The sequence below is a fragment of the Amblyomma maculatum genome, chromosome 1 (assembly GCF_055883805.1).
Source record: "Amblyomma maculatum isolate TAMU_Amacu chromosome 1, ASM5588380v1, whole genome shotgun sequence".
Lineage (NCBI taxonomy): Eukaryota > Metazoa > Arthropoda > Arachnida > Ixodida > Ixodidae > Amblyomma > Amblyomma maculatum.
The window spans coordinates 70211283-70283371 of NC_139344.1; the positions used below are offsets into that span (position 1 = coordinate 70211283).

Genomic DNA, 72089 nt, shown 5'->3' on the forward strand with positions numbered 1-72089 from the left:
TATGCCGTATGCAGCGAACGAGTGACGTTACAGCCAAGGCCAGTTGCGCAGCCCCCTCTCCAAGCTCTGCCGGCGTTGCCTAGCAACACTTGAGAGGTGTGCGACTCCTTCTCATTCAAAAATAGTCTCCATCTGGCAGTCGAACCTCCATACATTGGATCCCCAGCCGAGTGCTTTACCGCTATGCCACGCCCCGGGTTTTTTTCTTCTTTACTAAATGGAAGTACTTCGAGCAATTTAACCAGGCCGCATCCCGCAACCTGTAAATACACAGTTACACCGGCATCGAGTTCTCACTTTGGCCACACATCAAAATTCCGGGAGGCATATACATGCATCTAGTAAAGGTAACCTGAAAGGAGGTCGATCCTGCGTAGTATTTACCTCCCCCACCATAGCACATTGTTCTGTGAACAGACTTCGATGAACGTGGTGACTCTGCGGCGATCTGTCATGCCGCTCTTCCACAGGCTTTTAAAAAAGTCCTATGAGCACAAAAAGGTCACATCGTGAAACGCTCTTCATAATTCCGCTTGTCTACAGTGAGGATGATAGCGGTATTCCGCGAGTGACAGATACTGCGATTGGCGCTCAATTTGAAAGTACCAGAGACTATAACAGATAAGTCACTCAATTAGGGTGACGTTAAGGATGTGACGTCACCCGTCTGCCGTCAGCTATGAGGACCAAGCGGGAACGAGTGCACTCCAACGCCGCCGGGCGGCACTTCTTGCCTTCCGCGAGTGACAGATGCTGCACCTTTCCTTTCCTGTAAATGATTTATAGAACGCCGGTGAAATTAGACGCGCTCGACATAAAAGCCAAGTAGAGTTTAGCTGCTGGTGACCGGCGCAGAAGACTAAAGAAATTAACTTCTTCTGATCTCGCGGTAGTCACTGCTTTTCGCTACGTATATCCAGACATAGCAGAGCTAAATCATTTTTCATTTTTTTTATTCAGTATTTCGAATATTTAGAACTCATTATTTAAGTGTCCGACAAGCGACTGGTGTCACTTGGCAATCGGCTTTGGCGCGCGTTTGGTGCCTAGTAACGCGACCATGCGATGGACCTTGACAAAGCTGTATACGTGGGCATCGCCGAAGGGGCGAATCAGGTAGTGCTTTAGATTCATGCCTTCGCGGATGAAAGGACATTAATCGCATCGCATTCGGGAGTCCGCAGCGCGGTGGCACGTGTCAATTTTTTAAACCTCGCAGGCTTTCATTTTTGTTAAATAAAAAGGATTACCCTAAGGCTACGTCTTCGGAAGCGCCTGAGTCAACCATTATGGTGGCGCTTGGCAACTTGAACATTCACACCCGAGCGTTTAGTGTCAGATTTCACCCTTCGATGAATTGGGGAGTGCATAGGGCCCACTTTACTCTCTGACTTTCTTCCTAGACTGAACGTACAGTCGAGCGCGATTTTAAGGTTATCGCGCGAGCGTCGACCACCCTAGCACTCCAGGCACCTGGCGGCAGGTTTTGGAACAGGAAAATCCATGATTTCGCACTTTTCTCTCTCTCGTTCGCTGTTCTGTACAACAACCATCACCCCCACGACAAACTCAACGCCCTTTCTCTCTATTCCAAGCTTTCCATTTGCTGCGGTAAAGTGTCAAGTTTCAGATAATACCTAGAATACGTCGTGCGCACTACGATAACTGCCTGTTCGCAGAATAAAAAAAAAACGAAAAAAAAATAGCTCAGCAGGGAGTGACGGCTGCTGAAGGAACAGCAAAAAGAGTGAGGGAAGCTGGCCTGATGCCTCCCTTACCTCGGCAGAGAATTCTGGGCCATGGCGCTGTTCATGCTCTCGGTCGACGCTCGCGCGATAACCTTCAAATCGCGCTCGACTGTACAGTAGAAACGCCACACGACACTCAGTGCTCTATGATGCTTCAAAGAAGTCATTCAGTGCAGTTTTCAGCACATAACAAAAACTGAATCTATTGATTTCACCGGTTTTTCTTTCTTCAGTTTTTGCCTGAATCTTGTCTTTTTTTTTGCCTCTGTTCGAAGTTGCATGAGTTGCAATGAGATGCTTTGCAGGTGTGTTAACCTACCTCTTGCGCTGCAGCAACGTTCACAAAAAAAAAAAATAAAAGGATGTATTAAGTTATTATTTTTTGGCGAAAATAGCGTTGCATGTATATCACAAACCCCCACATTTACGGTCAACAGAGGCGCGGAATCCCCTTTACGGTTACTCGTTGTCCCTCTATGAGGTTTGAGGACACAGTTAAAAGGTCAACCCGTGTAGTACATGTGTCGGTGTGTAATTGAGGAATAAGCTCAAGAAAGTGACTTTTTTTTACAATCAATTGGATATTCATAGTTAGTAGTCCAAATTACACTGCATAGAACCGACAATGGAACAAACAATGCAATAAAAGAAGACTATAAAGATAACAACGCAAGTATTCGAGATATAGTAAGTAGGGGTAGGAGTTACACAGAAAACAAAGCGTAAAATACTAAGCCAGATCAAAGGTTTAAACAAAGGCGAAAACAATATTCTATTAACCGACATTCTGTGAAAAAATGTTTTTCTCAGGGCATTTTTGTTCGATGAGGCTTCGTAGTCGTAGAGTTGATCGGTAGCGGCGGCGGTACAAGATGAGAAGAAACGATGAGTTTATCGCGGGATCCGTGAAAAACAAAAGACACTTTTCCGAAGTGAGCAGCCTCGAGAGTTGCTCGAGAGACTACATCTCCCTAAAGCGCAATGCCGCGGGCTTGCTGCGGTCGGCTCGTTACGTTGCGGCCCGTCGCCAAGGAAGAGCGCTGGACGGTCGCTGCCCCGGAGAGTTATGTCGAAGCATGCTCGGAGGAGAAGAGATCCCGTAAATTCGGCAGTATATGTGATGCAGCTTGTTACAATGTATGAATCTTGCATTAGTGGTGTGTTTTGACGCCTTTAGTTTTAGTGTTAGCAAGTGTGTGATTCATGCATGCATGATCATGACACTGAATGGCACGATTTATTTATTTATTTGCACAAAACAAAATTATAGAAGCCGGAGGAAGCCTTAGAGATCTATTTTAGTTTACCAGGCTAGTATAACGACAGCGCCGGTGCGTATACTGCGCTAGTATAGGTCTCGAGAGCAAGGCTTTCTGCTTTTAAGCGATGAGAGCAGCGAGGAGGACGACGTTTCGCCACCACTGCCTCTTCCCAGCACGAGAAAGAGAAAAACACATACGCGCAAGCATTACTCTGGAAAAAAAAGAAAAAAAAATGCCGAGACGTACCTCAGGGGTTAAATGATATTGTAACGTAACGTTACACAGGAGGCACTCTGGCACCGAAGAACACCGACAACCAGTCAGGTCAGCACGAGACGGAGAAGTCCCACTTCGTCGTCATTTTGCCAGCGCCCGTTCAATTCTAGTCGTCTTCTTTGAATGCCATGTGTCACTGCCTCCCTTCTTGGCAGCATCGCCTCGCTGCTGCAAATGCGATGAGCTGACAGATAGTGGGCTAGGTTGACATGGGAAGACCACAACACAAAACGGGACGCCATCAATCTCAAGATCAGTCAGTGATCTTGCGTCGTCTGCGGCTTCGGAGGTCTTGGGTCGTGGATTCGACTTCGTATGTAACGTCACTGATGCAGCGAAGGACACGGTATGGGCCGAAGCACCGGCGCTGCAATTGTTCGGACAGTCCGCGATGATGAACGGGCGTCCAAATCCTGACATAATCTCCTGGCTCATAGGCAGCGAAGCGCCGTCCCTGGTTGTAGCGGTCAGCGTCTAGTTGCTGTTGTAGATTTATGCGCTGCCTTGCCAGCTGCCGAGATTCTTCCGCACGCTGAGTAAAACTAGCGACGTCCAGGTCAAGCTCATGTTCGTAGTCGGGGTATACGGACAGCATCCGTATACGGGGTATAGGGGAGAGGTCATTCGACGGCCGAAGGCAAGTTCGAAGGGAGTTAGCCCCGTAGTCTCTTGAAGTGCCGTATTGTACGCGAACGTGGCATATGGGAGAATTTGATCCCAGGTCTTATGCTCTATATCCACGTACATAGTATGTCGGCCAGAGTTCTGTTTAGCCGTTCCACCAAGGCATTAGTTTGCGGGTGGTATGCCGTGGCCCGTCTATGGCTAGTGTGTGTAAGGTTGAGCACGGCCTTAGTCAGGCGGGCCGTAAAAGCTGCCCCACAATCGGTAATGATAATAGCCTGAGCGCCATGACGCAATACGATGTTGTGGACAAAAACAGTGATGCTTCGGTAGCAGTTTCATTTGTGAGCGACGCATTCTCAGCACACCGGGTCAAGTAGTCTGTCGCGACAACAATCCAACGTTTTCCATTAGTTGACTTCGGGAAGGGACCAACAAGATCTATCCCACTTGTTGGGATGGAGTTTTCGGTGGAGCGATGGGTTGAAGAAACCCGGCTGGTTTCATGGGTTGAGTCTCGGCGTTGACAGTCACGGCAGGTTTTAACGTAAGATCGTACAGAGGGTAATAATTTCGGCCAACAGAACTTCTCCCGAATTCTCGCAAGCATACGACTAACTCTTAAGTGGCCGGCGGATGGTTCTTCGTGACAAACGGTCAAGGTGTCAGGTAGTAGGTGCGTAGGTACTACGAGTAGAAAAGTCTCTTGTGGTCTTTCAAAATTCCGCTTGTAGAGAACTCCACTTCGTAAAGCGTATGACTGTAAGCCACGACAAATAACAAGCGGTACCCTACCAGCGCGTCCTTCCAGATACTCGATGAGCGGTGCCAACTCCGTGTGCTTGCGTTGAAGGTCAGCCACATGGGATTGGGTAATGACCCCAATAATGGGAAAAGCGTCGGCGTTTTCTAATACAGTGGAGTCCAAGGGCACGCGTGACAAGCAATCCGTATATTGATGTTTATGTACCGACTTATAAACAACAGTAACGTCATACTCTTGAAGACTGAGGCTCCATTGAGACAAGCGTCCAGACGGGTCTTTAAGGCTTGCCAGCCAGCCCAACGAATGATGGTCGCGGACAATACGAAAGGGTCGTCCATACAGATATGGTCGAAACTTGCTGATGGCCCAGATTACTGCAAGACACTCTTTCTCCGTGGTTGAATAGTTCGCCTCTTATCGTGAGTGTTCGGCTCGCATAAGCGGTAATCCGTTCTACTCCGTCTTGCCACTGGATGAGCAACGCCCCGAGGCCAACGTTGCTGGCATCAGTATGTACGTCGGTTGCAGCGTCTTGATCGAAATGGGCCAGTATTGGGGGTCTGTGTAGGCGACGTCGGAGCTCCTGGAAGGCTTGATCTTGATCGCCTCCCCACAGGAAGGGTATGTCTTCTCTAGTTAGCGCAGTCAGCGGTTCAGCTATCTTGGAAAAATCTTGGACGAAGCGTCGGTAGTAAGAACAAAGACCCAGAAATCGCCGAAGTGCCTTTTTGTCGGTGAGGCATGGAAAGCTTGACACTGCGGTAGTCTTGTCGAGATCAGGGAGAACGCTCTGGGCAGTAACAACAGGGCCAAGAAAGAGTAGTTCCTTGAAAGCGAAGTGGCAGTTTTCAGGCTTGATCGTTAGTTGCGCGCCTTTGAGTGCTTGAAGCACAATGCGCAACCAGTCTAGGTGTTGCTCGAAAGTAGGCGAGAAAATAACAACATCATCTAAGTACACCAAGCACGACTGCCACTTAAGACCTGATAAAACCGTATCCATCATACGTTGGAACGTGGCCGGCGCAGAGCAAAGGCCTAACGGAAGCACCTTAAACTCGTATAAGCCATCGGGCGTCACAAATGCAGTCTTCTCTCGGTCTCTCTGATTCACCTCGATCTGCCAATATCCGCTTTTGAGGTCTAATGAGGAGAAGTACCTGGCGTCGCGAAGTCGGTCGAGGGCATCATCAATCCTGGGGAGCGGATAGACGTCCTTTCTGGTCACGTTATTTAGCTTTCGGTAATCGACACAGAATCTGAACGTGCCATCTTTTTACCAGGGACCACTGGCGACACCCATGGGCTCGTCGAAGGCTGGATCACGTCATCTGCAAGCATTTCATCCACTTGCGTATTAATGGCTTCGTGTTCCTTAGGAGAAGTCCGGTACTTGCGCTAGTATACCGGTAACGTGGACTCATCGGTGATGATGCGGTGCTCGGCGACAGGAGTATGACCGAACTTGGAGCCCGTGGCGAAGCAGTCTGCGAAATCGGTCAGAAGAGCCGAGAGAAGATTCCTCTGATCGGGCGTTAAGTCTAGGCTAATTTTACCCATTTGAAGACAAGGTGCGGTCTCTTCTTGAGTGTTGGCCCCGGCGGTACATAAATGAGGCAAGGCAGTAACATCATGAAGGAAGGCAACAGCCGTGTCTTTGGCGAGGTGCCGCATCTCCTCGGAAAATTTTTTTTCAGCAGGACAGTAGCACAACCGTTCTGGAGTTGCAGAAGTCCTCGAGCAACAGCTAATTCTTTCTCGAGTAGTAGCGGGAGGTGCCTATTCGCGATGCCCTCGCAATCGTGGAATAAGTCATGCCTCGCAAGAACCAACACATTAGACCGCGCCGGCACCCTCACGTCATCGTCGACTATGCGCAAAGCGTTCAGTCCCGGATCCCCGTGTTCAATACGCGCCACGGCCCGTTTCGTCGAAAAGGTCACACGTGCTTCTTTTCGGTCAATGACAACGCCGTTGGTCTGCAGAAAATCTAGGCCAAGAATCAAGTTTTTCGAACACTCGGGAAGTACCACGCATTCTCCAACATACACAAAACCATGGATGCCGACCCGCGCTGTGCACTGGCCTGCAGGGGCAATCAAGTGACTGCCGGCTGTGCGAATTTTCGGATCGGACCCCAATGCATCAAAACTTTCTTCAGTTCTCGGGCAAGACCATGACTCATTACGGAATAATCGGCACCGGTGTCGAGTAACGCGGTGACATCCACTCCATCAATCGTTACGCACGAATCGGAGGTAGTATGTCGGATGCTGTCGCTACCTGTCCCAAGCGAAATGTCGTCGTACCGGTCGGAGGTAGCAAGTCGGAAGCTGTCGCTACCTGACTCCAGCAAAATCTCGTCGGATCGGCCTGACGATGACGGAGGATCTTCACATTTCCCGACATCAACGACCTTGCCTCCGAAGGCCGCTGGTATTAGTTTTTCCGGCGAGGGCTTGGAGAGCGACGTCGGGAGTAGTTGGTACTTGGCCTACGGTAGCTTGCAGAGGACGCAGACCGACGCTCTTGGTAACCGTACGTGTTGGGATACTGTCGCGCAGCAAGGTTGCTTGCGACCTTAGCAGGCCGTTCGCCATTCCGAGGGCAAGGATCGTTGGGTGCAAAACTCCGCATGTCGACGTGGCGGTACGGGCACGTCCGGTAGGGGTGACCTGCTTCACCGCAGTGATAGCAGTGGGGCCGACAGTCCCGGGTCCGTCATGCTTGATTTCTACGCGGTCGTTGGTAGGTTGGCAGAGGGGAGTAGCGTGGCTCCATTCGGCTCCGTGCGAGGTCCCCCATGCAAGGACCCTGCGGCTCCATTGCTGGGGCTGCGGCATTGACACTATGATCCGGCGTGGGAGGAACCTTGAGTAGGACAGACGCGTATGTAGGTCTCGCGTCTAACTGGTGGAGAACGTAAGACACTTGCTCAGTTGCCATACGCACCTCGTCCCGGACGACTTCAGCCAGTGAAGGAAAAGATGTCGTGTTGGAAGGCATCAGGTGGGCTTGCAGTTCCTCTCGCACGACATAACGAATGAGGTTGCGTAATGAGTACATGTCGCTGCCGACATGCATATGCGTCGGACCCAATGCTGTTCACGTCGCGGTTGATTTGACGGTCTCGGTGTTGCAGCGCTGTCTCCATGATGGCAGCCTTGCTGAGAAACTCCGCCACAGTACGTGATGGGCTGCGCACCAGTCCCGCGAAAAGTTCTTGCTTAAAGCCCCGCATCAGGTGGCGGCGTAGCTTCTTCTCTTCCGGCATTTGCGGGTCTGCGCGCTTGAAGAGGCGTGTCATGTCCTCAAAGAACATACGCACGCTCTCGTTAATTCTGGCACTGACTGCATGAGTTTAGGGCAGCTTCTGCTCGCTCCCAGCGGTCGGCACTAAAAAAAGTGGCTTTCAAGTCAAGACAGAAGGCTTCCCAGGATGGAAAAGAAGCCTCATGGCTTTCAAACTATGTCCGTGCAGACGCTTCAAGAGCGAAGTACACTTTGTGGAGCTTACGCTCATCAGTCCACCCGTTGTAACGAGCGACTCGCTCGTAGGTCTCAAGCCAGTCCTCGGCGTCCTCGACCACGTCTCCATGAAAAGAGGGGGGTATTCGCGGCTGATGACACAGGATGTGAGTGGGAAGCCTGCTCTCAGATGTCATTGCAGCAGGTTCTACGGCCGTCTGAGGGTGCGTCGTCCTGGTAGCGGCCGGAAGGGGTCCGAATTCAGGGGGCTCTCCACGTAGGCGGCGGCCGAGGCGCTGATGTACGGGGGTAAGCTCCGTAGTGACAGGTTGATTATGCAGGACTGGATCGATTCCCCGCACCTCCACCAGACTTGAAACGTAACGTTGCACAGAAGGCACTCTGGCACCGAGGAACACCGACAACCAGTCAGCTCAGCACGACACGGAGCAGTCCTACTTCGTCGTCATTTTCCCAATCGCCCGTTCAATTCTCGTTGTCTTCTTTGAATGGCGTGTATCAATATTAAAGCTAGACAGTGAGACAAGTCCAAATGCATTTCGATAATTCCGACACATCAAATTGCGTTTGGATGGCAAAGTGTCTCGGAAAGAAGCACTGCGCTTGAAGCATTCATGATGTAATGATGTCCGATGTAGGTCTGAGTACTTATTTTGTTCCACATTACGAATACGCCTTATGTAGTCAGTGGGACATACGCTGCTCCACGTTTTCTTTGCTTTTTTAGGAGGGGGGAGGGGGGCACAGACAGCTTCCACCTGCACTATTTTTTTTAATTAAAACGTCCCAGAATATACCTGCTGATGAAGAAAGCTCTGAAATTAGTTTTCGTTATTGCATCCATCAATGGGTTAAAAAAGATTATTAGTCTACTGCGACTAATTATTGAAGTTGGCAAAAGCACAAGGAAGTTATTTGCATGACTCCTGACAACATTAACTTGATTTCGACTTGTAATATCGTTTAGATCTCGTGACGCCACGAAACTCACTGAGAAATTTGTGCTCGGTCATGTCACCTGCCAACTATAGCACCTGCCAGAAGCATTGTCGTGATTTTTCGTGCACAACGCTGACACCGTGTTTTTTGTAGAACAGGGCCTTTAACGCTGTGGCGTGAAAAATACAGTGACTGTTGCCGCTAACCTTTACCGATTGATTCCCACATATACATAGTCAATATACATGCTTCAGTGATTGTATCCGTGATTAGCGTAACGCTTTGATGTGTTGTGGAGGTTAGCGTACGTCAGACACAATCGCAATGATTTGCACGCGCGACCACCGGGCGGAGAACAGCAGCGCCAGTTTTATCGCCATGAGGAACAGACGCGCGAAACTACGCTTCGCGGTTTGCCAGTCTGCACACCTGCGCACACAGTCACCGCACTGAATATTTCCATAGGAAATCTGTGAGACTGTACTCAATACACCTTATCGAAGCGATAAATGGTGCTTCGAGTGCGTCCACAAGACGTTCCAAGTTCGTTGACAGAGCTGTTACGGCCACGCACATGCCATGGCTAGGCAAGATGTTGCAACCAATTTCTGTTGCCGTTTTTCAGTCCGCTTCCCGCGTGCAGGGTGATATGGCGAGTATGTGGGAGCTGTGGAATGCCGCCATGCTGGTGGCAGCCGCGGCTGTAGCCCTGGTGTGGCTGACGCGCCGGAGACAGCAGAGCCTGTTCAAGCGTCTCGGCTATCCGGGGCCCAAGCCAAACCTCGTATGGGGCAGCTGGAAAGAGCTACAGAAGGACCGCATAAAAGTGAGTATATATGCTATTTACTTCCTCACAATTTGTCCCGCCATGCGTTTGCGTGACACTAGAACAAACTGACATAAGCCTATAGTAGCGCAAAGGAACATATGGCTGCGTAGTTGGTGGCTCGAAAACTCGTAGTTTAGCGTTTAGTCTGAACTGATACCAAAAGTGCGACTGAGGTCCAATATGCCTGAATTATTTGATGTAGTAACACTGCGAGGGAAGCATCAACCCCGTAGCCTTGGCTGCATTCCTAGAGAAAACAAGTCACCTGATATCCGCAACTCCAGAAAAAGTTACGCGTCTGGCAACACCGCAACACTGCGCATCATAAATAAAGATGGCCCTCCGACACAGGTTCGAAGTGGCACTTTCACTTGGTGCTGTGCTTCGATTTCTAATATCAGGTGTGGAGTTCTCGGTGCTTCGTCGAAGGTGAGTGCATTATATCTGCTAGCCACTTCTGCCTTATCGGTTTGGATAACCACAATTCCGTAATCGTCTATTTGTACTGCCGTGTGTGCATTGGAAGCCGGATTGCAACGTGAACCGCTCCAGGCCACTTTCAAGAATAATATGCCTTTTCGCACAAGTCATTGCGCTGAGAAGCCAGTGCATATGTATTACCCTTTTGTGAAAGGTGCGAAACCTCGCACGAAGCTTCGATTCAGTGCTAAAGGCAAATCACTTCGAAGTTTTCACCCAAATGGCTGCGCACATTCACTTTCTTCGTTTCTCAACTGCTTGAGTGGCAAAAAAATAAAAAATGCTGCATTTCTATACAGCCAGCTATCATCATCATCATCATCATCATCATCATCAGCCTGATTATACCCACTGCAGGGCGAAGGCCTCTCCCATATTTCTCCACTTAACCCGGTTCTGAGCTAGCTGCATCCACTTGACCCCTGCGAACTTCTTAATCTCATCCGCCCACCTAACTTTCTGCCGCCCCCTGCTACGCTTTCCTTCCCTTGGAATCCAGTTTGTTACCCTCAGCGACCATCGGTTATCCTCTCTTCGCACTACATGTCCTGCCCATGTCCATTTCTTCTTCTTAATTTCCACTAGAATGTCGGTAACTTGAGTTATTTCTCTGACCCACTCTGCACGCTTCCTATCTCTTAATGTTACCCCTACCATTTTTCGTTCCATAGCCCTCTGGGTTGTCCTCAACTTAAGTAGAACTCTCTTGGTTAGCCTCCAGGTTTCAGCTCCATAGGTGAGTACAGGTAAGATGCAACTGTTATATACTTTCCTCTTTAGCGATACCGGTAAGCTGCTAGACATAATCTGCGAGTGCTTGCCAAATGCGCTCCATCCCAATCTTATTCTTCTTGTTATTTCCTTTTCATGGTCCGGATCTGCGGTTACTACCTGTCCTAAGTAGACATATTCGCCTACTACTTCCAGTACTTCGCTACCTAATGTAAACTTCTGTTCCTTCCCGAGGCTGTTGAACATTACCTTAGTCTTCTGCATATTGATTTTCAAGCCTACGTTTCTACTTTTCCTGCCAGCTATAGTTGCCTGCTTTTATCAGCTTGAAATGATGGCATGAGAGACGCCGAGCTGACTGCGCTTGAAATCTATCCGCAAATTCTCGTAAAAATGCTTTAGCGATTACTTAGGATTCCGACCAGACTTTAATGTCGCCTGTGGGGCTCTTGCCGCGTGGCTATTAAACCACATGGCATTTTGTGCAGCAGCCTAGATAAAGTTTACCTTTTCTTTAGAAAAGGCAGTGCGATGTTTGGTAAAGCAAAAGAAATCAAACGACTGTTTATCCAGCGGAACTTGTGCTAAAGTCGTTTAGCGCTCTTTCTAATTTACACCCCGCCGGGGTGGCGCAGTGGTTACGGCGCTCGACTACTGTTCCCAAGGTTGCGGGACCAAATCTCGGCCTCGGCGGCAGCTTTTAAATAGAGGCGACAAGCAAGGCGCTCATGTGCTGTTTGATGTCAGTGCAGGTTAAAGAATCCCAGGTGGTCGAAATTTCCGGAGTCCTTCACTACGGCGTCTCTCATAGCTTGAGTTGCTTTCGGACGTTAAACCCCACAAACCAAACCAAACTAGTTTACACGGGCAAGTCTGAAATCGCAGATCGATTAGCGGTCTTCGATGACCGACAGTTGCATATTATGCGGGCGCTGTGAGCTTGAGGACAGCGGACCAGCGTAAAAGCAGCTGGAGGCACTACTGTAAGCTGTAACAAGGATGAATTAAGTTGTCAACGACAGCACGCCTACGAGATCGTGCGAGATCACAAGACTATCATGAAACATTGAATTAATGATTACAAGGAAAGCGGACAATCTCCGAGACGGAAGAAGTCCCGAGTGGTAGGGCTCAAACAAACAGCAGTGGTCATGATCAATTTTTTTTCGGGCGCTCCTTTTTTATTCATTGCGTGTTCCGACTCATGTCGTCGGCTTATCCTGGGAAACTGGAAAACGTACTGTGTCGGATTTCCATGGAACGCAGCAGAACTCTTCCGACCTACCCTTTTCCGTTTTTTTTTTTACCTTCATATGAAGGCATTACAACGAGTTAAATTTAGAGATGCCGTTTTATAAAGCACGACTAAAGATGTCCATCTTGTACTACTACACTGACACAGGTTCTGCTATCAGCTTCTCTGACCTCTATATTAGGCAACTAAGACATCTCCACATTTTTTAATTTGTTTGAACGTAACCACTTATTAATGCAAAAGCATTACTTCGCCATGTTCGCATATTTCTGTCCGCAGAGCATGTCTGCAGAGCGTGTCCGCAGCAGTTGTGAGTAATTGAGAAGTGGTAGAGGCTAATGAGTAGTGTGAATCGACAGAGGGTGACGTAATGTTGTGTTCGAAAAAATAGTTGGGCCAATAAGTTAAATAGATAATTAATTAAAATAACTGGTTCACAGGAAAGGAAAGGTGCAGTATCTGCCACACTTGTTCTGTGGACGCTTGAACCGGGCCGTAAGGGAAGGGAGGAAGGTGGGAGAGAAAGTTCGTACTCCTCCGAGGAAATGAAACAAACCATCAAGTGATTATGCTTGCCCTACGTATGCATGGACACCGTAGCAGATTTCGGGAGTGTTAATGTGTTCGGTAAGGGTGTGCTAATTAATGACCACGAGTAAGGTTATATGCTTAGAAAACCGAGACTTTTGTGTTGCTTTCCACTTTTCCGAATGAAAATTAAAAGGAGTGCCTTGTGCAGGCTGCGAATTGTAGAGATCCTTGGTGCGGTTATAAACACAATGGGGTTCACATTGGATTTTCAATTTCTCGCTTGAGGGGGCAAGCAAATTCGCCACGCACTGTATACTTGCACCCTGCTGCGATAATGGCATGCATAGTTACAAATGCCAGGACTATAAACATTTTTTAGTAAGTCTTCCCCGCCCTCTTCCCATTTTTTTTCAGAGCGTATCATTAACATCTTCCGTTCTGCGCAACGCGTGCAGGTGATGCAGAAGTGGATCGACAAATATGGCAAAGTATTTGGCTTTTACCTGGCTACAGAACCCTACATGGTGATTACGGACACTGAGGTGATCAGAGAGTGCTTCGTCAAGGAAAGCCACACATTCCAGGACAGGTCCATGTACTCCCTCGACGTTGAGCCTTTCACTAGCTGCCTGCTCTTCATAAAAGGCAAGTCTATGTGGGGCCACACACACACGCAGTGTTTCCACACGTCTTGCACGTGCTATAGACCTGAGGACGGCAGCTTGGGAGGCAGGCATGTTTTCATATCTGCGAAATTCCGCGAACGCTTCTTCTCTTTAAAAACTGAACAAGGGGGACGTTGGTACATGAACGGGAGGGTGGCATGGCAAGCGCTGATTTGTCGGCGGGGTGGGTTACCCCGGGAGACAACATAGAATAGCCGAATTGGCAGGTCCTCCAAGAGGTCTAGAAGAATGATATAAACGGGATGTTCATACGTTCGAGCATCGATTGGTCGCCGCGGTGTGTGACGTCATGAGACGACATGACATGCATGCTTGCGCAAAGTTGCAGTTGGGAGGTTCACTGGTCACTTGACATGCGGGAAAACGGTGGCGGTAGGCCAGATCCATAACCTTGCATAAGTACTGAAAGCTAAAAAACATAAGAACAAGAACAAATAGGCCACAACGAGTTTCTCTGTGTGCAAGGAAAGGAACATATAGCAGTACCATTGCGTCTGATGATTTAAGGTGACATATAAGCATCTCCTTAAATTCTCATTTTTATTTTTTTATATATCAGTGCAGCGGTGGCGTAGCGATAGAACATCCGCCTCGCATGCAAGGGGACCAGGGCTCAAATCCCTGTGCCACGCAATTCTCCACCGGATAAAAAAAAATCCACGTGTTGATGGAATTGCATAAACAGGTTTGGGGTGCGACCTGATACCGGTGAACACCTCCGGAAACGCACTCCCTCACCAGAACAGGAGTTGGTCAGTCTGGTGCAGTAATTGGCCGCAACCTCTCATGATTAGTTCCATAAAACCCCGACCCTCAGTCACCAGCGGCTGCGGAACAACTGACCACGGCGGCGGTCAGACCTGTGACGCAGCAGGGGGTACTAAGAACTTCTGGCTCCGCTGGACAGGCCGCCATTGGAAACTGACCCTGGCAACGTTTAACGCTAGAGCCCTAGCTAGTGAAGCAAGTTTAGCAGTGCTGTTACAGGAACTATAGGGTATGAAATGGGATGTCATAGGGCTTAGTGAGGTTAGGAGGCCGAATGAGGCATGTACTGTACTGAAGGATGGGCATGTACTGTGTTATTGAGGCTTACCGGAGAGGCGACAACAAGGCGTAGGTTTCTTTGTCAATAAGTACATAGCGGGTAATATAGATGAATTTTATAGTATTAACGAGAGGGTGGCAGGCATCGTAATTAGGCCTAATAAGCGGTGTAAACTGAAGGTTGTACAGGCCTATGCACCTATATGCAGTTATGATGACCAGGCAGTTGAAAGCTTCTACGAAGATGTACAATCAGCAATGCGAAAGGTAAAGACGCCGTATACTGTACTAATGGGCGACTTCAATGCCAAGGTAGGGAAAAACAGGCAGGAGACCAGGCAGTAGGCGACTATATGGCATTGGTCCTAGGAATAGCAGGGGGGAGTTACTAGTTGAGTTTGCAGAGCGCAATAACTTACGAATCATGTGTACCTTCTTCAGCAAACGGAAGAACCGGAAATGGACATGGAAAAGTCCTAACGGGGAGACTAAAAATGAAATTGACTTCATACTGTGTTCAACCCCCGCCATTATGCAAGATGTAGAGGTAATCGGTAAAGTGCGATGCAGTGACCACAGGACGGTGAGGTCCCGAATTAGCCTAAATCTGAAGAAGAAACGCAACAGATTAGTAAGAAAGAAACCCATCAACGAATTAGCGGTGAGGGGGAGGGCAGAAGAGTTCAGGATCTCGCTACAGAATAGATATTCAGCTCTAACCAAGGACGAGGACATTACCCTAGAATCAATGAACAATAATTTCAGAGATATCATTACTGAGTGCGCTGTAGAAGTAGGCGGTAGGATAGTTAGAGAGGATACCGGTAAGCTGTCTAAGGAGACGAAAGATTTGATTAAGAAATGCCAGAGTATGAAAGCTTTCAATCCAACAGACCAGATAGAATTGGCCGAGATATCAAAGCTAATCAATAAGCGCAAGGTGACCGATATAAGGAAGTATAACATGCATAAAATAGAGCATGCTGTAAAGAACGGGGGAAGCCTTAAAGCGGCAATAAATTGGGCATAAGCGAAACCAGATGTATGCGATAAGGGACAAGGCGGGCAACGTCATTACGAATATGGAGAAGATAGTCAAAGTAGTCGAGGAGTTCTATACAGATCTCTACAGTAGCCAAAGTAGTCAGGACCGTAATGAGATTGGCTTTAGGGAAAAACAGTCAGACGTTCCACCAGTGACGAAGGACGAGGTCAAGAAAGCATTAGAAACTATGAAAAGGGGAAAATCAGCTGGAGAAGATCAGATGACTACACATTTGTTGAAGGAAGGGGGGGATGTCGTGCTAGAAAAACTGGCCACCCTGTATACGCAGTGCCTGGTGTCATCGATAGTACCGGAACCATGGAAAAATGCAAACATTATCCTCATTCACAAGAAAGGGGACTCTAAGGACCTTAAAAATTACAGACCAATCAGCTTACTGTCTGTTACGTATAAGATATTTACTAAGGTAATCGCTAATAGAATCAGGACAACCTTAGACTACAATTAAGCAAAGGATCAAGCAGGTTTTCGGAAACGGTACTCTACTATCGATCATATCCATACCATCAACCAGGTGATAGAAAAATGCTCAGAATATAACCAGCCCTTACACATAGCATTCATTGATTACGAAAAAGCATTTGACTCAGTTGAAACCTCGGCGGTGATGCAGGCATTGCGAAATGAGGGGGTAGACGAGCCGTACGTGAAAGTGCTGGAAGATATATATAGTGGCTGCACAGCAACCATAGTTCTGCATAAAGAAAGTAACAAAATTCCCATAAATAGAGGAGTTAGGCAAGGAGACAAAATCTCCCCAGTACTATTCACAGCTTGCTTAGAGGAAGTATTCAGAAACTTGGAATGGGAGCAGTTAGGGATAAGGGTAAATGGAGAATACCTCAGTAATCTGCGATTTGCTGATGGCATTGCCTTGCTAAGCAACTCGGGGGATGAACTGGAAATAATTATTGATGACCTAGACAGGAAAAGTAGAAAGGTAGGCTTGAAAATCAATATGCAGATGACTAAGGTAATGTTTAACAGCCTCGGGAAGGAACAGCAGTTTACATTAGGTGGCGAAGTACTGGAAGTAGTAGGCGAATATGTCTACTTAGGACAGGTAGTAACCGCAGATCTGGACCATGAAAAGGAAATAACAAAAAGAATAAGATTGGGATGGAGCGCATTTGGCAAGCACTCGCAGATTATGACTAGCAGCTTACCGGTATTGCTCAAGAGGAAAGTATCCAACAGTTGCATCTTACCTGTACTCACCTATGGGGCTGAAGCGTGGAGGCTAACCAAGAGGGTTCTACTTAAGTTGAGGACAACACAGAGGGCTATGGAGCGAAAAATGGTAGGGATAACATTAAGAGATAGGAAGCGTGCAGAGCAGCTAGGATAGAGAAATAACTCAAGTTACCGACATTCTAACGGAAATTAGGAAGAAGAAATGGACATGGGCGGGACATGTAGTACAAAGAAAGGGTAACCGATGACTGCTTAGGGTAACAAACTGGATTCCAAGGGAAGGAAAGCGTAGCAGGGGTCGGAGAAAGTTAGGTTGGCGGATGAGGTTAAGAAGTTCGCAGGGGTCAAGTGGATGCAGCTAGCACAGAACCGGGTTATATGGAGAAATATGGGAGAGGCCGTCGCCCTGCAGTGGGTATAGTCAGGCTGATGATGATGAATCAAATGCGTGTGTTTTTTTTCTTTTAAACTGAACTCAAGTGAATGTTAGTATTTCTCAAATTTACCCACCAGTATTCTTCCGTTGCTCCTACTTGAATAATTAGTCCACACTAATTGAAGGTCACTTCCTTTTCCGTAATAGAAGGTACATTAAGTATCAAATTTAATTACTACTGCGTGGTACATTTGACCACGTTGACGGGAGGATGGATAGACCGATGGAGGTGAAAGTTGACTGATCGATCAAGGTACCGAGCCGGTCAAAGCTCAGAGAAGCCGTTAGAGGCACGGGTTTGCTATACGCCATGCGCAGCGCCTATAGGGGCGCAACTGAAAGCCGCTGAGCGGCGGCCGTCAGAACCCGAAGCGGGCCTCATGCAGCAAGCGCTGCCGTGGTACACGCGTGCGATCTGCCGTTTGTGCGCGTCTCACGGGCACTTCCGCGGTGACAGTGTGCGCAGGGGGATCGCATGTTATAATAGTGGACATGTGTTCGATATGACGGCCGTCTGGAACTACATCGCCTCCATACGCATCAAGTATCTGCCGCAGACGAGCGACAACAAGGTTGCGTACGAAGTGGAGCTCATTTTAAATATCCCGCTTTCATTACAACGCCACGCTAATTCACGCATTCCTTGACCTATGAACAAATGTTCTTTCTTTGCTTAATGGTACACGCTTGCTTCGTTTACATGCAATATATTGCTACAGTAAACTAGGCAGCGTCGTCGAAACTGCGAGCGATTTCGTACCGGTGCGACCGCAGGCAAAGTCAGCGAGCTTTCAAACCAGCATTCTGAGCATCAGAAAATTAGCGCATATTGGGCTCCTGTAATAAGAGTTCAGATTTTTCATGCTTGCGCTTTACCACTGGCTGTACGGCATGGATTTCACGTATTCCATCGTCAAAAAGGCAGAGCGGGTAGATCATATCATGGGGGAATGAGATATCAGCAGAGGCAATATCTGAAAGGCTGTATCATCTCAGGTTAGCCAAGAGCATGTTAGATTTAAATTTTATGTCCTATTTTATTATTCTAGTATCATGTTCATTTCATTTTTGTCACCCTCGCGCCCAACTGCAGAATTACAGGGCGCTTTATAACAAGCTCTAGAGCCTTTAGTCTGAACAGCAAGTGCAGCGACATGTTATGTTTTCGTAAACTTGTCAGACAACAGGAACACTGGCTTTGGTCTTCAAAGTAATTGGATGGCAAGTTTCAAAACGCATATTGGCAAATATCTGTTCAATACCCCGCGGCAGTGATTCAGGCTACTAAGGAGGATCGAATTATCGTGATAGATGTCGACCGCGCCGCCCGCGCTTAGGTGGAGGCGAAACGCAAAATGCAACCGTGTGCTGTGCGATGTCAATGCACGCAAAGATCGTCTAACTAAGCGTTTCACAAATCTAGTGCGTATTGTATCTTCCCGGCTAGCGGACGCGACCACGTTTAAACAAGAAGCGTTCACGGAAGGTGCAATGACAAGCATAAAACACTGAAAGAAATTGTTATCACTCAGCCCTGCCACAATTCAAATTTAATGCCTTTTTGTATCGAATGATGCTCGTTCAAAATGATATTTGTTTGCTGCTACATGAGAAAATATAATGACATGCGATGAAAACGACATTAGTTATCAAATGAGTTTGAGGTACTCATCCGAATGCGATCAACGAGGAAATGCGTTATGTCGACACCAGAGACTCTGTGAGAAGATACACCCAAATAAAACTACAAAAGTGCCACCTGCATTATATATTACTGTGCTCCTATAATTCTGCTGCTAGCCATCTATACGAAATATGCCAAATAACATCGTAAAAAAAAATGGCACCCATCGCTGCCAGCCAACCCGTCGCCACCGCACTCAGCGCGGGCGGAACAGGTCGCTCGCTGCCGCTGTCCGTCGGCGCCGATTCGCCGACACGGTGGATTTTTTTCGCCACCTTAAAAAAACCATGCTCTGTTCATCCTAAATAATACGTGCTTAATTTGAGGAAGGAATCTATAAAAATTATCTTTACTGAGGAACGCTGTTACGTAACTAGACTTTGGAAGAAGTGATAACCGCAATAGAAGCAAGTTTCAGCTTTTAGCAGCTACCGCCGGTGTGACGCAGCTCATCCGATTTCGTTCTCTAGCTCCGCTGCTAAGACGTCGCCGAAGTTACACCTTCCTTTTACTGTAAGGAAATTTATGAGACAATTGAGCTGATGCTAAGACAGTTTTATGAATATGAAATTTACTATTTCCAAAGCACTTCCAGCTATGCCTTTTATGCGAAAGCATTCCCTTACAAAAATGCATGTTGGGTGTCTATAGAAATTCGGATCAGATGTGTCAACATACGCTGTTGAAACTCTGTCGATAATCATCGACATCTTTGAAGGTGCCGTGTTGACCCCATGTTGAGGTCTTTTGTAATAGTGGCCCACGTGTTTCTTAAGAGCGCTTTTGGAATTCGCGCCACTGAAATTTTGTTGATTTCAGGCTCAAATGCTTCAGAAACTCTGCAAGTGACGCTTTTTGATTTTCTGCTACCTTTCCACTCCTGAACAACAGAAAATAGTACACGACCATCGGTTTGCCAGGAGCAGACCCTTACAAAAATGAGTTTTGAAACTCTATTGTTGGACTATTGACCGCCTTTTGAATTTACTGAATTTACAATGATAAGAGCATGATGTGACAATTGCGTTATGAATTTTTGGTCTCACTTGTAATCAACTATTGGCCACATTCTGCAAAGGGAAATATAGGAGCAGCATGCAGTTGCGTGCTCGTTCATGTTATATAACAGTACATATTAACGGTGCACACTTAGCTCAAGCTTCGCAACACAGTGAAAATATGCCCTAAAAACTTCATGATGGCAAAGCCTCCACTAATAATGCAAATACATCGTTGAATGTCAATCAGAATCCGTAATGGATCAGCTTCTGTATGTCGCAGAAGGTAACTTTAGTGGTAGGACATATTTTATATTTATCATAAAACGAGTTCAGTGAGTCATCATACTAACAAACAAGATCCTAGATTGAACCTACCATGTAGGGCAGGACAGAGCTTTTTTAAACCAGTTCCAAAGTTCACTATATATATGATTCAGGGTCTGACATTCTGCCCAAGCATAGGTATTTTTGCCCGTAGCTTTTTGCCGCAAAATGAGGTGCAGTCTGTATTGGAATCCTCCTCCGCTGTATGTCTTTGGAGAATTTTACTGTTATTTTTTTTCTTTTACTTCCTTTCTTAGTGGACACCATGCTAAAATGAAGTCACTTTAAACATTGAGGGGTTCTAATAATCACGGATTGATCCCACGCATACTATAGAGTTAACACGCATAGCAAAAACATTCGCGTATGAAATAAAAAGAAAAACAAAAACAGGATTGCACGCGTCTTCTATCGGCGACTCTTCTTTTCAAAGAAGCATTCGGCCGCCGCCTTGCTGCTGTCCGCATCCCACTTCCCCCGTGCCCCGCGAACGGCGCCAGCATGTCCGGAGGAATCTCTCCCTGTCGGCTGGGGGGGAAAAAGGGGGGGGGGGGGGAAGGGGTGCTCCCCGCTTTCTGCCTTCTCCGTGGTTTGTCTTCACGGAGATGACCTTGGCTTCAACATAGCCGGAGCTGCGCAGCGGGGGCGGCGTCTTCCCCTTTTCACCGAAGCTGTTCTTCTGTGCCCCGTTTTCTTTGCACGCAGACGCGGGTACGCTGAGTGCGGCGATGTGCCAGTTCAGTTGACGTTTTCCCGCCACCGTGGTCGCATCTTGCACTGTGAACGAAGCACCGTATGTAGGTTTTTCGCTGGTGATTATCACGAAGATCGTTTTGTTCAAATTGGAGCGCGAACGTACGAATTTAAGTCTTCGGAGGCCTCCGCTCTTGGGCGGCAGCTTCTGCGCAAGGAGGACGTGTTTAAGAAGTTCAACAGTCGCAGGCGTTTTGGATTCTAGGCGAAAAGCCGGCGCGGGCGGAGGGAGCGTCTGCACTTTGGTGAGTGTTTTACTTTTTCCTATTCGTGTTTGTGCCAGTCTTGTACAGTGTGTGCTACAAGGTGAAGCCCGCATGTAAATATTTATAGCAGACAAACCAGCCTCGTCGGAAAAAAAAGGAGGGGGAGAAAGAGAGAGAGAGACAACGAGGTTTGTCTCTACGCGGACGCTGGGGCCGATGGAACGCCAGCTGGAATGGTGACATTTTCTTTCTTTTTTTTAACCGGTGATCGTTTTTGACGGATTGTTCGGCACAGTGCTGTACTCTTTCGATACGCTACTCGCGCTGAGACGGACACATTATCGAGACCATAATATGCCTCTGTCACACATTGTGGATTATTGAATCTGTGCAGCTCCGCCATTTTTGCAGTGTTTGTTTTTGTTTCCACTCATTTTAGTGCCTATAGTCGGTAATTTTGCTTCAAGTTTTCTGGGTAGTAATGCTTGTGACCTGCGCTTTGCTATTTATATTCACAATGGGATCTTTGACGGCAGCATATATTGTTTATCAGGGAGAAATGAACGATGTGGTAGTGCTGCCGAGCTATGGAGGCGGCGGTCGATGCCGTCTAAGCAGTGAAAGACAGTGACAACTCATTTTAGACAAGAAATTTCTTGAGCTATGACGTGGAGCAGCGCACAAATGCCTTTGCTCTATTTTTAGGTTAGTATATACCGCAACTTAATTATGATTTATATTGTTTATTTCAGCATCACATGCGAGGAGTTCCCGGACGTATCAGCGTTTTACGCAAAGAACAGCCTGGCGTCATACCTTGCACATGAATTGAAATAAAGCAAATAAACAACCCAGCTCATGTTATGGGTTCACCAAAGATGCATATTTTTTCTTTCTCATTAACGCGCATTTTTTATTCTGTGTTCACTTTCTGCTGCGGATTAACAGAAAATGCTGCGTGATCAACGGTTAGCCAGGAGCAGGAACGAGGTGGTTTACTATAATGCAAAAGTAGCACAGCACATATCCTTGCTGCGGCCAGTCAACACATTCTATGTTCTGCTCGACAAATCAACAATTTAGTCAGTTCAGTGCAGGTTAATGAGTGAGCAAGTATAATGGGGCTTAAAAAATCAAGATCTGTTTTGTTCTTTTATGCCTCACTATGCTTATCATTAACCAGCACTGATCAGACAGGATTGTTGATTGGTCGGGCAGAACATAGAATGTGGTGACTTATCGCAGCTAGGAGATGTACTGTACTACTTTTGCATTAATGAAAATCACCCCGTGTCTGCTCCTGGCAAACCGATGGTCGTGCACTATTTTTTGTTGTTCAGGAGTGGAAAGGTAGCAGAAAATAAAAAAAAACGTCACTTGAAGAGTTTCTGAAGCATTTGAGCCTGAAATCAACATAATTTCAGTTGCGCGAATTCCAAAAGCGCTCTTAAGAAACACATGGGCCACTATTTTATAAGCGCTCAACAAGAGGTCAAAACTGCATCATCCAAGATGTTGCCGATTATCGACAGACTTTCAACAGCGTGTATTGACACAACGCTTTCGAATTTCTATAGAAACCCTACATGCATTTTTGTAAGGGGACACGAGGTGATTTTCATTAATTCAAAAGTAGTACAGTACATCTCCTAGCTGCGATAAGTCACCACATTCTATGTTCTGCCCGACCAATCAACAATCCTGTCTGATCAGTGCTGGTTATTGGGTTATTGATAAGCATAGTGAGGCTTAAAAGAACAAAACAGATCTTGATCTTTTAAACCCCATTATACTTACTCACTCATTAACCTACACTAAACTGACTAAATTGTTGATTGGTCGAGCAGAACATAGAATGTGTTGAATGACCGCAGCAAGGATATGTGCTGTGCTACTTTTGCATTAATGTAAACCACCTCGTGCCTGCTCCTGGCTAACCGTTGATCACGCGGCATTTTCTGTTAATCCGCAGCGGAAAGGGAACAGAGAATAAAAAATGCGCGTTAATGAGAAAGAAAAAATATGCATCTTTGGTGAACCCATAACATGAGCTGGGTTGTTTATTTGCTTTATTTCAATTCATGTGCGAGGTATGACGCCAGGCTGTTCTTTGCGTAAAACGCTGATACGCCCGGGAACTCCTCGCATGTGATGCTGAAATAAACAATATAAATCATAATTAAGTTGCGGTATATACTAACCTAAAAATAGAGCAAAGGCATTTGTGCGCTGCTCCACGTCATTGCTCAAGAAATTTCTTGTCCAAAATGAGTTGTCACTGTCTTCCACTGCTTAGACGGCATTGACCGCTGCCTCCACAGCTCGGCAGCGCTACCACATCGTTCATTTCTCCCTGATAAACAATATATGCTGCCGTCAAAGATCCCATTGTGAATATAAATAGCAAAGCGCAGGTCACAAGCATTACTACCCAGAAAACTTGAAGCAAAATTACCAACTATAGGCACTAAAATAAGTGGAAACAAAAACAAACACTGCAAAAATGGTGGAGCTGCACAGATTCATTAATCCACAATGTGTGACAGAGGCATATTATGATCTCGATAATGTGTCCGTCTCAGCGCGAGTAGCGTATCGAAAGAGTACAGCACTGTGCCAAACAATCCGTGAAAAACGGTCACCGGTTAAAAAAAAAGAAAGAAAATGTCACCACCCCAGCTGGAGTTCCATCTGCCCCAGCGTCCGCGTAGGGACAAGCCTCGTTCTCTCTCTCTCTCCCCCTCCTTTATTTTTTTCAGACGAGGCTGGTTTGCCTGCTAGAAATATTTACATGCGTGCTTCACCTTGTAGCACACACTGTACAAGACTGGCACAAACACGAATAGAAAAAAGTAAAACACTCACCAAAGTGCAGACGCTCCCTCCGCCCGCGCCGGCTTTTCGCCTAGAATCCAAAACGCCTGCGACTTTTGAACTTCTTAAACACGTCCTCCTTGCGCAAAAGCTGCCGCCCAAGAGTGGATTCCTCCGAAGACTTAAATGCGTACGTTCGTGCTCCAATTTGAACAAAACGATCTTTGTGATAATCACCAGTGAAAAACCTACATAGGGTGCTTCGCTCACAGTGCAAGATGCGACCACGGTGGCGGGAAAACGCCAACTGAACTGGCACATCGCCGCACTCAGCGTACCCGCGTCTGCGTGCAAAGAAAACGGGGCGCAGAAGAACAGCTTCGGTGAAAAGGGGGAGCCGCCGCCCCCGCTGCGCGACTCCGGCTATGCTGCAGCCAAGGTCATCTCCGTGAAGACAAACCACGGAGAAGGCAGACAAACCACGGAGAAGGCAGAGAGCAGAGACCCAGCGGGAGCAATCCCCCCCCCCCTTTTTTTTTCCCCCCCAGCCGACAGGAAGTTACCCTCGACCCCTCCGGACATGCTGGCGCCGTTCGCGGGCACGGGGGGAAGATGGGTATGGGGACAGGAGCAAGGCAGTGGCCGAATGCTACTTTGAAAAGAAGAGTCGCCGATAGAAGACGCGTGTAATCCTGTTTTTTTTTCTTTTTATTTCATACGCGAATGTTTTTGCTAAGCGTGTTAACTCTATAGTATGCGTGGGATCCATCCGTGATTATTAGAACCCCTCAATGTTTAAAGTGACTTCATTTTAGCATGGTGTCCACTTTAAGAAAGGAAGGAAAAGAAAAAAATAATAGTAAAATTCTCCAAAGACATACAGCGGTGGAGGATTCCAATACAGACTGCACCTCATTTTGCGGCAAAAGCTACGGGCAAAAATACCTAGGCTTGGGCAGAATGTCAGACCCTGAAGCATATATATAGTGAACTTTGCAACTGGTTTAAAAAAGCTCTGTCCTGCCCTACATGGTAGGTTCAATCTAGGATCCTGTTCGTCAATATGATGACTCACTGAACTTGTTTTATGATAAATATAAAATATGTCCTACCACTAAAGCTACCTTCTGCGACATACAGAAGCTGATCCATTACGGATTCTGATTGACATTCAATGATGTATTTGCATTATTAGTGGAGGCTTTGCCATCATGAAGTTTTTAGGGCATATTTTCACTGTGTTGCGAAGCTTGAGCTAAGTGTGCACCGTTAATATGTACTTTTATATAACATGAACGAGCACGCAACTGCATGCTGCTCTTATATTTCCCTTTGCAGAATGTGGCCAATAGTTGATTACAAGTGAGACCAAAAATTCATAACGAAATTGTTACATCATGTTCTTATCACTGGTGCCTAAAACTACTTAAAAACATGGGTCAGCATGAACAGTATACGCTAATTGTTCGTGAACGTTGAAAACTGACAACAAGAAGCACATAGAAAAAATAGCACAAAAAGTCTATTGGGTAGAACACAATGAAAATTCTGTTGGCCCTGTAAAGATTTCACTCAGCTGGGGTTGAATGTCTATCGAAATTCAGTAAATTCAAATGCGGTCATTAGTCCAACAATACAGTTTCAAAACTCATTTTTGTAAGGGTTTAGGCCTAGCGACGACTAGGGCCTAGCACACGGCCAGAGTGCCGTCGTCGGCCGCCTTCGCGGGCAGCATCGTTACGGTAAGCCCGCGGCATCCGATGTAGCAGCGTTACGAATTTGCGGTATTCTTTCTTGATGAGGCTAAGCTCGAGCATTTTTCGACGGGCCTTAATACGCCGAGCGAACGATTTGGCGAAAACATACGGGAGTCAACAGGGCTGCAGTATGCTGAGCCATAGGGCGAAGGTTCTATAAAATCGCCGTCGGACTGTACACTAGATACTGCCTATTTTACGTGTTGCTCTTGACACTTGCTTTAGTGCGGAAAATGTACGTTGTTGAAACTCGTACGCGTTTCGAAATCGAGCGCAGACGTGCGCACTTTCCATACCCTTTCGTAAACTAACTTCGTAATTGATAGTTGTAATCGAAAAGTTGGTTGCGAGGTATGCAAGACATGAATGCCAATTTAAAGGCAGCTTTCGTTTACAGCGCCTTCATCTTCGCAACGTATTGAAGACGCTCCAATGTTTGCATATCAATCACAGTTACCATAATTTGGAAATGGCATTAGCTTTGGCCATGTAGCAGTGCGTCGAAAAAATGACATTAACCTGAACAAATATCATTCGGTGCGATTGCTTGCTTTCTGCGTCGAACAGCCGCGATTCATGACCCCCGTACGTTCTCGTGAAGCACCACTGAAATTTATAGAAACGTGTTCCTGGCAAGGTTTTATGTGTGTTCGAAAAATCAACTACGCAGTAATTCTTCCTGGACATTGCTAAAGGTTGACAGCGGCGTTATATCTGTTAAACCGCGACCAACGACGAAAACACGACGCGCGCGCATAGACGCTGACGCGAACAGCGCCCAACCGAGCCCGCCTACGCTTTTCTGCTTTCGCGACAGGCGGCGTTGTCGGCGTTTTGCGCATCGCGTATAGACAGCCCTGCTGGCCTGGTTGTGCATTCGTGCTGACGGCGACGTGACGAGCAGACGCGGGCGCGCAGGCCAAATCCGCTGAGCGCGGCAGCGATTGATTAGCCTCATGGTAGCCTTGTTCCTGCTTGGGCACGCTATTTCTTTGAAGGCGCATTGAAGTGTGTGTGTGTGGGGGGGGGGGGGGGGTGGGTCCACCGACAAGTTGGTAGTTCGTGCCTCTTCAGCTTTGCACTATGAAACAGCGTTGAGTGAGAACACACTTTTTATTCATGCTCTCTCCCGATAGTGGTTTGAGGTGTCCATCCGGAGGTGAGTGTGTGGGACTGTGGTGCTATCCTGAGGGAGGTGTGCAAGCCGTTGTTCCAACCCCGTCTCGTTAATTCACATTCTGTACCCGGAAGATCACGTTTCTGTTCCCGGCCGACGGGAAATCGGTGCCCGGATGTTGGCGGTCTGTTTTGGCTGAATGCCACCATAGGTCGCCGACAATGGGAGCTAAAACACTCAGGTGAGATAAGAACAGGAAAGTTGTCGAACGCCACCAGGATGATCCAACCAGGCGCCTCCGATGAGGTAGCCTTCGCGTATATATATACTTTACTCACAAAAGTGAGAGCCCGGCAAGTTTTAAATATACCACATGACCGCACGCGCTCCAAGCCCCTGAATGCGTTGCAGTTACAGCAGCGTATTCTCTGACTTGATAAAGCGCTGCCAATCACCACCTTCTGCGATGCTCACAATAAACATATGCCTCGTTGCTGGCTCAGATGTAGCCGCCAGTGGCTGCAGCCGACGCGCTGTCAGCGCTCATTTACATCATAATTATCAGCTGGATTATGCCCACTGCAGAACGAAGGCCTCTTCCATTTTCCCCTAATCAACCCCGTCCTATGTTAGCTGCATCCACTTGACCCCTGCGAATTTCTTAATCTATCCACCCACCTAATCTCCTGCCGCCCCTGCTACGCTTACCCTCCATTGGAATCCAGTTGGGCACTCTTAGAGACCATCGGTTATCCTCTCTTCAAACTACATGTCCTGTCCATGAATTAGAATGTCAGTAAATTGAGTTATTTCTCTTACCCACTCTGCAAGCTTCCTATCTCTTAACGTTACACTTATCATTTTCCGTTCCATGGGCCTCTGCGTGGTCCTCAACTTAAGTAGGACCCTTTTCGTTAAGCTCCTTGTTTCGGCCCAGTTGAGTTTCCCCTTTCTGTGGCGATGTTGGGAAAACGCATGTTGGTGAGGATATGGTCACGTAGTGGTGACAAGGCCGCAGACGCCACAAAGAGGACACAGGCGTGATAGCACTGAAATTTACTCTTGATTGGGCTGACTTGCGCTCGCAAAAGAAGTAAGCAACTCGGCGTCGGTGCTAGCAACAGACGTTCTCATCAATCGTTGAACTACCCGTTGCGTCTCAACCCTCAATTTAAAGGCTGCGAAGAAACGTCGAGATAAAGCCGTAAATGGTGACTAGTACAGCCTGGAACATTGCAGAAACACACGCGAATGGTCGGAATCTTCCAAAAACATCTCGGCGTATCTTGTGCAATATAATGGGACAGCATCATCTGGGGCCAACAGGCATGAATACCAAACACGTAACCGATACGCGTGCTAGATTCACAGTGATAAGGCCGCGTGCCAGGAGCTGTCTAAAAAGAACAAATAAAGATTCGAATGATTCGTGACATTGCCCCCCCTTAAAAAGGCCTCGCCTCGATGCTTACAAAACAAACATAAAAAAGTAAACAAAATACGAGTTATTAAAATAGCTAGGCCTTAGGCGCGTGTAATAAGGCTTTAGGAACACAACAATTAACGATTTCTGGGCGCATTCTGCGCCGCTGAGACGTGGTCGTGCTGGCGGAGATGACTTAATAATTGCGGTTCGATGCGCCGAAGGACTTTGTATGGGCCGAAGTACCGCCGGAAGAGCTTTTCACTCATCCGCGGCGGCGTATCGGCGTCCAAACCCACACCTGGTCTCCCGGCCAGTACTCTGCGTCGCGTAGTCGCAAGTTGCACCGCCGGGCGTCGTGTGTTGCTGGTCTTTGATGCGCAGCCGGGCGAGTCGTGGAGCTTCCTCTGCACGCTGCAGGTAGGCGGCGACGTCAGGCTTGTCTTCTCGTCACATGCGGCAGCATCGCGTAGAGCGTTGTCGTGGGCTCCCTGTCGTACACAAGCATGAACGGGGTCGCTCTGGTCGTCTCCTGGATGGCTGTGTTATATGCGAAAATCATGTACGGCAAGATGGCGTCCCAGATCTTGTGTTCAGCGTCGACGTACGTGGTGTCCGCGGTCGTTTTTTTCAGGCGCTCCGTAAGTCCATTGGTCTGGGGATGGTACGCAGTTGTTCGTCGATGGCTTCTATGACTGTATTCCAGGATGGCCTGAGCCAACTCTGCCGTAAAACGCCGTTCCCCTGTCCGTAATGAGCACTTCTGGGGCTTCGTGTCGCCGGAGAATTTGTTCGACAAAAAATTTGGCGACTTCTACCGCTGTACCATTGGGTAGTGCTTTTGCTTCGGCGTAACGGGTAAGGTAGTCGATGACCACGATGATCCACTTGCTACCCGTAGATGAAGATGGAAAGAGGCCGAGGAGATCCATCCCAATTTGTTGAAAGGGCAGGGTGGGGTCTGAATCGGGTTAAGTAGTCCCACTGGTCTGATCGGCGTCGCCTTGGGTCGTTGGCACTCACGACACGTTTTCACGTAGTGGGCAACTTCGGCAGGCAGTCGCGAAGAGTAGTACCTCTCCTGGATTCGATGCGCGGAATCCAGAGATGGCCTGCTGTGGGCTCCCATCGTGCAACGCCTGCAGAAGTTTCTGCCGGAGGCTTTTATGCACAACAAGAAGCTGCGCGGTCCTGTTAGGTGCGAAGTTCTTCACGAGGAGGCCATTTCTTAACGCAAACGATGATAAATGACGTCTGAACGCAGCAAGAGGGAAGCGGTCTTTCCTTCTAAGTAATCGGCTAGCGCTTTCAGATCAAGGTCTGACCACTGTCTTGCACTGGGGCCATCTGAGCCACTGCTTCAGGAACGCCTAATGTCTGTTGGACTTCCTCACGGATGCCGTCCGTGAGCGCCACCACCTGGGGTTGTTGCGATGATGGCAGCAATCGGCGGAGCTCTCGCATGATCTCCCGGATGAGGTCCCGAAGGCTCTCTCCGCTCACAGATGCGCTGCTGTAGGGGCTTGCGTAGACCGGTTGGAGCGATCGTAGTGGCGCATTCTGATGTCCATCGCCCTCTCGATGGTAGACGTTTCAGTTTCAAATTCCGCTATAGTTTGTGGCGGATTTCTGACAAGCCCTGCAAAAATAGACTAACGCCTCGCATTAAAAATTTAATTTTCTCACCTTCGGTCATGTTAGGGTCGGCGCGGCGAAAGAGGCGCTTCATCTCCTTAACGTAAGCCAGGACAGGCTCATTAGGGAGTTGAAGTCTTGATTGAAGGAGGGCCTGGGCTCTTTCATTTCGGACGACATTTGCAAAGGCAGCCAATACCCTTTCTTGAAAATCTCCCGTTTCTTCAAAGAAGTCTCGTGATTTTCGAGCTAAATTCGAGCATGTCCTTGAAGAGCAAAGCAGACTTCCCTGAGTTTCGCAGCGTCATTCCAGCCGTTGAATTCTGCCACACAGTCGAAAGGGTCCATCCAGTCTTCCGCATTTTCAGTGGGCAGTCCTTGGAAGATGGGGGGCTCCCGGGGCTGCACGAAGACAACCGAACCGGTGCTGTCGACTGGGGCATTTTCAAAGTTGATTCCTTCCGGGGTCGAACGGGGTCAGGCAGCAGACCGTGTTCGGGTTGGAGCCCTTGAAGTTGGCGGCTGGCTCGTTGACCTCTAGGCTGGTCCCCCAGGGTGACAGGAACAAGGCTGACGTCTTCGCTTGAAGGATCAAGGGCAGCGCCTCCATCAAATGTCACGTAGTGGTGACAAGGCCGTAGACACCAAAAGAGGACACAGGCGTGATAGTATCGAAATTAACTCTTTATTGGGATGACTTGCGCCCGCAAAAGAACTAAGCAACTTTGCGGCAGCGATAGCAACAAACGTGCTCGTCAATCGTCGAAGTAAATCTTCGAGAAACAGCATCGTCTTGGGACAACAGGCATGAATAACAAACAACACATAATCGATGCGCGCGCTAGAGTCACTGTGATACGGCCGCGTGCCTAGGGCTGTCTAAAAAGAACAAAGATTCGAATTATTCGCGGCAATATCGACGTTCTTGATATAATGATGGTTCGGACTCGCTTATATTCACATTACTTGGTGGAAGGAAAGAAGGTTAATTGTTTATTTACACATAAATAAAACAAGCAATAAGCAAGGAGGAAACTTTTTACATGACTGAACCGTTAATTAGTCGAAATCAGCCCTGGTTTAAATCAGAATGCTTACTTTTAAGCCCTCTGTCTCCACCTTTGGCGGGGACAGCACCCAATAACCAATAAGGCGACACTTCCCACCAATTAATGGTGAGGAAAAGGAAAATAAGGTTTCCGTCAGCTGACCAAAGATTGAGAAAAGAATATCGGCTAATCAAATACTTGGGAAAGGAAAGGTCCCAAGCAAACATACTAACAGCACTGAAGTAACTGCCATCCCAACCTCTGCTTTCCCCTACGTTTCCTCTCCGCACACGTGCATGCGGCACAAATGCTGGGGGACCAATCGCTCAGATACTAAAAAAAAATGAAGAAAGCTGTCACTGAAGTATCAAAGGCTCAGTGCCAACTCCAGCTTAACCAGGCGCCTCTTCTGAGCATCCGTAGCGCAAACAACCCATTGGCGCCTCATCGTGCACTGATCAGCCATCGTACACCTGCTTCCTCACAATAGGCTATATGAACATGAGCAGAGCGAATGACGCGCACGTAGCGAAATGAGCAGACTTAAAAAACATAAAAAACGTCCATTGGCCACAGAACTGACCTTCAACACTGTGAGCACACCTGGCCCTACGGGGTTAGGACTGGTAGGTCACCGCTGTTCGCGGCGGGAGCTAGCCTGCCACCGAATTTTTATCTGTTGTGGGCCGTCATCGCACCCACCACTGCTTCGGTGGTGGACGATGGCTGTTGCGACGCGCGTCTTTCTCTTCCTCTTCTTTTTCTTTCTTCTCTATTTTCTCTTCTATCCGCACGAGGCAGAGGCGGTGGCTCAGCTACAGAGCCAGTAGCAGGCCCGTGCATTTTGTTTTGCTTCTTCCCACAGTCGTAACAACAAGGCGTATATGGTACGAAGGCAAGACGGGGAGCAAACGAGTGCTCTGTAGCGGCTGATGCCGTCGGCAGGAGCAGCCACCGAGCCTCCGTCGTTTGTCCGTGGTTCCACCAATTTGGTAATCGCCGTGACCGGTTACAGGTGCACATTGAGCAGCAACATCTTGTCATACACTCTGTTCTGGAGACCGCGCGCATTACGCATCAGGAAGTACAGCGAACTTCACAGGCCCCATAGGGCAGTACCGGTAGGATGCAACTGTTATACACTGTCTGCTAGCCATAATGTTTGAGCACCTTCCAAATGCGCTTCATCCCAATTATTCGCCCAGTTATATCCCTTTTGGGGTCAGGATCTGCGGTCACTACCTGTCTTAAGTAGACATATTCACCTACCACTTACAATGCTTCACTACATATATTTTAAACTGCTGTTCCTTTCCAAGGTTGTTCAGCATTACCTTAGTCTTCTGCATATTAATCTTTAGGCCTACCTATCTGCTTCTTCCGTCTAGATCATTTATCATTAGTTGCAATTGCTCCCCTGAGTTACTTAACAAGGCAATGTCATCAGCGAATTGCAGATTACTGGGATATTCTCCGTCAACCCTGAGGCCCAACTGCTTCCACTTGCGCCTTTGAATACCTCTCTAAGCAAGCTGTAAATAGCACTAGGGAGATCGTGTCTCCTTGCCTAACACCTTTCTCAACTTGAATTTCATCACTATCTTCACGCAGAACTATGGTTGCTGGACAGACACTATAGATATTTTCCAGTGCTTTCACATATGTCTCACCTATTCCCTTATCTCGCAATGCCTGCATACGCCCTGAGGTTTCCAATGAGTCAAATGCTTTCTCGTAGACAATGAATGCTATGTATAGGGGCTGGTTATATTCCGAGCACTTTTATATCACCTGGTTTATAGTTTGGCAATGATCTATATGAAGTATACCCTTTCCGAAATCCTGCTTGATCTTTTGGTTGATTAAATAAAGGCTAAGGTTATCCTGATCCTATTAGCGATTACCTTGTTAAATACCTTCTACGTAACTGATAGTAAGCTGATTGGTCTATTTTTTCAAGTCCTTAGCGTCCCTTTTCTTATGAATTAACAGAAAGTTGGCGTTTTTCCATGATTCCAGTACTTTCCATGTCATCAGGCACTCCATATGGATGGCTTGTTTTTCTAGCACGATATCCCCTCCGTCTTTCAACAAATCTGTAGTTACCTGACCCTCTCCAGCTGCTTTCCCTCTTTTCATAGCTTTATGCCTTTCTTAACCTCGTCTCTTGTTACTGGTGGAACGTCTGATTGCTCTTCATTACAGCCAATTTCATTCTTGTCCTGACTACTATGGCTACTGTAGAGGTCCGTATAGAACTCCTCGACTACATTGATTATCTTGTCCATGTTAGTAATGATATTGCCCGCCTTGGGGGTCCCTCAGTGCATACGTCTTATCTTTGCCTATGCCTAATTTCCTCCTTACCGCTTTCCGGTTACGACCGTTCTTAAGAGCATGCTCAATTTCACCCATGTTATACGTCCTTATGTCGACTACCTTGCGCCTATTGATTAGATTTGATATCTCTGCGAGTTCTATCTGGTTGGTTGACTTGGAGGATTTCGTACTTTTACGTTTCTTAATAAAATATTTCGTCTCCTTAGCCAATTTAGCGGTATCCTCGCTAACAATTCTACCGCCTACTTTTACTGCACACTCGGTAATGATATCGCTGAAATTATTTTTCATTGCTTCTAGGCAAGGGTAGGCTTCCTCTGTTAGCACTCAGTACCTATTCTGGATCGAAGTCTTCTACTTTTCCCCTTACCGCTAATTTTTTGATGGACTTCTTCCTCGCTAATCTATTCCGCTCCCTCTTCAAATCAAGACGAATTTGAGACCTTACCATCCTGTGGTCACTGCATCGCATCTTTCCTATTACCTTTACATCGTGCATAATGCCGGGGTTAGAACACAGTATGAAATCAATTTCATTTTAGTCTCCACGTTAGGGCTTTTCTATGTCCACTTCGGGTTCTTCCGTTTGCTGAAGAAGGTATTCATGTCTCGTAAGCTATTGCGTTCAGCAGACCTAATTACTAACTCCTTTCTACTATTTATTAATCCAATGCCATAGTTGTCCACTGCGTGCTCTTCAGCCTGCTTTCTGCCTACCTTGGCATTGAAGTCGCCCATCAGTACTGGCTTGCTCATAGCTCGCTAGCTTGCTAGCTGTCAGCACCTATTGACGCTTATCTCGCAACCAGCAGCGAAGCCAAGCTGCTGTCGCGAAGAAGGCGGGGGCACGGTAGTAGAAAATTTGAAACATAGAAAGATAACACAGATATAGAAGAGGAAGGAAATATTTTCCTGGCGTCTAGGCCGCGCCTCCGGGTCAGAGGGAGTTCCTCAAATTAGCTGGGTTAAGATGTGTGTCACCCTTTCCTCCCCCTGCTTGAATTATGAGATAGATGATTTTCGAAAACCAGTTCCAGCTTAGTTTCACTTCCTGTATGATAGCATAAGGTTTTGTAGCGTCTCCTGGGACAAAATGAAGGAGGTCACATGCAAGGAAATGATTAAGGCTAATTAAAGTAATCAAGTCCTCAAACGATAACAATCATTCCAATATGGAAACAGCAAGCTAGTCGAGTGGGTATAGAAAAGCTTGTCGTTAAACTAGCTGAGGCAGTCGGCGAACACACGTCGTTAGACGGCAATGACATATGTCACGGACTGCCCAGGTATAACTCAAGATAAAGAAATATTCATGATTCTGCTTTACTTGCATCGCGATAAAACAAAGCGTTCTAGGAAAGGCAGAGAAAAACACAATTACAACCGCTGTACTTTCGAATGCGAAACACCCAATGCAGTTTTCATAAATGAATATCCCACTCGTCAGACCAAACAGCTACTCGATGAAACTATAAAAAAGAACGCTTTAGTTTGATGCGCGGTGCAAAGACAGAATAAATTTTGCTTCCAAGGAAGATTTTTTGTTGGTCGTTCGAATCGCATTCCTAAGTCACCCAGGTAGCATGACTGGCAGCTATACAACATCGTAGTTGTATTTATTTAAGTAGGGAGCCACGGTACGCAGAAACGCAGACTTGCAGAAACGTGTGTAATCACAGCTTGCTGAATTCTACAAATCTTCGCCCCGCACTTATATCTACAACACATGTGAAAATGATTAGGAGGTGCGCCATCGTGGTGTCAGGGCACGGTTGCCAGTTTGATTCATACTCTGCGGTTGTTCTAACATCTGCTCTGAAAAGATGTCAGTACGAGTACTTCATGCACATTTCTTTATAGTGAATATCTCTTGACCTTGTACACCAGTATTTGTACTTTCTTGGTGTTCTTAATGACCATTATCCTATGCTTATATTTAAGATGTACTTTGCATTAAAATGCATAGCCTTAAATATCAAGATTTTTCAGCTTAGTTTTAGAAAGTTAGGTGTGGTAAAATGAATGTATTTCAAACTCAATCTGCTCTTACCTGAACTCTTTCGATATGTAAATTGCTGAAAATAGTCCATATCTACTAAAATGCGCAGATTTGAACCTGGCATACGGCCGCTCTTGATATTGTATTAGAACTGCTGCTGAGCTGTACATAGAGGGGGCTCGCCTTCGTGGGGCCGTAGTTAGGCTGCTTACACTCGTGATCCCCTTTTCTCCAAGAGAGTCAAAATAGAGTCTGATAAGATTTCATTTGACAGATGCGGAGGCCTTTAATTGGCGTTGTATGTCATGCTTGTGTCCCACTTATATTGTATGTCAAGCTTAACGTGACCATTGTGGGGCTCTTGATATAACCGCGCCAAGTTACGTCTTGGAGGTTTCGATGTCACTTACTCTAGACAACGCCAAGGGGTTTCGTGGCCTGTGAGACACTCAATGCTGTTAAAAATAAAACTTGGCTTAGACGTTTCTTTGGGATACTGCACTCTTGGAAACGGAAGGTTTCTGAGTACTGTTTTCTACATCATCATCATCATCAGCAGCAGCAGCAACAGCAGGATCATCATTAGCCGGACTATACCCACTGTAGAGCGAAGAACCCTCCAATATTCCTCCAATTAACATGGTCCTGTGCTAGCTGTATCCACCTGACCCCTGCGAACTTCTTAACCTCATCTGCTCGCCTAACGTTCTGCCGCCCCCTGCTACGCTTTCCATCCCTTGGAATCCAATTTGTTATCCTAAGCGACCATCGGTTACCCTCTCTTCGCACTACATGCCCTTTCCCCGCCCATTTCGTCTTCTTAATTTCCATTAGAATATCTTTGACGCGAGTTATTCGAGTTATTGCCTGCACGCTTCCCATCTCTTAAAGTTACACCTACTATTTTCCATTCTACACCTACTACTTTCCATTCCATAGCCCTCTGCGTTGTCCTCAACAACCCTTTTGTTCGCCTCCACGTTTCAGCTCTACAGGTGAGTACAGATAAGATTAAACTGTTGTATACTTTCTTCTTGAGTGATACCGGTAAGCTGCTGCTGGTCCTAATGCGCGAGAACTTGCCAATGTTATCCATCCCAACCTTATTCTTCTAGTCGTTTCCCTTTCTTCCCGATCCTGTTGAACGTAACCTTAACATTCTGCCTATTGATTTTCAAGCCCACATTTCTGTTTTTGCTATCTACGTCATGAATCATTCTTTGCAGTTCATCCCCAGAGTTACTTAGCAAGGCAATGTCATCAGCAAATATCAGGTTACTGAGGTATTCTCTATCAAAACGTATCCCTAACGGCTCCCAATTCAAGTCTGAATACTTCCTCTAAGCAAGCTGTGAATAGTACTGGGGAGGTGGTGTCTCCTTGCGTAATACCTTTCTTTACGCAGAACTATGGTTACTGTGCAGCCACTATAGATACCTTCCAGTACAGTCACATACGGCCCGTCTAAACCCTGATTTCGCAATGCCTGCATTAGCGCAGAGGTTTCTAACAAGTCAAATGATTTTTCGCAATCAATGAATGCTATGTATTAGGGCTGGCTATATTCCGAGCATTTCTCTATCACTTGGTTAATGATATGGATATGGTCAATAGTAGAGTACCCTTTCCAAAAACCTGATTGACTTTTTGCTTGATTGAAGTCTAACGTTGTCCTTGTTCTGTTAGCAATTACCTTATATGTAACAGATAGTAAGCTGATTGGAACGTAATTTGTAAATTCCTTATTGTCCCCTTTTTTATGAATTAAGATGATGACAGCGTTCTTGCGTGATTCGAGTACCGTCGATGTTACCTGATACTCTCTAGCTGCTTTCCCCATTTTCATACTTTTTAAAGCTTTCTTAACCTCGTCCTCTGTCACTGGCGGAACATCTGACTGCCTTTCACTACTGTCAATCTCATTATTGTCCTGACTTCTTCGGCTAATATATTTGTAAGTATATAACTCCTCGGCTACTTTGACTATCTTGTCCAATTTCGTAATGGCAATGGCCTCTTTGTTCCTTAGCGCATACATCTGATTTTTTGCCTGTGCCCAATTTCATCTCCATCGCATTTAGGGCCCCCCGTTATATACAGCATGCTAAATTTTCTCCATGTTATACTTCCTTATATCGACCACTTTGCGCTTATTGATTAGCTTTAATATCTCCGCCAATCCTATCTGATCGGTAGGATTGGAAGCTTTCATACTTTAATGTTTCTTAATCAAATTCCCTGCCTTCCACCCTCCTTTTCTCCTCCTCCTCCTCCTCCTTAATCAAATCTTTCGTCTCCTTAGACAGCTTATGGGTGTCCTCTCTAACTATCCTACCGCCTACTTCTACAGCGCACTCAGTAATGATATCTTTGAAATTACTGCTATTTGCTTCTAGGAGGTCGTCATCCTCGGTTAGAGCTTAATATCTAATCTGTAGCGAGATCCTGAACTCTTATGCTCTCTCCATCACGGATAATTCGTTGATGGACTTTCTTACTAATCTGTTTCGTTCCCTCTCGAGATTTAGATTAATTCGAGACCTTACCATCATTTGGTTACTGCATCGCAACTTTCCGATTATTTCTACATCCTGCATAATACCGGGGTTAGAACACAGTATGAAGTCAATTTAATTTTTAGTCTCCCCGTTAGGGCTTTTCCATGTACATTTCCGGTTATTCCTTTTCCCGAAGAAGGCATTAATGACTCTTAAGCTGTTACGCTCTGCATGCAATCTGAACTAGTAACTCACCCCTGCTATTTCTAGAACCAATAGTCACCCACTGCCTGCTGCCTACCTTGGCATTGAAGACGCCCATTAGTACAGTATACTGCGTATTTACTTTCCCAATTGCCCATTCTACATTTTCGTAGGAGCTTTGGACTTCTTGATCATCATGACTACGTGTAGGCGCGTAGGCCTGTATAACCCTCAGTTTATACCGCTTATTGAGCTTCACATACGATGTCTGCCACCCTCGCGTCAATGCTATAGAATTCCTCTACATTACCAGCTATATTCTTATTAACAAGGAAATCTACTCCTAGCTCTCGTCTCTGCGGTAAACCTCGATACCACAATACATGTCCGCCTTTATGTGCAGTATATGCCTCATTTGGCCTCCTAACCTCGCTAAGCCCTGCGATATCTCATTTCATGCGAGCTAGCTCCTCAAAGACTGAGCACTACTAAACTAGCCTCACTGGCTAGGGTTCTAGTGTTAAACGTTGCCAAAGTGAGTTTCCAATGGCAGCTTAATAATAAACAGCAATAAGTGGAGATTGTATTGTAAAAAAAAAATTGGAAGGAAAGTGAAAATTGTTTTCCAGCCCCGGTATATGCTATGAAATCATATGAGATATCTGACCTGAGGCGGCTGAAAGGAAGATATAGTGTGGAAGAGGAAATCAGAGGTGAGCGACAGGAAGGGCAGAATAGGTACTATATGAAACGCAACATCAAAAATTTCGATTTGTTTTAGTTTGTTTAGTTGAAGCTGCCTGCTACTGTTATACGACCATGTATTCTTAATCGTCTTGTGTAGTTAGTTAAGACATTAGAGTCATCAGCCGTGAGACTGTGTCATTTCTAAATGCATATAATTGAATGTAGGGCCTTGGTGTAGAAAGGGGTTTTATAGCTCCTGGCTATATTCCTTTCCACAGGCGAGACGTGGAGGACGGTACGCTCTGTGTTGAATCAATGTTTCACGACCAGCAAAGTGAAGCTTCTCTTCGACACTGTAAGCAAGTGTTCGGACGTGTTCCTGAATGAGCTGCACGAAGAGTGCCGCAAAGGAAATGTGGCTGAAGTCTACCACAGGGCGCAGAGCCTTTCGCTAGATATCATCACGAAAACGGCCCTTGCCTGGGAGGTAAGTGTATAAAGGCACACGTTGCTCATTGTCTGCTAACAGCTTTGTGTAGCCCGACACTATAATAGCCACTGAATATGCTATGCAGGTAAACTGTCAGAGACAGTCGGACGACCCCGTGCTGACTGGGATGCGAAGACTTTTCGGAGACATAGACAAGGTGGCTTTCGAGAGCGCGTTCGCGTTCCCCGGTCTGCGTACTATTCTTCGCTACCTGTACCCGTTGACGGCCTTCTCGCGCTGCATGAAGAAAATGATGAACGACGTGGACACCACCGCCCGGCTCCGTCGCGCTGGCCAAAAGCCCCCGTCGAGCGACATACTGCAAACGATATTGGACGCCCAGGCGGGCGACAAAGCGCGCACTTGTGGCGGGAAAGTGATAGACGACCGCTATGTTATCTCGAACTGCATCATTCTCCTGCTGGCAGGCTTTGACACTACGTCAGCGGCGCTCGCCTTCACAATGTATCTAGTGGCCAAGCATCCCGAGGAACAGGCCCGGATCCTTGGAGAGGCGGAGGCGCGCTTCCCTGGCACAGCTGAGCTTTCGTTCGACCAGCTGCATCAGCTCGAGCGTCTCGATGCGGTAGTCAAGGAGAGCCTGCGCTTGTACCCGTCCGTGCCCATTATGGTGATGCGCCGGTGCGCACAGGACACCACCGTGCTCGGCCATTTCATCCCGGAAGGAATGACGATCGTGGCGCCACCCTGGCACATTCACCGCGACCCGCAGCTATGGCCGGAGCCCGAAGAATTTAGGCCGGACAGATTTTTGGGCGAATGGTCAAGCCAGCGCCCCGTCTCCGCTTACTTACCTTTCGGCCTCGGTCAGAGAACTTGCCTCGGCAAGCGAGTAGCATTACTGTCGCTGAAGACCACTTTTATGAGAGTTCTGCAAGCCTACAAGCTGGACATATGCGAGCAGACCCAAGATCCAATTCGCGTCGTCGTGCCGAACTTGGTGCTGAATCCAGAAAATGGAGTACACCTAAGGTTTACGCCAAGGGATGCTTAGTCTGCGAGTGCGTGCGTGAATATTACGAACAAACCTCCATCGACTGTCGTGATATACGGGCGCACAAAAGCAATGAAAAATTTCACCGCTACAGATTCAGTGCAAATATTTCGATGCTTCGGACAATTCGGCAAAAAACAAAAATGCTTTAAAGCTGTATTCAATACATTGCACTTACGCCATTGCCACTTCGAATTGTTGATCAATTCGACCTCGCCCTGACTATAGCTGTTCGTGTCCTGTATTTTCATTATTCGTAATTAAATGCTGCATACAAGGTCGTTTGGATCCAGAGCCGTTACGGCGTATGGTCGGTTTAAACGTCTAATGAGCAAAATGGTATTCATAAAGCCCCGCCGCGGTGACTGAGTGGTTAGGGCGCTCGACTGTTGATCCTAAAGACTCCGGTTCGAGCCGACCGCGGCGGCCGCTTTAAGCGGGAGTCACATGTGAGCGAAAAAGTGAGCGACGCGACAAGGCGGCCCGGTGAAAGCGATCATGGTTCGGTCCGTCGCCTACTGGGGAAGATGCATGCACGCGATAACGCGAACCGAGCGAAACGGCGACGACGCTCTGTGTATAGGTGACTGGCATAGTGGTTCAGTACACCGCAAAACTATATGCTAGCTGTCAAATGCAACAACGGTTATAACGATTGCAAGAATCAAAGTTATTTTGCGACAACATGGCAAAGTAAAATGTATTTACCACAAACCGTATCGAATGTGTGTTAACTTGCACTGTAGTCTGTACGAGTAGTCACGTGACCCCTTGTTTCTTTTGTTTCGGTTGCGATTAGACGTTCTTTGAATCCTCGGCTATTCACCATTGCTCATACAAAGCGAAAAATTTACGCGGTAGTGCACAATCACAATGCAACACAGCAAAATAAAGAAAGCGCGCAAAATGAGCGGCAGTGACGTACGCTTACTTCCGGGCGAACGAGCGAAATTTTCTATTTCGGCAGATCCGAGCGACGAGCCAAGCGACACATGCATTTCTGTTCGCGCGAAGGCTTCGCGCGACGCGTGCCGCCGTCGCGTTCGCGTGAGTTTTCGCGTACATGTGACACAGCCTTAATGTTTAAAGCGAAAAATAAGTGCGTGCACAGTGCATGCCAATGCATGTTAACGACTAGGTGGTCTAAAGTTGCGTATTTCTCCATACTGCGTACCACGTAACCTGAGTCGGTTTTGGGCGTTAACCGCCTACAAACCAAGCATAATCATAGTTTTCATGTTGCATCACACCAGCCCCCTCCGCGGGATGCCCTTCACTTTCAAATTTTGAGCCTATATCGGAGTGGCCCAATATCTAGGCTAGCTGCTGTGCCAATTTGTTCGCTACGTTATTGAGGCGGAAGCCTTACTATAGCTATTTGATGTGCTGAAATGTGTGTACAAAATGTGAGGCCAATGTGACAGTGATTTAGGTGTTATAGTGTAATGATAAGCGATTAGTGGTTGATGATTAGTGATAGAGGGTTGTGGTTGGTGATTGTTAGTGTTAAGGGGTTAGGGATTTATTAATACGGGGGTTGAGGATTAATGCTTAGTGATAGGGGGGTGAGTGATAATAGGTTTGGTCATAATAGAATAATGATAAGGGATCAGTGTTAGTGATAGGTGGGTTCGATTCCCGTAACGGTAGAGGGCTCCTGCACCGTGAAGGTCGTAGGTTCGAGTCACATACAGGTCGTGGTTTTGAGTCATGCCACGTGGTTCAAGTCATGTCACGTGGCTTAAGAGTATCACGTGTCAAGGTCACTTGACGGTCAAGTTTCATGATAATGTAACGCAGCTTTGAGAACGCCAGGAGACACAAGTGAGGCCGTACCGCCAATCCTACCCTTGCAGGAACACTGCAACAAACGCACACCAAGAAGCGCCACGCGACAGGAGCGATGGTGTACCGTCGAATCGCACCTTTACAGGAGCACTGCAACAAACGCGCGCTAAGGAAAGGAAATTTCCACTGTGCTGCACCAGCCTCAGCCTTGGTAGCAAAGCTCTATAAGAGGCGTGCGATATAACGTGCGCATGTTGTTCGCAAAAAGCGCAAAAAAAACAATAACAAAAAACGCAGGGACAACAGCAAAAGACAGGCGTACTATAGCGCTTACTTCCAACTGATCAGATTGATCAGTTCCAAGTATGCGCTCGTGTGTGTCTTTTGCTGTCGTCCCTGCGCTATTTTTTTTTTTTTTTGCGCTTTCACGATCAACATGGCTAACCAACTCAAATGCAGCCATTATTGTGCCGTGTGCAGCGGCAACGCTCAGGCTTTATCATTTCTCCAGTATAGATTCAGCAGTGCTCTCTAAAAGTTTTCTCGCATAGCATGATGGCCAGGGGCGATCGGCGGGAGTTTTTTCGATGAACATCGTACTTCGACGAGCTTGTAGGGTGAACGAGAGCTCAGTACAAATCCAAGGTGGAAATGTGTCGTGGAGTGAACACTACGCCCCGGGATGGACACGACTCGCGATGCCGACTTCGTGCCAGGCGCGAAGCGTGTGGACGTCGTCAGTTAAGTGGTTTTATCAACTAGCTACGTTTCTTTATAGCACATGAAAGCCTGCAAGCCTCTGAAGGCTCATGTATAATTACTTCACCAGTCTGTGGGTGGAGAGCGAGACTGCTATGCGGGTGTCATAGACGCTTGTGTGTGCACGTGCTTGAAGCACGGTCAGCCGAACACTTGGGCGCTTCTCTGAAAGCAGCTCCGTGCTCTCTCATTGGCGCTTGATCCCCTTCGGGAAACAGTGGAGTCTCTTGCAAGCACACGTCCTTTTCGAGCGCCGGGCCGCAGAACGTTTGACCCGAGTACGTTTGAGGCGGCGCCTTTCGGAATGCCTTTGTTTCCTATAGCAACCGGAGCGCGACCACGGAGGCGCTGGATACTGTCCTTCGAATCGAGAAGGCCGTAAAGTCAGGCTTAGCAACGCAGGAAAGGCCCCACGACGGCCGCAGCTGTGGGGCTTTCGTTTTATTTTTCTACGTAGCTTCGCAGATGGCAGGGGAGAGAAGATCTTCACCGCACTCCACCCAGCTGAGTAGGCGCCCTACCACTAAGTCAAGGCGGCGGGCCACTACATATGGAGAGAAGGTTCCTGGGAAAGGTGTACTTTTGCAATAGTCATTTCAATTCTATGCAAGCGAGCGCAGTAATTTTTCATTCGAGGAATTTTTTTCCTTTCCTGGAATTAGAGCGGAAATTTGTTTTGAAAGGAAAAGAAAATCTACATGAATGTTCAAGAAATTTCCAGATATATTCGGGAAATGCAGTTAAGCTTTGTGGCTAAACGTTTTTGGGGTTAAGAGTAACAATCAGTCAGAGGAAGCCGCAAAAGCAGGTACAAACCACAAGAGGATCTGCATAATCGACGCAACATCTCCTACGGCCGCCTTGGAGATGTCTTAGCGCACATTTGCTAAAACTGTAAGATGCCGCATGAAGGCTTCAACCCCCCCCCCTCTTTCTCTATTTTCTTTTAAACTGCGGCAAAAAAAAAATCGAGATAACGCCATTCCGGCTGTTTGGTACTGCACCTCAACGATAGTGCGTTAACCCCATCGTTGCTTCATTGTTCGATATTTTTTTACTTTCAGGAGCGGCAACCGAGACACTGGAGATTATACGCTATCTTTCCAACATTATATACTGTGCGTTTCAGCGAACACTTTCAAGAATTGCTTAAATCATTGGGCTCACAATAGAAATGAAATATTTGTAGGAGCGAACTCTTTGCTCCGGCGGACATAATACAGGGTAAAACTACTTTAATTATTCGTTTATTTCAGAAAAACGTAGTATTTGACTGTTTTAATTAACGTAGTTCGGCGGGTAATCCCAAATGGGAAGTTTTATGCAATGAACGATACTATGCCATATCATTTTCGAAACGAATAAAAACTCGTTTTCCAGCGCCCTGCAGCGCGAGGAAATCTGACTTTTTTTTTCCCGCACGCAACGGAAACTGAGCACACGAGCAATGGCCGCTGGTTACGACGTGTCACGAACGCAGCGCACAATTCGAAACGAGTCTGATAACTTCCCTGGCTAGGGAGTACCTCGGCGCTTAGCTTAGACCGCGGGGATCTTGCGTGTCGTTCGTTGAGTAAGCCGGAACGCAGCTACACCGTTGTTTAACTATATATAGTGTGCCTCGTAGTCGTTTTCATGGTGCAACGATTTCGTTCCCTATATATATATATATATATATATATATATATATATATATATATATATATATATATATATATATATATACACATTGTGAGCCCTCCACGGATCTTCTTTCATTTGTACATACCATGATCTTCTTCTCCCTCTTGTACATACCATCATCATCGTCCCGCGGCGCTGGCTCCGACGCGCGCTTGGGTTTTCTCCATCAGATTAAACGCTGACACGGCATACCTTGCCTTGCCTTCACGACCTTGCCGTCTGGATCTGGCCTTCTTTCACAAGTGGTGGAGGTGAAATTCGATCCCCTTGCTGCCTTGTGCCCTGCCTCTCGCTGGAGCTACGTTCCGGTCGCCGTTTAACAACTGCCATTGTCATGTCAACCGACAGCAGTCCCGACCCGGCCGGACCCTCTACCTCGGCTACATATATATATGTTTGTTCTTCTACTTTGTGTTTAATTATCTTTCCCCTAAACAGATTACATTACTATTTCTGTGATTATCCAAGTAAACAATAAAAAAAAACAGACAAAGTACCATCCCAAACGCTTTCCTTGGCCTCGCCAACTGTTGGCTTCTTTCCTTCATGTATTATAACGAGCACCCTCATTCTGGCGATATAAAAAAAAAAACAGACGTAAAGTACCATCCCAAACGCTTTCCTTGGCCTCGCCGACTGTTGGCTTCTTTCCTTCATGTATTATAACGAGCAGCCTCATTTCCCCTTAATTGATCTGCTTGTAGCTTACGGGGGTCTCGGTTATGGCAGTCTTGAAGCCATAGGGGAAAAAACCTGGGCTAGGGGGCGCTGCGCCGCTCTGTGCGTCAGCGCCCTCCATGGAGATCCCGTCAAAACCTACGCGCAGTGCGGCCGCGTCGTCTGCTCCCCGCCGCATAGAAAAGCATGCTGTCGTCTGCTCCGCGCTGCTCTCCAGCACGTGTTTGCGCGCGCGCGCTCGGTTGTTTCTCTCCTCCTCCGGCCGCATTCTGGCCGCCGTCGCGCTCCAAAAAAAGGGGGCAAGAAAAAAAAAACTGGAATGAAAAAGTGACGGCGCGCTTTTTCGCAAAACTTGTGAAAGTGTTTTTCTCTTTTTCGTGTTGAAACGATGGTTGTCGTTTTTTTTAGGTATCTCGTACCGCTCGTATCTCGCACCTCTGTTTGTAACTGGCGGTGCCGCAGCAGCCATCACAGAACCAAGTCGGCCTCAAGAAACAGATATATGTCATTAATGCCATCCCTCGGCGCTTATAAAGGGAAAACACATACCTTAATCGTCCTATCCTCATACGCGATCCTGCTTCGGGAGCTCAAAACTGCGCATTCGCTAGAGGAGATAACTGAACCAGGGATGAGATAACTGAACCAGGGATTGCACAGCGTAGCTGTGGAATTAAGAAGACAAAGGTTTACTTGGAGAGATGTCCCCGCCTGCATGAAAAGTAGTCAGGCATTTCCTCGCTCTTCGTCTCACGGAGAGAGGAAACTGCCGAAAGAATGGCATGCCTCGGCTTCTCGTCAGTGATCCAGGTCGTTAAGAAACCTCTCATCGTTAAAGGTAGATAAGTGATTGATTTCGGATGGCAGCGCCACAGCAGCGAACTCCCCCTGACCGCTGTCAGCAGGAACCAAAGGGTAAGGCATGCTTTGTGCCTTTGTAGGGAACGCGTCCTAAACGCGCCGAAAGCAGGCACCATGGCGCTGGCAGCATCGCCTAAAACGTCTGTCCCCAAAGAGTTGAATAGGCCCCTTTCAAGTGAGCAGTCACAAATGGAAAGGAAGCTCCCCAACCAGCGCCCGGAGCACTCGTCGCTGTGTACACGCGTATCAATTCTCAACGAGAAGGCTGGACCCTTCATTCTCTGAACACCATGGAAGAGACATCAAGAGGTGCCGCCTCAAGTCCTTCAAGATACCTGTCGCTTGCCTCTGCCTTCGAGTACCGAATTCGCGTTCGTCTTTTTTGTTTTTTGTCTGAGCCTCTCAACAAGCGGTTTTTGAAAACAATGTCTGCGGCGATCAATTAATCATAATTTCTCACTTTCGAAAGCACCGATAAAAAGCGTGCCTCCAGCCAGCCTCTATGTCAGCGGGGGCACAGAAAAAAGCAAAAATAAGAAACACCACTGGCAAAGAGCGCCGGCTTTGCGCGCACAGACGCATGACCATCCCCCCTCGTCCTCACTCTCCTTCTCCCGCTCCGCGTGCACGTGCGGCTGCCTGTAGCACGCGCTCCCGAGCGAGCGGGCTGAGCAGACTCCGCAGACAGCCGCGCGCAGCGCGGGCGCGGATGCGCGTAGGTTTTGTAGTTCCTCTCCGCTCCGCTGGAAACCGAGCGCTGGCGTCGCGGAGCGAACTCCAGCTTTGGTCCCCTATAGGTAGTGTAAGAGGGTTCTAGCACAGCTTTCGCCCTCGCTCTTGATCACGTTCTACGTGACGCTGGCGGTAACAAAGGCCGTTCCACGTCCGCCGCTATGGCTGAGGGTGGCGCTGGTGAACACTCTCAAGGTTCGTATACAGACAACACAAATACCCAAGCAAGTAGCAGAGGGGACAGCGGCCGATGTAGCTCAGTTGGAAGAGCACTGGACGCGATATTCGGAGGTCGTGGGTTCGGTTCCCACCATCGGCACGTTGTTTTTTGATCTGCTTGTAGCTTACGGGGGTCTCGGTTCTGGCAGTCTTGAATGGCGATATTCGGAGGTCGTGGGTTCGGTTCCCACCATCGGCACGTTGTTTTTTGATCTGCTTGTAGCTTACGGGGGTCTCGGTTCTGGCAGTCTTGAAGCCATAGGTAGCGAAAGAGGGTTCTAGCACAGCTTTCGCCCTCGCTCTTGATCACGTTCTACGTGACGCTGGCGGTAACAAAGGACGTTCCACGTCCGCTGCTATGGCTGAGGATGGCACTGGTGAACACTCTCAAGGTTCGTATACAGACAACACAAATACCCAAGCAAGTAGCAGAGGGGACAGCGGCCGATGTAGCTCAGTTGGAAGAGCACCGGACGCAATATTCGGAGGTCGTGGGTTCGGTTCCCACCATCGGCACGTTGTTTTTTCTACTTTGTGTTTAATTATCTTTCCCCTAAACAGATTACATTACTATTTCTGTGATTATCCAAGTAAACAATAAAAAAAACAGACATAAAGTACCATCCCAAACGCTTTCCTTGGCCTCGCCGACTGTTAGCTTCTTTCCTTCATGTATTATAACGAGCACCCTCATTTCCCCTTAATTGATCTGCTTGTAGCTTACGGGATCTCGGTTATGGCAGTCTTGAAGCCATAGGTAGCGTAAGAGGGTTCTAGCACAGCTTTCGCCCTTGCTCTTGATCACGTTCTACGTGACGCTGGCGGTAACAAAGGACGTTCCACGTCCGCCGCTATGGCTGAGGGTGGCGCTGGTGAACACTCTCAAGGTTCGTATACAGACAACACAAATACCCAAGCAAGTAGCAGAGGGGACAGCGGCCGATGTAGCTCAGTTGGAAGAGCACCGGACGCGATATTCGGAGATCGTGAGTTTGGTTCCCACCATCGGCACGTTGTTTTTTCTTCTACTTTGTGTTTAATTATCTTTCCCCTAAACAGATTACATTACTATTTCTGTGATTATCCAAGTAAACAATAAAAAAAACACATAAAGTACCATCCCAAACGCTTTCCTTGGCCTCGTCGGCTGTTAGCTTCTTTCCTTCATGTATTATAACGAGCACCTTCATTTCCCCTTAATTGATCTGCTTGTAGCTTACGGGGTCTCGGTTATGGCAGTCTTGAAGCCATAGGTAGCGTAAGAGGGTTCTAGCACAGCTTTCGCCCTCGCTCTTGATCACGTTCTACGTGACGCTGGCGGTAACAAAGGACGTTCCACGTCCGCGGCTATGGCTGAGGGTGGCGCTGGTGAACACTCTCAAGGTTCGTATACAGACAACACAAATACCCAAACAAGTAGCAGAGGGGACAGCGGCCGATGTAGCTCAGTTGGAAGAGCACCGGACGCGATATTCGGAGGTCGTGGGTTCGGTTCCCACCATCGGCACGTTGTCTTTTCTTCTACTTTGTGTTTAATTATCTTTCCCCTAAACAGATTACATTACTATTTCTGTGATTATCCAAGTAAACAATAAAAAAAAACAGACATGAAGTACCATCCCAAACGCTTTCCTTGGCCTCGCCGACTGTTGGCTTCTTTCCTTCATGTATTATAACGAGCACCCTCATTTCCCCTTAATTGATCTGCTTGTAGCTTACGGGGGTCTCGGTTATGGCAGTCTTGAAGCCATAGGTAGCGTGAGAGGGTTCTAGCACAGCTTTCGCCCTCGCTCTTGATCACGTTCTACGTGACCCTGGCGGTAACAAAGGACGTTCCACGTCCGCCGCTATAGCTGAGGGTGGCGCTGGTGAACACTCTCAAGGTTCGTATACAGACAACACAAATACCCAAACAAGTAGCAGAGGGGACAGCGGCCGATGTAGCTCAGTTGGAAGAGCACCGGACGCGATATTCGGAGATCGTGGGTTCGGTTCCCACCATCGGCACGTTGTTTTTTCTTCTACTTTGTGTTTAATTATCTTTCCCCTAAACAGATTACATTACTATTTCTGTGATTATACAAGTAAACAATAAAAAAAACAGACATGAAGTACCATCCCAAACGCTTTCCTTGGCCTCGCCGACTGTTGGCTTCTTTCCTTCACACACACATATATATATATATATGTGTGTGAATATATATATATTCATATATATATATGGAAATGCTTTTACGACCCTCAGAGAACAACATTCGCTCTGTTGGCTCGTAAATCTCCGTGACCCTTGCGGCCGGCTTGCCTGATGAGTTTTGCGGGTACAAGGGTAACCGTTGTGGCATACAACAGTGAAAATCAACACGCTGACGCCGACTGTCAGTCGCGCTTGCCGCTTCCGTCAACTGGTAGAGACACTGACCACTTTGATGACTATCTCGCTCCTATTGCAGCAACGTTTTCCTTATGCTCAATTCTTTCTGACTGAACAGGACAACGATCAGACTTTGGCGTCGCTGCTCGCTGCCGCTCATGCTTCACCAGGTGCACGTCGTTGAGTTCGTGCCGGCTTTCATTACAAGAGGAATTTCATCACAAGAGGCTTTCATTACAAGAAGAATATCCGCATTCCTGTCCTTGAAAGGATTCACGACGATGCCAGTTGTGGTCACTTGGGTGTTGCCGGACCCTTCACCGCACACAGGAAAGTTTCTGGCCAAAAATGTGTCAAGCTGGCGTTATGTAGCCACTTGTGTTAAATGCTAACAGTACAAACTCCCTAAATTCCGACCATCAAGGCCGCTCTATCCTACCGCACCTCCGACAGCACCCTTTGGGCAGGTGGGAATCGACCTCTTGGGTCCATACCCGCGGTCTTCCAGCGATAACCGATGGATAGTGGTATACTTGTTGACCACCTTACCCAATATTCCGAAGCAGCCGCGATACCATCAGCCACTGAGCGAAACTTTCTCGTACTGCGACACCGGCCTCCTCTAGTTCTCATCAGTTATCGTGGGCGCCAAATTACACCTGATTTTATGGAAGAAATTCTTAGTTAGGTTTGCAGGCCGTCGGGCTGTGGGCCATGTACATCGGCACCCCTGGAGGTTGTTTTGGTCGGCGTCTTTAGACCTTTTATTTTTCTAAACGGCTCCTCGAGTCGCCCCCACTTCAATTGTCTGGCCGTCCCAAAACTTTGGGGCAAATGCTACTCGCAGAAGGCCACTGGGCTATGAAGTAAAGCTGTGCTGGCAGGAAGGACCTTGGAAGGAGGCGCGTGCTCGACGGCGGGGTCTGTGTGTCGCGCTCCCCGCGCATTGTCCGCGCGCTGCGGTTTTGGCCATTTTGGAGAAATCGCCTTGGGACGGTCGGAGAGGGTAGCATGCGGAAGGCTGCGTGCGTAACAAGCATGCGAGCCGGCGCGCATAAAGGGAACGCCTAATTGTTTTTTTCTTTTTCGTCGCCTCCCACCGATGGCAAGGCCACAGTGCGCCTGCAACGACACCCTGTCCTGCCTTACAGACGACTTAACTTGCGTCGCGCTACTCGTAGCGGTCCCTCGGAGCGCAGTTAGCGCAAAGCCTAACCCTGTCCGAACCTCTCTTTCCGACTCTCTACTAAGAGTCCCTGTCCAAGTCTCCCCTTGAAGCCAAAACGAAATCCTTAAATCAATTCACCCAGCACTCTGGGGTCCCTTCAGTGTCCAAAAGGGAATGTGTTTACAGGAGCCAATCACCAGCGGTGATTACATATGGGGCCTGCGTTGAGCTAGCTGTTCTTGTTGGCCTTCGCTGTTCCAGAGGTTAGCGAACACCCTGGTAATTGTGTAAATAGTGTGTAATAGTGTTAATCAATTCAGTTTTATATTTGTACCAAGAATCCCACCCCTCCGTGTCATCTCGTCTGCAACGTGTCGCATCCCAAACGAACCGCTTCTCCACCGCAAGGACCTGACGTTGCGAACCTGCAACAAGAAGAACCACCAAGTCTAATTGGTGCAGTCATCGACATGATTGGAGTACAGCTTCCTGCAGAGGGTGAGCAGCTTCGGCGGCAGATGGTACGAAAATTCCAACCGACCCAACATTCAAGTCCAGAGGTCTAAGGTCGACTGCTTCAATACAACCAGCGGCAACGGAAGACTCTCCGAGGGCGATACCAGAGCGGAAAGCCTGATACTCCTATTCCAAGAACCAAGGAGGTGGCTGAGCGTGATGCAAAAAAGTGAGTACCCCCTTCCCACTCTGATTTCCTCCGCAGTGTTCGAGCCGCGTTAGAAAATGCTGGATAGGTGTATATGGTCAATGAAGGGTTCCGACGAAGCTTGCGGGTTTTGTCCGGAATGCGAGAGTGACCGGAAGAGAGAAAGACGGCGAAGTAATGAGCGCTTAAAGTCTGTCAAGCTTCAGGTGGCAGCTCTTCTGAAGAGACAAGAGGAATGGCGAGCCGCGCGGCAGGCGACAGGTTTGCCACCGGAGCAGGATGGGAGTAAGACACACATGATGGGAGTAAGACAAACAGCAATCACTACAGGTAGCGCTGGCTTCACGCTGTTTGAGTCCGAGATGCCAGCCAGTGAGGCTGGGAGACAAGACCTTATTCGCGCCATCGAGTGTCGGTTGAAAGAGCTACGCAAGAAGCGACGCTCACAGAGAGCGGCGGCTTTGCCGTCGGAGAGAGCTCAGAGTAGCTCACTTCCTACAGGTGCAGGAAGTGTACAGTCATGCGTAGCATATTGGCCATGACATAGGGCCGGTTGAGCAAGACAGCATCCAATGTGAATGTCGAATTTCTGCATACTTCAGCGCGGAGACCACTAGTTGCGCGGCGCCCGATGTTGCTATGCTAGCGGACGAGGCCAAGAGGGATCAGCGGTTTTTGGCTGCCGGTATGCAGTTGAGCTCCGTGACTGTGCAGGCTAAAAGTGAGATTGTTGATTCAACCAGTGCCATCAACGCCACTGAGAGCGCTTGGGACGTCTGCACAGATTCGCAGGAGTATGGCCTGGTCGGTTCGCCAGCTGCAGGCACCAAGTGCGATGTGTTTTCATTGACAGGATCCCAGCCGCCTAGGAGCTGTCATCAGGAGGTAAATAGCGACGAGTCAAGTGATGCCGCGACACCAGGTGTTGTTGTGCCATCCAATGAGGCTGAGAGAGAGCCATATTCAGTAGCTGCCGGTGTGCAGATCAGCTCCGCGAATGTGCAGACCGACGGCGAGATCGTTGATGCAACCAATCGCGTCATTGACAGTGTAGGCATTAAGGAACGTATGTGCACAGAATAGCAGGAACATGACGCGAGTGGGTTCTCAGCGTCGGCGCGCCTAAAGCGGACGCTTAATCGTTTTTTTTTGGTTGCCTCCCGCCGATGGCCAGCAGAACGCAGGCGCTGTGTGTAATCTTACACTGAGCGCCGCTGGTGGCATGCTGCGTTTGAGTGTGTTTTTATTATTTTATTGCTGTTGGGAAAGTGGAATGCACACTGTGCTCGTGAGCGGAGTAGCAGCGTGCCATTTGCATTTCAAATTTGGAGATAATTAACTAATTGACTCCTGTAAACGCAATTCCCGATTGGACACTGAAAGATACCCCAGAACGCTGAGTTCATTAATTTAAGGATGTGTTTTTGGCGCCAAAGGCAGACTTGGAGAGGCAAGGGACTCTCGGTGGAGAGTCGGAAAAAGAGGTTAGAACCGTGTTAGGCCTCGCGCTGACCGCACTACGAAGAACCGCTACTAGTGTGACGCAGGTCGTCGGTCAGGCAGGACAGGGTGTCATTGCGGGCGCACCGTGGTCAGACGTTCCCGTTTGCCTCTGATGGTAGCGACCTCCCCGGTCGTTGTCTAAATAGTGTACACTTGTGTTAATAAATCCAGTTATTTATTGTGCCAAGAAGTGCGCCCACCAGTCTCATCTCTGGAATGTGTCGCATTCCGACGAAAAACTGCGCCGAGTCCCTGACGTTGCGAAACTGCAACAAGAACAACCAACTTGCTTTGTCTCTGCCTGCTATGTTCTTCATGCAACGCCAAATGAGCTCATTGAACGCACCGATTGCACTCTGATCACAGTGTTGCCGGTGTATACGTCGATCCTAATAACTGGGATGGCATACCCAGTTTCATTACACATGCGTATTAATACTGCGCAGCATGAGATGACTGGCTACAGCCCATTTTACCTCCTTTTTACGCTCGAGTTTCCCGAAGCTGTCTCGATATCACCCTTCCTTTCTCCACTACGAGCATTCTATCGCGGCCGCTCTATGCCGAGCTGAAGAGGTTCGGTGTTTCGTCTGCGAAGGGGGAAGTGTCACGGGATTTGGTGTCTCATAAAAGGGTGGAAGAAAGAGCTAGAGAACGAAAGAAGCAGAGCCTGGGGTTTTGAAGACTCTTGGTTCCCCAAAATGTAAATAAACACTCGTTACGTACTCAGTACGTAAAAATATACACCGGGTGTGCCAGCCAAATGTCGCTAAAGGTTTAAAGATTACGGTGAGCGATAGCGCAGTCAAATCAATTAAGAGCTGTTCAGAGTCACCTACGGTAATCTTCAGTATTTTTTTCGTTCACTAAAGTTGAATTAGTAAAGACTAATTAGCCATTTTATTTATTGACTTGAGAGAAAAAGTGTAAATAAAATAAGTTGTGGATTTTCTCGAAAAACGGCCAGCTACGTTGTTTCCATCAAATTTGCGTTTACGTATGATTTCCTTTACCAGCCGAACATATCGCCTGGTGCAATAAAAAGAAAAAAGATTCTCGTGACTACGGCCTCACTTTATAGCACCGAGACACTCTTGAGATAACAAAATCCGCTTTTCTGGGCATGCTGTGTGCGATGAAGCTGGTTATACGCACTTGGCGAATAATAGCTGGTCACGTGACAGCATTTTTTGAAGGCCTATAAATGGGGCGGCGTAAGTAGTAGCATGATGATGAAGGCCTCGCCTTCAAAGAAACGGGTTCGCGAGCTCGACGAGTGACAAATCCAGTCCCAGTCTCTTAAAAACACAGGTTTATTCCGGATAAACAAAAAAGCAAAACAAAGAAACATAAGGCACTACTGCGCTGAGAACAGGCTGCTCATCGCGCGACAATAGAACACCGACGGAAAGCGGGAAGAATGTCAGGGCCTTACCGCGGCGAAACAGAACACACTGCGGAGCGAATAAAACGACCAATAAGGCCAAAGCGCTAACGGCGGCACAAGAAACATTGCTCCTCGCGGGACAACAACTCACACGATTACGCCTAGGCTGTTCCTGCAGGCACTGCTTCCATCTTCGCGCCGGCGATCTTCTTTCAGTCGTCCGTGCGCACCCTGCTGGCCCATGACGCTCGCCGGATGCCCCGCGCCGGCCTCTCCGCCGGGGCAAAAAAGGCCCCGCGCCTTGCTTCCGACGCGCTTATCAACCCTCGTCTGCCGGCGCTAACATCACTCCCCCTAAGATTATCTGCTCGCTCATGCACACTCGCACTGCCCGTGCAAACGCAATACAAATAGGAAGACGCGCGCGCGGTTTAAAACACTTAATGGGGTGCGGAGCCCCACAACGTAGCTACCTGCTTTCGAGATCTACAACTTTTGCATTGATGCCTTTTCTCTCGTGGAAATAATTAAGAATAGCCAATTAGACTCTACTAATCAACTTTAGTTAACGAAATAAACTAGAGACTAGCATAGGAGACTATGAACAGCTCTTAACGAATTTGAATGCGCTATCACTCACCGTATTTTTGAAACATTGGCCACATTTAGGTGGGACACCGTGTTTGTGTGTGTGTATATATATATATATATATATATATATATATATATATATATATTGCAGTAGAAGACATTGAACAGGGCGCTACGCCGTGAACAGGGAAGGGAACATTCGGCGATCAGTCGTAGAACTTGTGTCAGCACACGCACGAGCGTCGGAGCAGCTTCGTTGTCGTTGTCTTTCCTGACCTTCAGGCGTTGAACATGGTTGTCATCGTTCTCTTCAGCATCAGGCGCTGAACATATCAGAGCCGAATACATGTTTTACAACTTCCCCCGGGCGAAAAGGCGCCATCCTGGCGGCTTATGGCGATGCGACGATGGCAGGATTGTTAAGGTTGCAGGCGGTTACTGTGCACTACTTCACAGTTGCGGTACGGTGGTCAGTGGACGGCGTAATGGGTTCGACGAGGTAGTTGACGGGGGATGTTTGCTTGACAAATACGGTAGGGGCCCTGATACTTGCTCAGAGGTTTGTATGAAAGGCTGGGACTGGAGGAAGGTACCCATAGCTAGACCAGAGTCTGTATGGTAAGTAGGAAGACGTGCAGATTGATCTTAGGTGGTTTTCTGCTATTGCTGAGCGTGAGAAGTGATGGACCGGGCAAGCTGGCGGCATTCTTTAGCATAAGTTGCAGCTTGTGAAGCAGTCGTGAATTCGGAAGAATCCGGTCGGTAAGGGATAATGGTGTCCATGATACAAGAGGGCTCACGATTGTACAGGAGGAGGTATGGCGAGAATCTGGTGGTTGCTTGAGTGGCAGAGTTATAAGCGAAGGTGACGAATGGAAGAACGCGGTCCCAGTTGGAGTGGTCGGAAGCGACATACATTGCCAGCATGTCGCCCATGGTGCGGTTAAAAAACTCAACCATTCCATTTGTTTGCGGATGGTACGCGGAAGTGGCGCGGTGAACGATTTTGCATTCCTTAAGAACAGCTTCGACAACTTCAGAAAGGAAGGCGGGACTTCTGTCACTCAGCAATTCTTTGGGAGCACCGTGGCGTAGAATGATATGATGGAGGATGAAGGAGGCAATGTCTTGGGCTGTAGCAGATGGCAAAGGCGCCGTTTCGGCGTAGCATGTGAGATGATCAATTGTAACGACGATCCAGCGATTGCCTGTTGATGTACTAGGAAGCGGGCCGTACAGGTCGATTCAACGCAAAGGGCTGAGCTGGGCAGGTCAGTGGCTGCAGAGGAGCGGCGGGCTGGCTAGTTGGGTGTTTTCGGCGCTGACACTCTTGGCAGGACTGAACGAACCGACGAACATAACGGTACATCCCACGCCAGTAGTACCGCTGTCGCAGGCGAGTGAAGGTTTTCAATAAGCCGGCGTGGGCACACTGGGGATCGTCGTGGTAATGGAAGCAAATCTGAGAGCACGGATGGGTCGGAATTACAAGCAGCCACTTTCTGCCATCCGGAAGGGAATTCCTACGGTAGAGGAGCTCGTCTCTGATGGCGAAATGGTGATACTGGCGACGGAGAGCGCGGAAAGGAGGTCGTGATGCGCGGCCAGATGAAAACTCCAGGAGTGAAGCGATCCATGCGTCTTTGCGTTGCTCGGAAGTCAAATCGGTGGGCATGTCGGTGGGATGTAGAACGGATATAGCAGGAGTGGCTTCAGACGGCAAGGGAGAACGTGAGAGAGCATCAGCATCGGCATGTTTACGGCCAGAGCGATAGATGACGTTAATGTCATATTCTTGGAGCCTCAGAGCCCAACGGGCCAGTCGACCAGAAGGACCTTTCAAAGAAGACAGCCAGCAGAGGGAGTGATTATTAGTGACGACATCAAAAGAACAGCCATACAAGTAGGGGTGAAATTTTGCTATTGCCCAGAGAATGCGAGACACTCTTTCTCGGTGACGGAATAGTTTGCTTCAGATTTTATCAGGGCCTGACTGGCTTAAGCGACAACGTACTGATCAAAGCCAGACTTCCACTGAGTGAGTACTCCGCCGAGGCCGACGCCGCTGGCATCAGTGTGGACTTCCGTGGGAGAAAAAGGGTCGAAATGACGCAGGATTGGCGGAGTCGTCAGAAGGTGGCGGAGTTTCGTGAAGGCGTCATCACAATGCGGAGACCAGGCTGAAATATCGTAGCTGGACAGAAGCTTGGTAAAAGGGTCGATGATTGTGGCGGAACGAAGTGGCGCAAGTAAGAACAGAGGCCGACGAAGCTGCGGAGTTCTTTCACATTAGTGGGCTTGGGAAATTCTGCCAGAGTGCGCAATTTTGCCGGATCTTGAAGAACGCCATCCTTGGAGACGACATGTCCGAGAATGGTTAGCTGCAGTGCTCCGAAACGGCACTTCTTTAAACTGAATTGGAGGCCAGCTTCGGTTAGGCATCGCAGAACCGTCTCAAGGCGCTAGAGGTGAGATGGAAAATCCGGGGAAAAGATGACAACGGTGTCCAGGTAACAAAGGCAAGTGTGCCATTTGAGCCCTCTAAGTAGGTTGTCCAGCACTAGAATGTGGCAGGGGCATTTCCAGTTCGGATAGCATGAAATTAAACTCATAGAGCCCATCGGGTGTGACGAAAGCGGTTTTTGGGTGATCGGCCTCTGCCATCGGCACCTGCCAGTAGCCGGAACGCAGGTCTATTGAAGAAAAGAACTCATCTCTCTGCAGGCAGTCAAGGGCGTCGTCGATAGGGTAAAGGGTAAATGTCCTTGCGCGTGATCTTTTTCAGTCGGCGGTAGTCAATACAGAATCGGATGGAAACGTCTTTTTTCTTGACCAGGACGCCAAAGGGCTGTGCGACGGTTGGATCACGTTGCGCTAGAGCCTGCCGGTCACTTGTTCGTCAATAATGCGGCGCTCAGCGGCTGAAACATGGTACGGACGCTGGCGCAAAGGGGCATGGGTGCCGGTATGAATACGATGAGTAATGGTAGTTGTGCGCCCCAACGAAGGTTACTGGGAGTCAAACGAAGCCGAGAAACGTTGTAGGATAGCGAAAAGCTGGGCTCGATGTAAGGGCGTCAGGCCAGCGTCGATGGACCGGTGGAAAGCTTCGAGGAAGCTGGAGTGCGACAGGAAGAGGCATTATGGCGCTGATGTGAAGGCCGGCAGTGGTATTGACGGAGGGATAGATGGAAGTGGAATCGAGCAAAGCAACGCTACCCAGCGACTGGCCACGGAGCAAAGTGGTAGGGCAGGGGCACGGGTTACAAATAAAAATAGCACTTGAGCTGCGAAAAATTGTCAGCACAGCATGGGGCAGCAACACGAATTTTCGGTCAGCGCGTCGTAATGGAGGTGTGTAGATAGCACTGGCGTCGGAAAGAGCCGCACAATAAAGAGGCACAAACACTGAGGAGAAAGCCGGAACGTCGGTGTCCTTTGCGAAGTGCACGGTAGCGGCAGCAGCACCGGATACTTCGAAAGACGTGTCACTGAGGGGTGATAACTCATGTTGAGCACGGGCGCAGTCTATTATGGCGTTATGATTGGAGAGGAAGTCCCAACCAAGGATGACGTCGTGTTATGAGCGGGCGAGGACAAGGAATCTTCACTTCACTTCACTTTAATACCTTAAAGACCCTCTTTAGAGGGTATTACATAAGGGGTGGGGCGCACTGAACGTCGTCGATGACAAGGCAGGTGGTGCAGGCGGCTAATGGCCGAATGTCCATGTCCTGAGCGCTGGCGGTGCGAAGAGAAACAGCAGGAAGCGGTGTCATTACCTTTTTGAGTTTGCGACAGAGGGCGTAATTAAGAACTGAAACAGGAACTCCCTCAATGAATACGGTAATAATTATGGCTGGTACAGAAACAGGTCTTGAGTTAATCCCTGATGGCGCAGTTCTTACCTCCGAAACAGCAGGCGTTAGTTTTTCGTGTGAACGGCTGATTGGCGGCGGAGCATCGGAGAACGGGAACGACGGCCAGATGAAGGCGAGCGGTGGGAGCGGCGATCGTAACTTGAAGAGGACTGCGGAGGAGGCTCAGGGAACACGGGCGAGGGGGACGGGGGAAGATTGTACGCTGGTTCACGTGTATGGTCGCAGGGACGACGGCCATGATTGCGGCACAAACGAGCCACATGGCCGGCGACTCCACAGGCGTAGCAAATAGGTCGATTGTCTTGCGTGCGCCAGGGGTTGGAAGGCTGTGGCTGTGATCGATGGCGGAGAACCGCACGATAAGCGGGGATTGTAAGTTGCTGAGTTTGCTGAGGTCCCTGAGGCTCGTATAGGAGGGAAGGCCGGCTGTACACAGGGACGGCAGGGGAGCGTCGTGGTTACACCAAAACATCAGCGTGCGTGAGAGGAGCCGCCACCAGGGGCTGCTGAGGGGATGGCAGAACCTCAGGGACCTGCTCTTGTGTGACACGCTGAAGAGTGGGAGTGAGCGGCGGCACAGGCGCAGGCGCAGGCGCGGGCGGGCAGGTGGACAAGGAAAGCTGGCGTGCGACTTCCTCACGAACAAACTGCTAAATGTGCTGAATGAGCGACTGCTGGTCCAGGGCACCATCCCCGGAAAGAGCCAAGCTGAAAAAGGTGGCCTGCTGAAGGCCAGCACGTCGTGTGGAAAGCCGCCATTTGCGCAGCTCATCGAAGCTTTGGCAGAAGCTGATAAGATCGGACACAGTTTGGGGGTTTTCAGCGACGAGCATCTGGAAGGCGTCATCGTCAATGCCTTGCATAATGTGCCCGATCTTATCGGCGTCGCTCATGGTAGGGTTTACGCGCTTTCAGAGCTAGGTCGATGACATCTTCCATGAAACTGGTGAAGTTTTCGCCGGTTTGTTGTGCCCGACTTTGCAAGCGTTGCTCGGCGCGAAGCTTACGTATAGCGGGGCGGTCAAAACCTTCGGTCAGGCTGGTCTTGAGAGCCATCCAGGTAGTGATGTCTCTCATGGTTGCGAAACCATAGATTAGCAACGTCGCTCAAATAAAAGATGACGTTTGTGAGCGTCACGGTGTCGTCCCACTTGTTGTACGAACTTACGCGTTCATACGATGCCAACCAGTCTTCCACATCCGTGTCATCTGCGCCGCTGAAGACGGCTGGGTCACGCTGACGTGCTGCGCCGGCACAGATGACAGGCGATAGGGTTGGCGGTTGGTTGACGGTCTCAGGCATCGCTGAAGCGCTCGGTTGCGAAACTTCAGGTTGAGGGGTGTATAGGGGCTAAAGCTTGCTTGGACAACCTGTATATATATATATATATATACAGGTTGTCCAAGCAAGCTTTAGCCAAGGTTTAAAAAATGAAACATATATATATATATATATATATATATATATATATATATATATATATATAAATATATATATGTTTCATTTTTTAAACCTTGGCTAAAGCTTGCTTGGACAACCTGTATATATATATATATATATACAGGTTGTCCAAGCAAGCTTTAGCCAAGGTTTAAAAAATGAAACATTTGAGATAGGCCAGAGAAACCACCTGTGTACAGCTGCCAGCCATCTGGCGAACCATAGGCAATGTTTTGTTTTGCAATTAACTAATTAGTAATTAAGATAACTTTTCTAATTTACTAACTATTGTCTTTAGACAACGGATGTGATTTACAGAGTTGGCGAGCGTCTTCTAAAATCCCCATTCCATCTATTTCCGATAAAGAAAGCCTGCCGTATATCGTTTTTTCAAGCCCTAAAGAAAGCCCGCGAAATGCAAAAATATCAAGTGACTGGCGCATTCGTGCGCCACGATTGTGCTGCTCTAAATCGTGGCCCGAGTGAACGAAATCAGCTTTTTCCGGCCATCACCATATCAACATCCACGTTATCCCAGCAAAACACTACTCATCCTTCGATCATCTAAGAACACACAGAGACCAGGCTACTGCTCCGCGGGTCGCAAACCTTGCCAGTACCAAACTTTTGTGTTTGATTTATATTTCACATTCAGCATCTTGACTTATTGAATTTTTTTTCTTCCTGTCATTTATCTTTACTTTTTTTTCTTACGTATAGGCTTTTGAACTTCTCTCTAGCTCTTTTCACCTTTATCAACATGTGCCAAATATGAAAATAATGATTCCATGGCCGTCTCAAGGCATTGTTCCTAAGTTAAGCCTTTTCAATGTAACGTTTAATTCGTTTAGCGCCATGTTTTCTTTAGTCACATTTCTCCGTCCTGCTCTATCCTCTTCCCTTCCCATTTTTCTTGCTTGCGCAGCACTGCTAGCACCATTTTCCTTTTTTTTTTTCCCAGTGGCATTCGGTTGTCGCTTCTGCACCTCCCCGAGAGCGCGCTTCCGGACACCTGATACGGGCCGCCCGCTGACGCCTGGCTTCGTGGTGGTGGCTGCCTCCGGCCGCAGCGAGTGCTGCGCGAGTCTCTATTTGGCCGATATATTGGAGCTGACACGCTGATCCTAGAAGCAGGTATACCACATTTGAGCTCTCACAGTTGAAGTTGGATTTGATTTCGATGGAAAAGTTGGAGGCTGTGCCAAGGCTGTGCTGACGGCAGTCATTGACGTGGTCATTTGAGCACAGACTTGGCAACGAGGCTTGCGTGTTGCGCAGCCCACGGTCGTAGGATTGCTAATCTTCGAAGAAATGAGAATGTCTATTAGATGCCTACTCCGGCGGTACACAACCCGCGGTGAATCCGGAAAAACACATTGGCATCGTTCGATTTGTGTAAGAATGTTGTTATGGCGTTTTAGCGCATGGGGGACATTTGGTACAGATGCAGAGTATGCTAAAACTAGGTTTGTGGCTAGATTCCTTTTTTGAATTCGAATGCCTTAGCATGTCTTCGCGGTCGAATAAATTCTCTCTGCCTATTGCATAATCTACAATTTAATCGGGGTACTTCTGTCGCAAAAGCTTGGTTTTTAGTTCCGCACAGTTTGCGCTGAAATCACTTTTTGTTTTAACAAATGTGCCTAAAGCGTTGTGCTTGGCTATACGGAATATCAGTTTTACAGTGCCTTGTGTGGCTGCTTTCTAAATGCAGATACTGCTGAAATATGCTGGCTTCCGGTAAAGTTTAGTTATTAGTCGATTTTCAGAAACTGCGACCGTGACATATTAGAAGTTTACCATTAATTTCGAGTAGTGGTGTGAAAATTAGATATATGGGGAAGTACTGTTGAATGCTCGAATGAAAGACACGAGTGCCATTTAATCGTGTGTTCAAATTAAGAAAATGTCATCGATGAAACGCTTAGAGTACAGATGTATATTGTCCCATTTAGTAAGCAATTCATCTTCGAAAACAGTCATGAAACTATTGGCATAATTAGGGCCTATTCTTGTTCGCATGCATAGATGTGCCGCTAATTTGGACGTAGTAGCTATTGTCAAATAAGGCATTGTTATGTCTGAGAATGAGGGTAAGCAATAACTTATGTGTGCTGCTGTAAATAGCTTTTCGACTGGTTATAAACCTGAATTACTGCCTGGATTTCGTCATTGTGTAGAGAGAGAGAGATTTTAATGGGAACAGGAGATAAATAATTTTTGTGTACAGCAACGCAACATCCAGGGTACAAGAAAGGAGTTCTCAGGTATACGTGGAGATCAATAATCTCACAAAAGAAGTGGTTCGTTTCTTTATTATAGGAGGCGAAGGAAGGTGGGATCTTGCGTATGATACTATTAACATAGTTGGAGAGGTTTTCAGTAGCGGTGCCTACTCCGGCAACAATCGGGCGCCCAAGGTTTACATTCCTGTGGATCTTCTTAGGTAATAAGTAAAATCTTCCTGCGACTGTATTAAGCGGCACAAAGGAACGGGCTGCGCGTTCATCAATTTCCCGTCTTTCTGGAAGTCGTCAAGGGTATCTTTAATGATTTGTTTAAATGTCTCGGTCGGGTTATCTTTTACTAGTTTATAAAATTTTACAAACTAGTAAAAGATAACCCGACAAGCGTGTGGCATATAGAGATCAGGCATATGCTCACACTGGCTGCGAAGAGGAACACCATACACGTCTAGAATATCCGTCACTCAGCCAACCACGAACACGTATAAGTCTTCATAACCAGGCTGTTAGCGAAACAACTGCACACACGGCGAATGCACGTCAACATTTCCACATTCACAGTTATCTGCCTATGAGAAACTGCTTTCACGCATTCCAGTGAACAAAGCAGAAGTGAGCCTGGGGTACATAGTAAGGATATATTCATATACCGTGGCCTGGGCGTACGGCATCTGCGGCAGTTATTAGAGTGCACTTCATATTGATCTTGATATTTACTTCAGTAACAACGCACTCACAGTCCCCTCTGTTTTACTTCGACGTGAACCGAGGCTAACAAAGCCTAATGATCGTTATAAAATGCTTAATTCGCTTGCTATCAGGTGTTATCCGCTGTAAATTACCAGTAGGTGACATCCGCACATGCACAAGACGCTCACTGATCGTCGATCACATAAGTCTGGCCTGACAAACACCGCTTGAAGACATCGAAAAGGTAAAACTCGAGCACCCATTTGAAGCGCACTTCGGCCCTCCGCCAGCCATGTTTCTTGTTTACCTCAGCTGCTCCGGTTGCGGAGTTTGTGACCAGCAAAATGTTTTTGTGTTGGCCGAACTTTTTTTTCGGCATAGTACTTGTCAGCTGTAGTGCGCGTCATAATGCTTCTAGGCATTTTAGCCGTCAGTGTTCAGGCGCTCGACTGTTGAACCTAAAACCCCTCAATAAACTAAAAGTTGCGCCAACTTGTGAAGTTTGCCGCCCGCCTCCTCTCCGGCGCTCTTCTTCGGCGTTTGACCCTCCCATTGGCAGAGCGCCGTCACGTGTTTTCGCGCGCTTTTTTTTTGCTTGGTGCGTTGGCTGCCTCCTTTCCACCGGTGCAAGACGACTCGCGCGCGGCGCATATCGTCGTGTGATAGCCGTTTGTTTTGCTACAGCTCGCGCCTCTTTCATGCAGTTTTTTTTAAGTTGCTTTGTTCGAAATGCCATGTTGTAGCGCTTTCTAGTGCAGCACACGTGGGTATTATGAGAAACGGTTGTTTATAATGCCGTTCGCGAATAGAGATGCGGAGCGGAGGAAGGTTTTGCTGCGCCCAATCGGCCGGAAGTGACTCCTCAGCGCTGCGGTCGCGGCTCTGTGAGTTAAGTGAGCAATTGCCCATCCCTAAACTAATATGCCGCCACACAACTGTACGAATTTGCTCATTTCTTTCGCTTTGCAAAGTGTCACACGCCTGCGCGTCTTATCTTTTTCTTACTTTTCGCGTTATACAATGTAAGTATAGAATAAGGTCCTTGGTTTTTAGCTACTCAGCCATGCTTTCTGAGGCATTGTCTTTATCGTGAATGCAAGATAACTGCATATTTTGAGTGTGTCGGGGCACTTAACGAAACAGTGACGGCTCTTAGGCGACCGGATAAAGCCGCATATTTCGTGCTTTGCTTTCGTTAGGTGTGCTAGTTCTCAATTTCACACGCCACGCATGCAAGCGCAGATATATTTGCAGCTGAAGTTGAAAATACATAGAAGGCAACTGCTGCCACAGTTCACAAGTTTACCGGCAGCTCGCAAACCAGTCAAAGCTGTAAAGAAACCATACACAGACTGTTGCTGAATTGTTCCCGTCAGCCACCTAGTTACAATTTTTTTAAAGCATGCCGCTCAGTTTGGCCAACGGGTGACGAACTACGGATGCACGGAGGTGAAGGCGAGTTGAACCAACACTGAAATTGCGTACATGGGGTGTAAGACTATGACAGCTGAGACTATTTTGGCGGAAAATCCCGGTCAACATTCGGTATTAATTTTTCAGCAGCGAGTAATATCTTAACCTGAACACATTGCGACAGAATGCAAGCTGAAATACTCTGGTGACATCAGGCGCCAGCGCTTTTACCGGCCGATCGAGGTGGTCGTCACCGGCGCCTGCTCCGGAGAGCGCTCAATAGCGTGCACCGCATAGGTGGAGCCTCGGTCGAAATGCGAAAGGAGGAGTGGCGGCACCGGAAGAGAAGAGAGGAGCTGGCGCTACTTTTAGTACCTAACATGCGGGTTTATTTCCAGCCGCGGCAGTAGCACCTCGATGGAGACACCCAAACTAGCCCGAGATCTCACACACCGGGCTGGAGGAGTGCCACTGGAGCAAGGGAAACAAGAGGACCTGATTAACCATAGCGAAATAACAACGCACTACAGGCAAAGAAGAAGCAGTAGCCTGGAGAAAGCTACAGACAAATACATACCCGAACCCAGTTCTAGTCAACCACATATGGCCGGAAATACGATCAGACCTGTGTATATTATGTAAGGAAAGGGGACCACTAGCTCACATATTATTATGGGAATGTGCGAACTAACCAGGCAGGGTTAAAAATATAACTAAAGACACCTGGGAGACTTCTGCGAAGCTCAGACCGAAGAGCCAAATCGGCCTTTTGTGTTTTCTTGTGCTGCCACCTCGTGCACAACGCCGCAACCAAACTGGCGGGATACGGCGCCGCACGGACACGCTCCTTCGCACGCTGAGCCCCGCTTCGGGGCAAGTTTCCTTGGCACACAATTTCTGTTCTGTCGACGATGGCGTGTCCTGGGCAGCACCTGATACCTGGCGGGTATCTAGGGCTAAGTAATGGCTGGGTGTCATGCCCGAGGAATGCAGCGAAGCCTACTGACGAACAAATTCAGCTGTACCTGCAGTCGTCCGGTATGCGATGCGATCGCCAGTTAAGCAAGTGCCATCGCTTCAAAGATGAAGGCTACATACGAAACGCAATGTTTCGAAACATTCGTATGAATGGGATGTAAGGCAAGAAAAAAAAAAACAAAGACCAATGCATCCAGAACCAGGAGTTAGTTTCATGCTACTATTCCGGCCTTTTTTTCACTGAAATTTGAAGTAACCAGAACATCTGCATTAGAGAAGTGTGCTTAGCTCATTTTTTTTCGGGCTTCAGCTGGGCCCACCCACATTGAGGGCTGGGCAAGTAGTTAAGAATTTCTTTGGGCTCCGACCAGGCCAATAATTACGGCCCATGCAGTGCTCTAATTAGCAGTGTAAATGAAAGAAACTGTGCAGTCTGTAATAGTTGTGTCCACAACTATCCACAAATAAATAAAAATGCCAAGTTGAAGTGTCTGAACCATGCCATGCTTCTGTACATTATGCTAATGTCTTAAACAATGTCTTGATAACCCTGAGATGCACTGCTATGACTGCTTCTTGATTGCTGAAGCAGCGACAACATATTGCCACGAAACCTTCAAAACTGCATTTGTTGTTTTTTAACAGCCGCTGGCAGGCGGCCTTATCGCTGTGATTCTGGCACGCGTATCAATTCCGTATCCCTTCTTTCTTCATGCTCGTTGTCGCGATACGACGCGTTATCACTTTCCTTGTCGCGAAAGATGCGCCGAGATCTGTCTCGAAGATTCCGATCACTTGCGTATGTTTCTACAATGTTCTACGTTGTGCTAGCAGCAGTTTGCGACGTTATCTAGATCGTTCTGAGCAGCCTTTAAATTGAGCGTTGACGATTGTGACGGGGATTCTTTGTTCGACGATCGACGAGCATGTTTGTTGCTATCGCCGCCGGCGAGTTGCTTAGTTATTTTGCGGGCGCAAGTCAGCTATATAAAGAGTTTCTTCAGTGCAATCACCGACTCTTCATTTGTCAGCATCGCTCTTCTGAGTCAGCATGTGGCAGTAAATGTCCATCAAATAATGCAGCAACACCAGTAACTCATCAAGTTTGAATGCATTACAAGCAAATGGTAATGAAACTTAATGTGGATAGTCCAATGCTACATGAAATTTTAATGAACACTCTCAAAGGCAACCAACTTGGTGGTGCTAGGAGACAGCCATCAAAATCTCTAGGGTCTGACTTTGAGAACGGTCTTGCGGCAACTCAAGTTCGTAAGAAAAAAAAAACAGAAACAATATTCGACACCTAGAAACAAGCTTCAAATAATGGCAGGTTGATGACAGAAAAGTTTCTTCCATGTTTTTGTTTTAAGTGAAATGTTTACTAGATTGTATAGCTTTTAGACGTGTGCACGTTTGTCCCCACAAGCATTGCTCTGGCTTCAGCTAGCTTAGATGGTCGCTGATCGCTGACTCTTCTGGTTGCTTTTGTTTCGCTGTCCGGTTTGTCGCAAGTTGAAAACGGCTTATATCATTCGCCTGCTTCGCCTCGTTGCTTGAAAAGTTGAATATCGTCGGGACGAAATCAGGGTACCGCGGCAATATGGAGGGCTTTCCTGCTCATTAAAAAAAAGGTTTCATTACAGCTTGCACAAATATTTAACCTCAGTACCTAGTTCGTACCTGTTACAAAGTAGTTCCCGCACAGTCTTGATGCGCTCGACGGCTCCCAAGGGCGCCCTTGATCGCCCTGCCGACGAACAGCTTTTATTCAAGCTTCGCGGTGAAGACGGTCTCGTGAAGCTCTTGGAAAGCGAAAGAAGGCGAGACCGCTTCCTTTTAAACATTGTGTATCGCAATCAAACGCTACACAAGTAGTCGGAATCGTCAGGAGCGTCGCACTATCCAACAACGACCACCAAAACAACCGCAGAAATGCAGGCGCCGCGGGCAGCCGCAGAATTGTTTACCCCACTGCCGGAGCCGATCGCGGCGGCCACAAACCCACCCGTCCGCTTCGACACTACGCCGCTAGGGGTTGCGCGCATGCGCAGTCGCGTCCCACAAAAGGCCGATTGTTCGACTGGCCGAAGAAGCCGCCGGAGTCCAATAACTACCGGCCTGTATCTAATGCCTCTGTCACACGGGCAATCTCAATGCCTATTGAGTGAATGGCCATTTGAATTTTCGAGGGTCATCAAGATACACCAATGCCACATGGCAAATTTCAACGACTATTGAGTAGTGATCGTATCATCCGACAGATGGCGCCACGAGTAATAACACCCAGTAAAAATATGAAGTGAAACAGAATAAACCGATGCTGATATCGCACTAACAGCTTCTATTAAATGAATGATCGTTCAGAGAAGGGTATTCAAATGCCTCGCAGCACGGCATAACCCACAGGGAAGCAACAGCAGGACGACGACGAACGATGTGCAATTGGTGCAATCGCTGCGCATTCATTTTGCGCTAGCGATGCTGTCACAGCTCGGCAGCCTTCGCTGCATTTGTAGTCGCTATCATTAGAAGCAAATCTGGGGGGCTCTTCTTGGTCTCGGTTGTCGCAAAGCGATGTAAAGGACGAACATGAGCGAAACACTGCAGCTTGCTGCACTGCCATAGGACAGCAGCTAGACAGCCTAGAACAGCGTTAGTTTGTTTACATCTGAACGCTGCTTAATATATAAAGCGATCATTTTGACTTGCGAAAAACTAGTTGGTGAACTGTTTATTGTAGTCTGATTTATTCCAGAAGGTGTTTTGTTTCTTCTGAGTTATGTCTTGTGTTTCACCTTAGAGTGAGTGCGGGGCTGCTCTTAATGTTCCTTGGCATTTAAATGGTCATTCGCGAACCTCATTGAGTCAATGTCGATCGAGTTCAATCATATTGAATATCGCCGTGTGTCAGTGGCCGATCTCCATTGAGATCGATGTTCATCGGCTCAATGGGCATTGAAACTGCTCGTGTGACAAGGGTATAAAGGCGACTGTCCCACCTTCCGGGTCTAACCCCCAAAGAGCGCGATAATGACTCTGTTGGACAAATAAGTTCTCTCTCTCTCTTTCTCCCTCGATGGAGGCGGAAAGCAAACCGCTCATGTACTGAGAACTATACACGGTTTAAATTAGTGCGGAAGCCTTTATACATTTTCTCTCTCTCTCTCTCTCTCTCTCACACTCACACACACACACGCACGCGAGCACACAAACAGCGGAGCGGCGTGGATTCGAACACAGGAATTTCTCGTGGGTAGCGTGTACGGAACTTCGTCACCGCAGCCGATCGCCTCGCGTGCAGACTGCAACTCTCTCTCTCGCTCTGTATTGCACGGGACTTTGTGGTCAAAGCTATGACGCAACCGTTATTTGTGCAGCGTTGAGGCTAATGTCACACCATTTCGCTTGCCATCTAGCATGTACCTGCTAGTGAAGCTGGAGGCTAGTTTACGATAGACATTCGAACCCTCGCAGTGCCAGTCTAGCAATGTTAAGCCGCCAAGAAAATCTATGCCAAATAGTGCTTTCGCACGTCTTAATCAGTGTGAGCACAAATAAACACCTGCTAATTATTTTTTTCTGGTGCTTTCTACCACAACTTCTCTCACAGCATGGATCGCTATGGCCGTTAAACTATATAAATCAAATTTTTACGTTCAAGCACCATATTTTCGTTGGAGACTTTTCAATCGGTCTCACTGTAGCAGGTTCGTCCTCGGCAGAGAAAAGACTATGTATGTACCGGGACGCCTATAGCGCCAGGCAGGCGAGTCAGGAAATGATTGAGCTTTCACGTCTAAGGACAGGGCATTCAGTCGCAATCAAATGATCCTACCATAATTGCAATAATGAGTAAGTATACACTGCCCCGTATAGAAGGAAACGCTGCGCACCGGTGATTGCGTGATGTTTTATGTGAAAAATGAAATGATACACAAGGCGCATGAATTTGAAAACTTCCGGCACGAGAAGTCCGTAAGGTGTCCTTTTACGCTCTGCGAATAGGGAAGCTGGAAGGTAGATGACATGGCGGTGAATATTGTCACGCTAATGACGACGATGAAGGATGGTGATGGTGTGGCAGAAGAGGAAGAAGAAGCGTTGGTTTCTGGGCACTAGTAGGCTTTATCTTGTTCCGCTACATCAGCACTGTAAATAAACACCCCTTCTTATTTCATCGTAACAACTTGGTGGAAGGTGCTCCGTACGATCCCTCGATCCCTACCTACAGCGCTGCGAGACCAACTGAAGCTTCGACGTAGTCGCCGCATCGCTGGACTGCCACCGCTCACGACCATCATGGGCCACACCGACTCAAACCATGCAAGCCGCGACGCTGCAAGCCAGGCTGGCGGCATGCCTGCCCACTCCAGCCCAATTCCGTCCTAGCCTTACCGGGAACCACGACCTTTTGCCGGAGAAGAAGGTGAGCACGTTGAGAAGTGGCTACTTGATTATCAACGAGTTAGTCGGTACAACCGGTGGGACCCTCTTACCATGCTAACAAACGTCGTTTTCTTTCTCACTCACACGGCTATGACCTGGTTTGAGAATAACGAGGATAACTTAACGACTTGGGAACGGTTCGCCACCGAGTTAAAACTGCGTTTTGACGACTCCATTCCCAGCAAAAAGCGGGCTGAGCAGACCCTTTCTCAAAGAGCTCAATTGCCCGATGAAACTTGTACAACTTACACAGAAGAGATCCTCAAGTTATGCCAATGTTTGAATTCCAACATGCCCGAGGAAGACAGAGTCGGTCACATTTTGAAGGATATCGCGGCGGACGTGTACAACTTATTAATCACCAAAGACAGCCTTGACACTGTCTCCAATGTCATTAGACACATCCACGCATTTAAAGCTTTTAAAACACGTCGTATTGCGCCGAAATTTCGGCGGCTGGCCAACGTGCTTCACCTACATGAATCTGCTGAGGTTTCTGTCCAGAGGGCCTCTAGACGGCCGGCTTCACCACCACAAGCGATTCAAGTGCAGCCTTTCTCCCAAGCTCCTGAAATTGCAGCTTCTATTGACTACCCGCCAATGCATTTTGCCAACCGGACTGCGTCGATGCTTGAAGCCCCAAGGTATGACGTCACCTCAAGTGCACCTAGATCATCTATTCGATCTACAAGGATTCCTGTGAAGTGTGAGCATTCAGCCAGACCTACGATGCGCCCTGCTGTACCTGGCTCGTATCCACAACAGCATTTTATATCTTCCCCACCGATATGCTACCGCTGCGGCGTCGAAGGTCACATCGCCAGGTACTGCCGCAGTAGGTTCCCGCCACGATATAACCGCCCGGTGCCTCCAGCAGTACCCAACAATCGGCAATACAGCTCCGTTTTCCAGCAATCCAATACTCCCCGTGGGTACTTCGACAACATCCAGAACGGGAATCTCCGCGACTATTCCCCAGCATCTGAGCGGTGTTACTCCTCCACCCGCCTTCCATGCACGTCGTTCTCCATCACCGCGGCGGCGCTCCATGTCGCCCCATCAGGAAAACTAACCAGCGGGACCGATGGGGGCGAGGCCGCTGGAAATGTGCTGTGTGCCAACATCCCTCCAACTGCAATGCTCAAACACAAAATTCGTGTGTTCATTGATGGTGTGTGTACATTAGCTTTGGTAGACACGGGTGCGACTGTGTCTGTGATGGGTAATCAGTTTAGGCGCTTGTTGGGACGCAAAGTGATGTTTGAATATGACCGTGCTTCAACGTTTTGTGGTGTGAGTGGAGAGGCGTTGCGACCACTGGGTGTGTGTAGTGCGCAAGTGTCTGTGGGTGGTGCAACTTTTCAAGCCGAATTCGTAGTCTTACCCCACTCTACGCATGACATCATTTTAGGAATGGATTTCTTGAAGTTTTGTGGCGCTACCGTGGACTGCCGAAGTCAAGAGGTTCATTTTGATGGCTCGCATCTGCCGACACTTTTTGAAAGTGGCTGTGATGAAGAAACAGGTTTTAGTATTACCGAAGACACGGTAGTTCCACCCTTGTCTGCCATGTTCGTCCCCGTGTCCGTTCCACTTCTTGAGAAGGTTTCATTCCAGGCCGTGGTGCACCCAGTTCACTCAGCATGCCTGAAGAAATATGTAATTATTCCTCACTGTATGATCTCCGCGCATCACGGTAGTGCCTCGTTATGGGCCATCAATCCATCGTCCGATCCCGCAGTTTTACCAACGGGATTGAAGCTTGCCTCCTGTGGGCCCGATGCGCCCCACGTCGTTGCTTTGGTCACAGATGCTACGAGTGCCACCGTACCTCTGCCTGCTGATGAAACTTCGATCTTCCGCATGATCAGCGCCGATCTCAGCTCACCTAAACGCCGTACTCTTGGGGATATTCTACCTTATTCGCCTATGTTTGACTTTTCTCAAACAGATGGACCAACCTCTCGCCCTGCACATCGGACCCATCATAGCATCGACACTGGTTCGGCTCGTCCCATTCGTCAAAAGCCATATCGCGTCTCCCCATCTGAGCCCAAAATCATTCATGAGCAAGTGGAGGACATGCTATGGAAGAAGGTGATACAGGAGTCATCTAGACCCTGGGCTGCCCCTGTTATTCTTGTACGCAAGAAAGACGGTTCGTGGCGATTCTGCGTCGATTATCGGCGTATAAATTCTGTTAAGAAAAAGGACGTCTATCCTCTTCCTCGAAT

At 47.9% G+C, this 72089-nt stretch overlaps 1 protein-coding gene and 1 non-coding gene across 2 annotated transcripts; both read left to right on the forward strand.

Moving 5' to 3' along the window:
• The first annotated feature begins 9750 nt into the window (after positions 1 to 9750).
• On the forward strand, positions 9751 to 41032 carry LOC146202762 (cytochrome P450 3A29-like). The gene is made up of 4 exons (XM_084585039.1): positions 9751 to 9927; positions 13384 to 13573; positions 39127 to 39335; positions 39424 to 41032. The coding sequence occupies exons 1-4, from the start codon at positions 9751 to 9753 to the stop codon at positions 40351 to 40353; spliced, it is 1506 nt and encodes a 501-aa protein (XP_084441165.1). The 3' UTR covers positions 40354 to 41032.
• A 6484-nt stretch (positions 41033 to 47516) lies between these two features.
• On the forward strand, positions 47517 to 47589 carry TRNAL-CAA (transfer RNA leucine (anticodon CAA)). The gene has a single exon. It is a non-coding gene; the product is annotated as a tRNA-Leu (tRNA).
• The last annotated feature ends 24500 nt before the right edge of the window (positions 47590 to 72089 follow it).

Coding starts and splice junctions, on each gene's coding strand:
- LOC146202762 (XM_084585039.1), top strand. CDS start 9,751: ATGGCGAGTATGTGGGAGCTGTGGAATGCCGCCATGCTGGTGGCAGCC. Junction 9,928..13,383: donor TACAGAAGGACCGCATAAAA/GTGAGTATATAT, acceptor CAACGCGTGCAG/GTGATGCAGAAGTGGATCGA. Junction 39,336..39,423: donor AAACGGCCCTTGCCTGGGAG/GTAAGTGTATAA, acceptor TATGCTATGCAG/GTAAACTGTCAGAGACAGTC.